At 53.5% G+C, this 69,391-nt stretch overlaps 3 long non-coding RNA genes across 4 annotated transcripts; 2 read left to right on the top strand and 1 right to left on the bottom strand.

Annotated features, from left to right (window-relative positions):
- Positions 1-2,867: 2,867 nt before the first annotated feature.
- Positions 2,868-4,139, top strand: LOC135179058 (uncharacterized). Its single transcript, XR_010303900.1, has 2 exons — positions 2,868-2,967; positions 3,536-4,139. It is a non-coding gene; the product is annotated as an uncharacterized LOC135179058 (long non-coding RNA).
- A 37,172-nt stretch (positions 4,140-41,311) lies between these two features.
- On the bottom strand, positions 41,312-45,502 carry LOC135179057 (uncharacterized). The gene is made up of 3 exons (XR_010303899.1): positions 45,298-45,502; positions 43,575-43,727; positions 41,312-41,726 (listed from the first exon to the last, which is right to left on the bottom strand). It is a non-coding gene; the product is annotated as an uncharacterized LOC135179057 (long non-coding RNA).
- Positions 45,503-55,676: 10,174 nt separating this feature from the next.
- LOC135179056 (uncharacterized) lies at positions 55,677-56,493 on the top strand. Of its 2 annotated transcripts, none has more exons than XR_010303898.1 (2): positions 55,677-56,101; positions 56,321-56,493. It is a non-coding gene; the product is annotated as an uncharacterized LOC135179056 (long non-coding RNA). The 2 variants fall into 2 exon arrangements; XR_010303897.1 differs by having other exon boundaries at positions 55,677-56,106.
- Positions 56,494-69,391: the final 12,898 nt, after the last annotated feature.

The raw sequence follows: 69,391 nt of genomic DNA, 5'->3' as shown, positions 1-69,391 counted from the left end.
TGGAGTGCTGTGATCAGTGGCTACAGGCTCTTCAGGAGAGACAGGCAAGGGAGAAGAGGTGGAGGAGTGGCTCTGTATATTAGGGATGCTCTGGATGTCGTGGGGGTAGAGATCAAGGATGATCAAGCTGAGTCTTTATGGGTGAGAATTAATTAAGGCCAACAAGACTGATATCCTGGCTGGAGTCTGTTCTAGACCACCCAACCAGGAAGAAGAGGTTGATTTATAACTCTTTAAGCAACTGGAGGCTGCCTCAAGATCACCTGCCCTTGTTCTGGTGGGCGACTTTAACCTACCAGACATCTGCTGGGACTTAAACACTGCAGAGAAGAAGCAGTCTAGAAGGTTCCTAGAATGTGTGGAGGACAACTTCTTATCCCAGCTGTTACATGAGCCTACCAGGGGGGCAGCCCTGCTTGACCTGCTGCTCACAAACAGAGAGGGGCTGGTAGGGGATGTGGTGGTTGGAGGCTGACTGGGGTCCAGTGGCCATGAAATGATAGAGTGAAACCAGGAGGGGCATCAACAGAACCTCCACACTGGACTGTCCAAGGGCAGACTGCAGCCCAGTTAAGGAACTAACTCAGAAAGTTCCTTGGGAAAAAGCCCATGAAAATAAAGGGGTCCAGGCAGGCAGGAGCTGCTTCGAGAGAGAACTCCTGCAGGCACAGGAGCAGCTGTGCCACTGAGCCATCGAGGGAGGCAGCCAGACTGGATGGGCAGGGAGCTGCTGAAGGAATTAAAGGTCAAAAAGAGAGTAGATCACCTTTGGAAAAGAGGGGAGGTGTCCCAGAAGAGTTCAAGGAAGTTGCTAGGTCTTGTAGAAAAAGAATTAGAGAGGCAAAAGCCCATTTGGAGCTTAGGCTGCCACTGCTGGTAAGGAGAACAAAAAATGTTTCTTTAAATACCTGAATGGCAGAGAAGGGCCAAGGACAACCTCCAGTCCTGGTTAGATAGAGAGGGGAACATAGTGACAAAGGATGAGGAAAAGGCAGAGGTGCTTAACACCTTCTTTGCCTCAGCCTTCAACAGTGGGACAGGTTGTCTCCAGCACAGCTGGACTCCTGAGCTGGCAGATGGAGGCAGGGACCAGTACAGTCCCCCTCTAATCCATGAGGAAGCAGTAAGGGACCTGCTGAGCCACTTGGATCCTCACAAGTCCATGGGACCCGATGGGATCCATCCTAGGGTGCTGAGAGAGCTGAAGCTGAGCTGGCCAAGCCACTCTCCATCATTTATCAGCAGTGCTGGCTCACTGCAGAGGTCCCCAGAGACTGGAAGCTGCCAATGTGATCCCATGCACAAGAAGGGTCGTAAGGAGGAGCCAGAAAACTACAGAGTTGTGAGCCTGACCTCAGTGCCAGGCAAGGGCATGGAACAGGTCACCTTGAGTGCCATCACACAGCACCTGCAGGATGGCCAAGGGATCAGGCCCAGCCAGCAGGGGTTTAGGAAGGGCAGGTCCTGTCTCACCAACATGAGCTCCTTTTGTGACCAGGTTCCTGCCTGGTGAATGTGGGGCAGGCTGTGGATGGAGTCTGCCTGGAATGCAGCAAAGCCTTTGACACAGTCTGCCACAACAAGCTCCTGGCCAAGCTGGCAGCTCCTGGCTTGGACACATTCACTGTGTGCTGGGTCAGGAACTGGCTGGATGGCAGAGCCCAGAGAGTGGTGGTGAATGGTGCCACACCCAGCTGGCAGCTGCCACCAGTGGTGTTCCCCAGGGGTCAATGCTGGGCACAGTCCTGTTCAGTGTCTTTACTGATGATCTGGGGCAGGGCATTGAGTCCAGCATCAGTAATTTTGCAGCTGACACCAAGCTAGGAGCAGCTGTGGAGCTGCTGGAGGGGAGCAGAGCCCTGCAGAGGGACCTGGCCAGGCTGCATGGGTGGGCAGAGGCCAAGGGGATGAGACTGAACAAGGCCAAGGGCAGGTTCTGCACTTTGGCCACAACAACCCCAAGCAGCACTGCAGGCTGGGGCCAGAGTGGCTGAGAGCAGGCAGGCAGAGAGGGCCCTGGGGGTGCTGGCAGAGAGCAGCTGCAGAGGAGGCAGCAGTGCCCAGGTGGGCAGCAGAGCCACTGGCATCCTGGGCTGGCTCAGGAGCAGTGTGGGCAGCAGGACAAGGGAGGTTCTTGTGCCCCTGTGCTCAGCACTGCTCAGGCCAGCCCTGGAGTGCTGTGTCCAGTTGTGGGCTCCTCAGTTCAAGAGAGATGTTGCAGTACTGGATGGTGTCCACAGGAGGGCGACAAAGCTGAGGGGCCTGGAGCAGAGCCCTGTGAGGAGAGGCTGAGGGAGCTGGGGGGGTGCAGCCTGCAGCAGAGGAGGCTCAGGGCAGAGCTCATTGCTGTCTACAGCTACCTAAAGGGACATTGTAGCCAGGTGGGAATTGGTCTCTTCTGCCAGGCAACCAGCAATAGAACAAGGGGACACAGCCTGAAGCTGTGCCAGGGCAGGTCCAGGCTGGATGTGATGAGGAAGTTGCTGGCAGAGAGAGTGATTGGCACTGGAATGGGCTGCCCAGGGAGGTGGTGGAGTGGCTGTGGCTGGAGGTGTTCAAGAAAAGCCTGGATGATGCACTTAGTGCCATGATCTGGTTGACTGGATGGGGCTGGGGGATAGGTTGAACTGGATGATCTTGGAGGTCTCTTCCAGCCTGCTCGAATCTGTGATTCTATGATTTCTTAATACTTTTTAAAATTTTATTTATTATTCTTTTTGCTTTCCTCTTCCTCTTTCCCCACTCTTCACCCTTTCCTTTCACCACTCCCTCCCTCCTGTCACTTCTCTCACCCAGCCTGCACCCATATTCCACCCCTGCAGCACCTGAGGCCAATTGAAGTCTCCTCCCCCCCCAGGTGTGGCCACTTTGCCCTCCCTGCTCCCTGCCCCATATAAGCAGAGCAGGAGGAGCCCAGCCCCAAGCTGGGCCCATTGCGGGCCAAGGGATCCTCCGCCGGCATCCCAGGTGAGTGCGCACGGGCGAGCACCGGGGTGTGGTGGAGGGTTTCAAAGGCCGGGGGGCCTCGCTGGCCCCCCGGCTAGCTAGGGCCACCTTAGGGCTAGGCTGCTGACCATTTGCGACGCTGACTTTTAGCTCACGGTGCTAAGGTTGTGCTGTTGTTGTTGTTGAGGCTGAGCTTTGTCTGGGAGTTTGGAGCCTCGAAGGTTTTGCTCTACGTTCTGCTGTGGGTGAGAAAACAAGAGATGAAGATGGGGATGAAGACAGAGATGAAGATGGAGGTGGAGGTAGTGGTAATGGTGGAGCAGGAGCTGGTAAGGTGGGGTGGAAGGGCAGCAGGGGCTCCTTGGGGGAACTTGGAGGGAAGTTGGAGGGCAGCAGGGGCTGCTTGGGGAAGAGAAAAGATGAGGGCAGCAGGGGCTGCTTTGGGGGAAGGTGGAAGGGGCTGGAAGGGCAGCAAGGGCAGGGTAGGAGTGTGCTGGGTACAATGCTTCAGAGACCCCTAAGTGTCCATAGGAGACTCTGGAGTTCTACTCTTTCCTGTTGCCCTCAGTTCTATGTTTGCCTTCCAAAGGCTGCAGCAAACAGCAGTGCCTGCACTCCAGAGCCACCATGAAGCCTACCAAAGAAGAGTGGAGCAGCAGCAGCAGCACACCAGCCTAGCAGAACCTGCTCAGTGCTACTGTCCCAGAGCCAGCCTGGATTTGTGTCATCTTTTCCTGGATTCAAGCCTCGTGTCAAGCCAGGGAAGTGTGAGGGGTGGAAGTGCTTAGTGAAGAGGCAGGCGTTGGTGGGTGTCTGTTTGGGGAGCACTGCAGCCTTCTGAGCTCACACAGCCACAGTGCAGTCTCCATTTTGCCACCCCCATGTGGCCTCACAAATGGCACACTTAGGAGCCCACTGCACTTGAGGCTCAGAGCTCTGCTCTTGAGGAGTGGAAATGTCTCTAACTCTTACTGCTAGAACATGTGGGACTGAAGATGTGCACCAGAAGGTTGTTGGTATGCCAAGGCTCTGTGAGACACCAACTGCCCCAGAGAGCTTGAGGCACTGCCAGGGCAGTTGAAAGGATGCAGATCCTCTTTCCTGCCACCTTGCTGATGTCCATGAGCAGAAGTGGAGGTTTCGTGTAGCAGAAGTCATTTAGGTGACCCTTAACAGGTTCCTTCCAACCTCAACCTTTCCATGATTCTGTGGTTCAGATGTTGCTTTGCAACCAGAGAGCAGCTTCAGTAGGTGATCTGCTCATCAGCAGAAGAGCTTCTCTGCTCACCATGCATTAATCCTGCGGCTGCTGCAAGCCAGGGTGCAGAGTGCATGCTTGAGAGCCATGAGCTGGCGTGCAGGAGGCAGTAAAGCCAAGGCTCTGAGCCAAACAACAACCCCTGCCCAGCTAACTCTTTGGGCAGGGTGGGAAGGAAGAACTGGGACAGACTGGAGAGCTGGGACAAGAAGCTAAGGAGGTCCCACAAGGATAGGGGCAGAGTCCTGCACCTGGGAAGGAGCCAACTGCAGCAGTGCAGAGCTGGGGAGAGAGCAGTGTTTGTAAGCTGGAACACAGAAAGCTCTGTCTCAGTAAGGGGGGGTGTGAGGGTGCTGGTGGCCTGGAGGAGGCTGTGGAGTGTCCTCCTCTGGAGGCTTTCCAGCTCCACCTGGCTGTGTTCCTGCGTGGCCTGCCCTGCGGTGGGGCTGGGCTGAGTGATCTCTGGAGGTCCCTTGTTGACCCCTACCGTTCTGTGACCCTGTGAAAAAGGAGACAAACCTCAGACGTTCTGACTTGAGGAAGCAGTGTGGCAGCTCCCTGGGCTAAGCATGCACTGAAGCTGCAGCTTGCTGAGGTCTGTCAGTGATCCAGGAGTGTGAAGTCAAGGAAATAGTTGGGATGTAGGCTCAGCTCTTATGCAGCTCTGAAATCCTCCTCAATCTAATTTGCCTTTCTCTTCTTCCCTCCCTCTCCTCATTCCAAAAGCATCTTTGCCTCTAATGCAGGCTCTCCTCTGACACATGGAGAGAGCTCCACTCTAACTGTCTAGGCATAATTCAGTTTTGCCTTGGCTTATGCTTATCTTAACAATATCACAGCTGACAGCTTCCCTTCCTGTGATTTATACCTGTGTTGGAGGCTTTTTATTACAGCCTGGTGTGGGCTGGGTGACAGAGGCAGGCTAAATGAGTTTCTCACAGCTTCCATATCTGGGAGCCCATTTCATGTTCTGCTATTTATTATTTCTTTTCCTTGGCCAAGGCTCAGACTTCTTTATTTCCTCTTGCAAATGGCAGAATGAACATCTCCAAGCACCCTCCCTGCCTTCCCTTCTCTCTCAGGCTCTTCCACCACCCCTTGCAAGACTCTGAATGTTGAAAAGAATAAAGTTGGATGTTTATTTTACCATATTTGAGTTGCTTGTTCTGCTTTTGCATTTTAGGGCATGCATTTGTGATTTGCTCACAGGGAGAGGGGTTGGGGGGGAACAACTTAAATGATCTTCTAAAACAATTAAGGGTAACTTTTAAATTATATGACTGTGCAGTCTCTGAGTGCTGTGGAGAAGGAGGACCTTGATGAGGGCACAGAGTGTCTGCTCAGCAAGTTTGCTGCTGGCACTGAGCTGGGAGGCTTGGCTGAGACAGCTGCAGGCTGTGCTGCCATCCAGAGAGCCCTGGGCAGACAGAGCTGGGCACAGAGGAACCAAATGAGGTTCAACAAGGACAGGTGCAGAGTCCTGCACCTGGGGAGGGATAATAAAGTGCACCAGTACAGGCTGGGAGGTGATCTGGTGGAGAGCAGCCCTGTGGAGAGCTGCTGGGCCAGGAAGGCCAATGGGGTCCTGGGGTGTATTAGGAGGAGTGTGTCCAGCAGAGCCAGGGAGGCTCTCCTGCCCCTCTGCCCTGCTGAGACCTCATCTTGAGTGCTGTGTTCAGCTTTGGGCTCCCCAGTTGCAGAGGGACAGGGATCTGCTGGAGAGGGTCCAAAGGAGGGCTGTGAGGATGATGAGGGGACTGGGGGGCATGGCTGATGGGGAGAGGCTGAGGGACCTGGGGCTGTGTAGCCTGGAGAAGAAAAGACTGAGAGGAGATTTGATCAATGTTTATAAGTATCTGAGGGCTGTCAGGAGTGGGGGACAGGCTCTGCTCACTGCTCCCTGGCACAGGACAAGCAGCAATGGATGGAAGATGCAGCACAGGAGGTTCCAGCTCAGCACAAGGGGAACTTCTTTACTGTGAGGGTCCCAGAGCCTGGCACAGGCTGCCCAGAGAGGTTGTGGAGTCTCCTTCCCTGGAGCCTTTCCAGGCCTGTCTGGATGTGTTTCTGTGTTAGCTAGGATTGCCCTGCTCTGGCAGGGGGCTTGGACTGGATGACCTCCTTGGGTCCCTTCCAGCCCCTGCCATCCTGTGAGCCTGTGACCTGTACCGGGGCAGATGAGAGCTGCAACGTTTGAATCCTGCCCTTGCCTTCAGCACGTGTGAGGACACCTGGGCTGCCTCCAGCTTTGCAGAAGGCTCTGTTAGGTTACTTATCTTAGGGAATCTCTTAAAGGGAGCTGGGGCTGCTCAGTCTGGAGAAGAGAAGGCTGAGAGGACCTGAGGAATGCCTACAGATACCTGAGAGCAGTGAAAGCAGACAGGGAGAGCATATTGATCAGTGTGAGTGATCTCAGCACATCAGAGCAACCTTAGCTTTTTCTCAGCTGTCAGAAGAGAACAGCACCAGGAGGAGACACAGAAAGTGGTGGGGACTCAGTGGATGTCTGGAAGGAGTTTCTCTTAATCCACAAGAATAAGGGGCAGTGATGGTGCCCCTGTGCTGGGCACTGGTGAGGTCACAGCTTGAGCACTGGGGTCAGTGCTGGGTGCCACAGGATAGGAGACACTGAGGGGCTGGAGGGTGTCCAGAGAAGAGCAGAGAGGCTGCAGAGGGGTTTGGAGGGCATCGTGTGAGGAGGAGCTGAGGGTGTTCAGCCTGGAGAGGAGGCTGAGGGGAGAGCTGATTGCTCTCTGCAGCTCCCTGAGGGCAGGCTGGAGTGAGGCTGGGGTTGGGCTCTGGTCCCAAGCCACCAGAGACAGGACAAGAGGAATGGTCTGGAGCTGTGCCAGGGGAGGGCAGGAGATTAGGAGGAATTTCTTTGCTGCAGGAGTGGTGAGGGCTTGGGACAGGCTGCCCAGGGAGCTGCTGCAGTGTCCATGCCTGGAGGGGGTAGAATTCTTCCAATCTCTGTACTTGATACTAACTTCTTCACTGGTATTTTTCTTTGTGTAGATCACAGAAGCAGCAGAAGCAACATCCAGACTGGAAAAGGCCCTCAGGATTACCAAGTCCAGCCCATAACCCTGCTCTACGAGGTGAACCCTAAATCATCTCCCCAAGCACCACATCCAAACCGCCTTTAAAAACACCCAGGGTGAGTGACTCCAGCACCTCCCTGGGCAGCCCATTCCAGTGGGCTCCAGCACTGGATGCAGGACTCCAGGTGGGGTCTCAGCAGGGCACAGCAGAGGGGGAGAATCCTCTCCTTGGCCCTGCTGGCCACACTGCTGCTGCTGCAGCCCAGGCTCTGCTTGGCTTTCTGGGCTGCAAGTGCACACTGCTGGCTCCTGCTGAGCTTCTCCTCCACCAGCACCCCCAAGTCCCTCTCCTCAGGGCTGCTCTCCAGCCAGGCACTGCCCAGCCTGTGTCGGTGCTTGGCATTGCCCTGACCCAGCTGCAGGCCCTTGCCCTTGGTCTTGTTGAAGCTCCTGAGCTTGGCTTGGCCCCCCAGATACAGCTGGGGTCATGCTTGCCTCATAAATCCTTTGACAACCCTCTTGTGTCCTTCTGTCCTGACACCCATGGCCAAACTACACCTTCCTGAAGGAGCTCAGGAGGCAGCACAGCAGAGCTGTGGCTTTAAGGCACAAAGCCCTGTGCGTGAGGTGGAGCTGGCAGCTGCCACCCTCTGCTCCTGCTCCCCATACAACTGCATCAATCTTCTCAGATTTGCACCTTGTAAGTGCTGAGCTGTGGGACTGCTAAATTTTATGGCTGCACATTTCTGAGCTCATGAATTCATAACCAGACATTTGCAACTTACAAATCTGATTTAAGAACTGTGACCTTAATGTGCAAAGACTTCGTGCACTGGAGAGGGAGCAGGGAAAAAAAAGACCCTTAGCTGATTGCTGTGGAGTGCAGCCTATTGTGCTTGGCTCTGGAAGTGTTAGAGCAGAGAAAGGCATCTGATTGCTGAAGCTTCAGTGCAGGTAAAGGGGTTGGGGCTTGCACGAAGCAGCCAACTATTGGGGATAAGCAGCAGCAGACTTAGGCAAATCCTGGGCTGCAGGCAAAGAAGAGTGGCCAGCAGGACAAGAGAGGTGATTCTGGCCCTCTGCCCTGCTCTGCTAAGACCTCCCCTGCAGTGCTGTGTCCACTTCTGGAGTCATAGAATCAAGTAAGTTGGAAGTGACCTCCAAGCTCATCCAGTCCAGCCTAGCACCCAGCCCTATCCAGTCATCTAGACCATGGCACTAAATGCCTCATCCAGGCTTTTCTTGAACACCTCCAGGGACAGTGACTCCATCACCTCCCTGGGCAGCCCATTCCAATGGGCTGAACATAAGAGGGACATGGATGAGGCACTTAGTGCCATGGTTTGGTTGGTTGGCCAGGGCTGGGTGCCAGGCTGGGCTGGGTGAGCTTGGAGCTCTCTGCCAACCTGCTTGGTTCTATGTCTCTGCTCTATGATTCTCTGCTTGCAAAGGCTTCTGCAAGCCTGCTGAAGTGTTGCTGTGTTTGTTTGTTGCTGCAGACATCACCTGTTTGCTCCCACACTCACTTAAGGGTTGACAATAACGGATCCCACCGTCGGGCAGCACACTGACATTCTTGGATGTCTCTTGTCTTTTCCTGCCACCTCCCCAAATAAATAAAGGAGCACTAACAAACCCCAGCCCTCAGCCGCCTGCCGAGGAGCACTGGAATGGAGCTTTCAGACGGGCTGCTTACTGCTGTGGACTTCTCTTCGCCTGCTGGACTGCCCGGCGGCAATGGGAGCGGCTGCTCTGCTTTGTGCTCGGCATCAGCTCCCTCCGACCCTCCGCAGGAACTGGTTTTGGAGGTGGAAATAACCTCTGAGTGGAAGGAGCTCTGCCGAGGCAGGTAGCAGCAAGAAGGGGCTCAGGGCGAGGCGGGCTGTGTGTCCCCTGATTATCCTCTCGCATTGCCGCAGCTCTGCTCACTTTTGGGACGGCTCAGCCGAAGGAGAGAGGAGGAATCAGTCGGCGTGGGCGGGCAGGGCTGCCCGAACTTGGCTGCCGTCTAAGGCGCTTCAAAAGGAGAACGTTTTCCGCAGGCGCCCCGAAGCAGGCTGAATAATTCATGGCAGCCACCCGAGCGAGCGGCGGCTGGAGGCAGGCTCTGCGGAGGGAGGCTCCGCGCTGAGCGCTCCGCTGCGCCGCTCCGCTCTTTGTGCCACCGGCAGCGAGGGGCAGAGCGGGAGGCGAGCAGGCGGCAGGGCAGGGGCCAGGCTGCGGCGGGAGGCAGCTGCTAGGCAGGCTGCTCAAAAAGCAGGGCGGAGGCTAATGCAAGTTATTAGGTGGGCTAAGGAATTATCATTGGACAGGCTAAAAATCACCCGATAAGGTAACTAAAATTATTCGACAGGCTAAGGAAAATTATTAGGCAGGCTAATTAAAAAGAGTAGATAAGCCAATTAAAAGTATTAGCTAGGCGAACTGAAATGATTAGGCAGGGTAATTGAAAATTACTAAAGTTAATCAAAATTATTAGGGTAAGTAAAAATTATTAGATAGGCTAATTAAAAATTATTAGACAGGCTCAGTAAAAAAAGGTTACATTAATTAAAATCGTTAGATAAGGTCATTAAAATTATTAGACAGGCTAATTAAAAATATTAGATAGGCTAATTGAAAAATATTAGATAGACTAATTAAAATTACTAGATAGGCTAAGGAAAATGTTAGATAAGCCAATTAATATTATTTGATAAGTTAATTAAAATTATTCGATAAGTCAATTAATATTATTCTATAAGGTAATTAAAATTATTAGATAGGCTAATTAAAAATCATTAGATAATGTAATTAAAATTATTAGATAGGCTAATTAAAATTATGAGACAGGCTACTTAAAAATTATTACACAAGCTGATTAAAAATTATTAGATAATGAAAATTAATAGGCTAACTAAAAGTTATTAGATAGGCTAATTAAAAATTATTAGACAGGCTAATTAAAAATATTAGATAAACTAATTAAAATTGTTTGATAAGTTAATTAAAATCATTAGACAGGCTAATTAAAAATCATTAGACAAGCTAATTAAAAATTATTACACGAGTTAATTAAAATTATTAGGCTAACTAAAAATTATTCAATAAGCCAATTAATATATTAGATACACTAATTAAAATCTATTAGATAAGCTAATAAAAATATTGGATAATTAAAAATGAAAAATATTAGATAAGCTAATTAAAATAGTAGATAAACTAACTAAAATGTGTTAAATATGCTAATTAATATTGGATAAACTAATTACAAATAGTAGATAAGTTATTAAAATTATTAGATAAGCTAATTAAAATGTATTAGATTAGTTAATTAAAATAATTAGGCTAATGAAAAAATATTAGATAAGCTAATTAAATAGTAGGTAAACTAACTAAAATTTGTTAAATATGCTAATTAATATTGGATAAACTAATTACAAATAGTAGATAAGTTAATTAAAATTATTAGATAAGCTAATTAAAATGTATTAGATAAGATGATTAAAATATTAGATAAACTGATTAAACCAATCAGATAACTTAATTTACAATAGTAGATAAATTAATTAAAATTATTAGGTAGGATAATTAAAATTTATTAGATAAGCTAATGGAAAATATTAAACTAATTAAAATTATTAGGTGAGCTAATTAAAAATATTATCTAATAAAATATTGAACTAATTAAAAGTATGAGATAAGCTAATTACAATTATTACTTAGGTTAATCAAACAGTATTAGATGAGCTAATTAAAATCATTAAGTCACCCACAACCTTCAACACCTCCCTGGGCAACCTCTGCAGGGTCTCACCACCCTCACTGCAAATAACTTCTGCCTAACATCCACTTTCAATCTCCCCTCTGCCACTTCAAACCCATTCCTCCTCCTCCTCCTCTCATCACCAGACCTTGTCAATAGTCTCTTCCCAGCCCTCCTGGAGCCCCCTTCAGATCCTGCAAGGCCACTCCAAGGTCTCCTCCAAGCCTTCTCCTCTCCAGGCTGCACAGCCCCAACTCTCTCAGCCTGTGCTCAGAGCAGAGCTGCTGCAGCCCTCTCAGCATCTTGGTGGCCTCCTCTGCACTGGCTCCAACACTTCCATGTGCTGCTTGTGCTGGGGGCTGCAGAACTGCCCCCAGGGCTGCAGGTGGGGTGTGAGGAGAGCAGAGCCAAGGGGCAGAATCCCCTCCCTTGCCCTGCTGCCACACTGCTCTGGCTGCAGCCCAGCACAGGATTCTGTGACCAAAGTGACTGGGCCAGGTGATGTGCTAATAATTCCCTGTGCCACTGCCCTTCCCTACCACCATCAAGATCTTCTGCTGGCTGAAAAGTTTTATTAGGAGTGCTAAAGAGTGATGATGCTTAAAAACGTTTTAATGTACTGCCTCTGTATTATTTCTCCCTTCATTTCCACAGGGAAAGGTTTCTCCTTCATTACAAACCGTTCCCATTCTCAGCTTTATGGCTGGTTGGCTGCAGCAGAGGCTGAGTGGGAATACTGCTGGCGAATCACAGAGCCTAGGAGCTGTGAGCAGCTTCCAGAGCACATTTAGCAGAGCTCTGAGTGTTACTTCTTGAGCTTCATGATTACCACAGACATAAAATACCCCAATTTAGCTCCTTTTTTTTCCCCCTGCTGTTTACCTCCTTCTCCAATTTCTCTGTTGTCTCCAAGAAAGATGCAAATGTTGGGCTGGAAGTGAGCATTTTATAGAGTTGGATTTTTTTATGCTTTACAAGCTACAGATCCACTGCAGAGAAGATTTTGTGGAGCTTCATCTTGAGGTTTCCAACTTTATGCTTTGGTCTTTTCTTAATCAGGCTGTTAAGCAGTAAGACCATACAACAGAATCACAGAATCAGTTAGGGCTGGAAGGGAGCACAAGGAGCAGCCAGTTCCAACCCCCCTGCCAAGCCCAGGGACACCCTGCCCTAGAGCAGGCTGCACACAGCCTCAGCCAGCCTGGCCTCAAACACCTCCAGCCATGGGGCCTCAACCACCTCCCTGGGCAACCCATTCCAGCCTCTCACGCTCAGCAACTTCCTCCTCACCTCCAGCCTCACTCTCCCCACCTCCAGCTTTGCTCCATTCCCCCCACTCCTGCCACTCCCTGACAGCCTCAAAAGTCCCTCCCCAGCATTTTTGAGCCCCCTTCAGATCCTGGAAGGCCACAAGAAGGTCCCCTGGGAGCCTCCTCCTTGTCAGCCTGCACAGCCCCAACTCTTTCAGGCTGCGCTCACAGCAGAGCTGCTGCAGCCTCTGAGCACCCTCCTGGCCCTGCTCTGGACACTCTCCAGCATCTCCACAGCCCTCTTGTCCCAGGGGCTCCAGAGCTGGATGCAGGACTCCAGGTGGGGTCTCAGCAGAGCACAGCAGAGGGGGAGAATCCCCTCCCTGGCCCTGCTGGCCACACTGCTGCTGCTGCAGCCCAGGCTCTGCTTGGCTTTCTGGGCTGCAAGTGCACACTGCTGGCTCCTGTTGAGCTTCTCCTCCACCAGCACCCCCAAGTCCCTCTCCTCAGGGCTGCTCTCCAGCCTGGCACTGCCCAGCCTGGATTGGGGCTTGGCATTGCCTCCACCCTGCTGCAGGCCCTTGCCCTTGGTCTTGTTGAAGCTCCTGAGCTTGGCTTGTGCCCACCTCTGCAGCCTGTCCACCTCTCCAGCTCTGCTTTCCAGTAGAAATACTCAAGGAAATGCAAAGAATTCACATTTCTGCTCCCAATTGTTGTCATTTTCCTCCCCCTCTCCCCTCTCTGTTTGAGACTTCGAGGGAGGTTTGCTTTCTGTGAATGTCATTAACCTCTAAAGCAGAACTGGGATCAAAGTTTTGGGAATCACAGAGCCTTCCCCCCCTCCCCCCCCCCCCCTCATTTTACTGTTCTGTTTTTGGTGGTGGTTGCTGTTGCTAATTCTGTTCACATCATTTGCTGGAGGTTCAAACTCAGCACCATTTGAACGCTTCAGTGGTGGGGGTGGGGAGGAACATTGCACCCAATGATCTTTATAAATATTAATTCCTCATGCAGCTGAACAGGGCCTATGAAATATGCATTCTGCTACCTACCCAGCTGCTGCTGGGCTTTGGGTTTTTTTTATGCCATAAAAATCTAGTGGAAAGCATCCTGGTGGAAACAGATGGGAGACAGATTAGGACTTGTTAGGAAGGAAAGAAAGGTTCTGGGTCTGACACTTACTGCAGGTTGCCCAGGGAGGCACAACCATAAAGCTGCATCCTCTGATTTTCTGCTAGTATTAAGCATTTAGATTTAAATACATCACAGAACCATAGGATCAAACAGGTGGGAAGAGAGCTCCAAGCTCATCCAGCCCAACTTAGCACCCAGCCCTGCCCAACCAACCAGACCATGGCACTAAGTGCCCCAGCCAGGTTTGGCTTCATGGAACCACAGAATCCAGCAGGTTGAGAGAGAGCTCCAAGCTCATCCAGCTCAACCTAGCACCCAGCCCTGGGCAATCCACCAGACCATGGCACTAAGTGTCCCAGCCAGGCTTGGCTTTATGGAACCATGGAGGGGCAGGGGGGTGGCTACAAGAAGGTGGCAGAGGGACTGCTCCCAAAGGCCTGCAGGGACAGGGCAGGTCGAGTTGACTGGATAGGGCTGGGTGATAGGTTGGACTGGATGAGCTTGGAGGTCTTGTCCAACCTGGTTGTTTCTCTGATTCTGTGACTGATTCTCTGATTCTGTGACTCTGGGATTCTGTTATGCTCTGATTCTGTGACTCTGTGATTCTCTGATTCTGTGACTGATTCTCTGACAAGAGGTCTGAAGTGAGGGCAGAGCAGATCGAGATTGCATATGAGGAACAAGTTCTGCACCCCAAGAGTTGTGGCCCTCCTCTGGACCCTCCCTGGTGTTGAGGGTCCCACAGCACTCCAGGTGAGGTCTCAGCAGAGCAGAGCACAGGGTCAGAGAAGACTCCAGGGAGACCCTGGAGCAGCCTTCCAGTACCTGAAAGGGCTCCAGGAGAGCTGGGGAGGGACTTGGGACAAGGGTTGGGAGTGCCACCAGCCAGGCTCTCCCCACCCTTGCTCTGCAGAGCTTCCTCCTGGTGTCCAACCTAACTCTGCCCTGCTCCACTTCCAAACCATTGCCTTCAGCCCATGCCCACAGCCCCCAGCCCCAGCCTGCCTGCAGCTGTCCTGCAGACACCTAAGTGCAGCTCTTCTCCAGGCTCAATGCAGCACTCATTTTCCTAGCAAATATCAAGCAGCAGCAGAATCTCAGCTCAGGAAAAGAGTTCAACCTAAAGAGAAAGAAGAAAACTGGAGCTGGTTTTTCCCCTCCACACCCCCCCAGCCCTTTTCCACTCGTAGAGCAGAGTGGGGCTTTGATGGGAGCACATCTGTGTGCCAGCACTAGGAGGGATGAACTCTGATGAAGCAGGTGTGGAGAATGAACTCAGTTCCTCTGCCTACAACAGCGACCATCTGCTCCTTTTGTCCGGGCAGGAAGCACTGCACAAGGAGCTTCAGCTGGGCTCTGGCAGAGGCAGAGGAGCAAGCATTTGTGTTTATTTGTGGCTTGGTTTGGGGTTGGCTTTTTCTTTCCAGGCAAATTCTTCATTCTTTTTTGGTAACTCAGGAAAAAAAAAAAAAGAAGAGGAAACCAAATCATAATTAAAATGAGATGCAATTAACTGGAGCTGCTCTACCTCTCCTTATTTACCTATGCCCATCCTTCCCTTCCCTGTGAGCATGCAGGCAGCCTCCTGTTGCTTCCATCAAGCAGATTCTGCCTCCTCGTGTAGCTGAGAGCTGAGTTTATCTGCTTGCTCCTTAATTAGTCTTTCCTAGCAAAACACTTCACTTTCAATAACTTAATCTCCTTTGTAATTGGATTATCTCTGGGATTACACTGGAGCTGTCCTTGGAGGGATTGGGTTTTTATTTGATTGCCTTCCCTAACTGAATATGTTGATGTTGCTTTACAGGAGTCTGCTCTTCACTGGAGGCTGCTGCTGCTGCCTGGAATGTGGCAATGGGAAGCAAGGAGAAAGGTTCTGGGCACATCTTTGTTGATTTGAATTTGCAGTTCTGGCACATTCGTGTCACTTACTGCTGCTTATCACACCACAGGTACAGCCCTCTGTGTTTAGCTCAGAAACAGAATGTGAGGGGCTGGGAGGGACCTGCAGAGATCATGGAATCATAGCATCATAGCATCACAGAACCTGCCAGGGTTGGAAGGGACCACAAGGAGCAGCCAGCTCCAACCCCCTGCCATGCCCAGGGACACCCTACCCTAGAGCAGGCTGCACACAGCCTCAGCCAGCCTGGCCTCAAACACCTCCAGCCATGGGGCCTCAACCACCTCCCTGGGCAACCCATTCCAGCCTCTCACCACTCTCCTGCTCAACAACTTCCTCCTCACCTCCAGCCTCACTCTCCCCACCTCCAGCTTTGCTCCATTCCCCCCAGTCCTATCACTCCCTGACAGCCTAAAAAGTCCCTCCCCAGCTTTTTTGGAGCCCACTTCAGATCCTGGAAGGCAAGAAGGTCACCTCAGAGCCTTGTCCTCTCCAGGCTGAACAGCCCCAGCTCTTTCAGTCTGTGCTCATAGCAGAGCAGCTCCAGCCCCCTGCTCATCCTCCTGGTCCTTCTCTGGGCACATTCAAACAACTCCAGCTCTTTCTTGAGTGTTATCTATCAACGAGTGGCAGGAACTAGATGACATCTGCAGGCCATTCCCACCCCAGGGCATCCTATGATTCCATGAAAATTCCCCAGTGCCTAGGGTCTCATCTGCCACACTAAGGGTGGGTAGGGACATCTGGAGATCATCCAGTCCAACCCCCCCCCACCAGAGCAGGATCAGCTAGGGCAGAGCACCCTAGCTGGGGTGGGAAAGTTTCCACAACCTCTCTGGGCAGCCTGTGCCAGGGCTCCAGCACCAGGAAAGGAGCAGCCAAGGCAGGGCACACAAGAACACATCCAGGTGGGGCTGGAAAGCCTCCAGAGCAGACCCCAGAACCTCTCTGCTGTGTTTAGTTTTATTCTCTAGGTTGGAAGGCCAAATCTGTTCTTTGCTCCAGCTTGGTGTGTTGCAGTATTTATGGCTCCTGTTCCAGAGTGGCAGAAAAGCAGAGGGAAATAACTACATCTGAGGGAAATGAGTACCACTGGAGGTCTGCTCTGGTTGTAACTGTGGGGCCATTCAGACACTGAATGCTCCTCAGCCCCACAGTCTGTTTTAGTAGCTGTGCATTTAATTGTTTCTTTTGGTCTACAGTCCTCATTTCTCTGCCTGTCTTTTGTCTCTGGCTCCTTCCAAGTTGCTCAGGACAGCTGTGAGCAGCCAAACCAAGCACTGCAGCCCCAGAGAAAGAGGTAGTGGAAGGAAAAAGGAAGGAGATTTAACTATGCTGAAGTTAATTCTGCTTCATTGACTTTTAATATGGTGCAGAAGAAGTATTAAATAGGAAACAACTAAATAACCCCTTTAATTTGGGTTGTGTTATTACCTCCAGTTTTAGACCACATTAAACAACAATTTACTTTCATTCCTAGCTCCAAACTTGTACCAGCAGCAGGATTTTGCCCCAGTAGTGAAATGCATGGGATGCTGAGGGCAGCAGAGCTGGAAGCAGTGTTGCAGGTGGGGTGGTGGCTCACTGTACACTGACAGGCACAAAGCAGCTCCTGGCTCTCCTGTGGATTCCCAGGGTGCAGTGGAGGGGCAGTGAAGTGGCTGCCTTGCTTCAGGGAGGCTGAGGAGTTTCTCTGCTTCCTCGCTTTCCTCATGGCTGCATGGAATCAAGTTGTGGATCTGGATAGAGTTGGCTTTGAGCTCTCAGCAGAAGGGGCAAGAAATGAACCTCTAACAGAGTCAGGTGGCACTGTTGGTCTGAACGAGGGCAGAGAGGCTCTGCAGAGGGACTTGGATAGGCTCAGGTCAATGAGCCAACGTGAATGGGATGAGCTTCAACAAGGCCAAATGCCAGCTCCTGCCCCTGGGGCACAATAACCCCAAGCAACACTGCAGGCTTGAGGCACTGTGGTTGCAGAGCTGCTGGCAGAAAGGGACCTGGAGGTGGAATGTGAGCCAGCAGTGTGCCCGGGCAGCTGAGGGTGAGCCAGCAGTGTGCCCCTCTGCTCTGCCCTGTTGAGGCCACAGCTGGAGTCCTGTGTCCAGTGCTGGCCCCCCCAGCTCAAGAGGGACACAGAACTGCTGCAGAGAGCCCAGCCCAGAGCCACAAAGCTGCTGGAGGGGATGGCACAGCTCTGTTAGGAGCAGAGCCTGAGGCAGCTGGGGCTGTGCTGCTGGCAGAGGAGGAGCTGAGAGGTGACCTCAGCAGTGGTGATCAATGTGTGCAGTGAGTGGCAGCAGGCTGCAGCCGGGCTCTGCTGGGGGATGCCAGTGCCAGCACAAGGGGCACTGGGTGGCAGCTGAGGCAGAGGCAGTGCCATGGAAACAGGAGGAGGAATTTTTCCCCCTGTGAGGGTGCCAGAGCCCTGGCAGAGGCTGCCCAGGGGGGCTGTGGAGTCTCCCTCTGTGGAGATATTCAGCCCCTACCTGGCTGTGCTCCTATGTGATCCGGTGCAGGAGATGCTGCTCTGGCAGGGGTTGGACCAGCTGAGCTTTGGAGGTCCCTTCCAGCCCCTGGCATCCTGTGATTCTTTTCCATTTCCTGTTGATGGAGAGGAGATTTCCAAGCTTATATCTGAGCCTGCCTGAAGGATTCAAAACGATTTAGAGGAGATTTGCTTTAGCAGAGGCAGACAGTGTCTATGTGATGAGTTCTGTATTTATTATTATCATTCCTTTTCTGTTGTTTTTTGGTTCCCCATCTCTTTTGCAGCACACCACAGACTCATCAATCACCTTGGGCAAGCTGACTTTATATTCCCCACACTTTTCCCACTAACTGCATTACAGAGCTGCAAAGGGGGAAAAAAAAAGGTAAAAAAAAACTCTTACTCCAAGTTTAAAATGTGATAAAAGTAATCAAATTGGTGGAGGCAAATCCTGAGCCTGGTGAATAGATGGCACTAATTACCTTTTCTTATTATGCTGGAAATGGAGTTTACTCCATCTTTATTCATGAAGGGGGATGGTAGAGCCCACCGAGGGGACTGCAGCACCATGGAATATTGGTGTATTTGTTTTCCTCCCTTCTTTTCTCCTCTCCATCAGCATTCTGGAGGTGTGGGGGTTTGTTTTCAGACTGAAATATATTGCTGGGCAGGACTTTCTCCTGCCTGGGGGGGGGGGGGGGGGGGGGGGGAGGGGGAAATTACTGCACCCTGAAGGCTGGAGAAGTCCAGGTCTGGGCTCCTCACTTCAGTGCTCAGGCTATACCTGGAGTGCTATGCCCAGTTCTGTGCCCCTCAATTCACTCCTCAGGCTACACCTGGAGTACTGTGCCCAGTTCTGTGCCCCTCAATTCACTGCTCACTCAGGCTACACTTTGTCCAGCTCTGAGCCCCTCAATTCACTGCTGAGTGCTGTGCCCAGTTCTGAGCCGCTCACTTCACTGCTCAGGCTACACTTTGTCCAGCTCTGAGCCCCTCAATTCACTGCTGAGCGCTGTGCCCAGTTTTGAGCCCCTCACTTCACTGCTCAGGCTACACCTTGAGTGCTGTGTCCAGTTCTGAGCCCCTCAGTTCACTGCTCAGGCTACACTTTGTCCAGCTCTGAGCCCCTCAGTTCACTGCTGAGTGCTGTGCCCAGTTCTGAGCCGCTCACTTCACTGCTCAGGCTACACCTTGAGTGCTGTGTCCAGTTCTGAGCCCCTCAGTTCACTGCTCAGGCTACACTTTGTCCAGGTCTGAGCCCCTCAGTTCACTGCTCAGGCTACACTTTGTCCAGCTCTGAGCCCCTCAATTCACTGCTGAGTGCTGTGCCCAGTTCTGAGCCGCTCACTTCACTGCTCAGGCTACACCTTGAGTGCTGTGTCCAGTTCTGAGCCCCTCAGTTCACTGCTCAGGCTACACTTTGTCCAGCTCTGAGCCCCTCAGTTCACTGCTGAGTGCTGTGCCCAGTTCTGAGCCCCTCAGTTCACTGCTCAGGCTACACTTTGTCCAGGTCTGAGCCCCTCAGTTCACTGCTCAGGCTACACTTTGTCCAGCTCTGAGCCCCTCAGTTCACTGCTGAGTGCTGTGCCCAGTTCTGAGCCCCTCAGTTCACTGCTGAGTGCTGTGCCCAGTTCTGTGCCCCTCACTTCACTGCTCAGGTGTGGCCGTTTGAGCTGATTTTCTAGCTCAGGCATGGGGGAGAGATGAACACTCCAGGGACAGGCCATAAAATGGCAACAACGGATCAGTAGATATCATTTCACTGGAGCTTCAAGAGCTGAATGCCCAGAAGCACAGCTTGCTCTCCCCCTTCTGCTGGCTTTTGCTGCTTGAGCTGTGCCTGCCTGTCCTCCCCGGCTGCTGCTGCTGCTGCTGCAGTTTGCTTCTCACGCACGCAGGAGTGAAGATCCCTTAGTCACAGAGCAGTTCCATCTCTCTGTCACAGATGAGTTCCAGCACCGACAGGAGTCCCATGCCTCCACTTGTCCCTTGTACCAGGCCATCCACCGCCCCCGAGGGTTCGTCCTGCAGTTGCTCCGCTCCGGCTGCACGCTCCGCAGCGAACCCCCGCACCGCCAGTCCCTGCCCTCATCTTCCTCCCCCAGTCGGAGCAGAATCGTTTCGAATGTATTCAATCTTTCCCAGCACCTCTCCCTCCACCTTCTCAACAGACAGGTGAGAAGGAGGAGGTGGCAGAACTGGGAGGAGAACGGGATCAGTGCCGTGCACAGCAACCGCAGCCTGAGCGGGAGCGTCCGCGCTCACCGCTGCCCGCCCGCACGCACAGCCGCTACCGCCGGGGCCGCCGCTCGCCCTCGGCCCCAGGGCCGCCGCTGCCGCTAGCCCGGCTGGCTGCTCTGTGCAGAACCGGCAGTGTGCTCGGGAAGCGGGGCAAGCCCTCCCACGCTCGGTACCGCCAGCTCCGCCACAGCAAAGTTCAGGCTGAGTCGCAGCGGGGGAAGGGGATCCCCCTCGCCGCTCTCCGCAGCCTCCCCAGCAGGACACGCTCCCAGTGCAGGCTCGCCGCCTGCAGCCGCAGCCTGCCCGAACTCGCTGCCCGTGCTGGGACAGGAAGGCTACCAAAGCACGGGCCGAAGTCACCAGCTCATGCCCTGAACAGGGAGCAGCTGCGCCCAGCAAGAGGGTGGCCGCCGCGGCCCTCAGCCCGCACGGAGGGCAGCGCCGCCTCCGCCCGGCGCCATCTTTGACACGCTGCCCGGGGCCGGCGCTGCGGCGCCAGAGGCAGCTGCCCACATGGCCGCAGCTGCCCACATGGCCGCAGCCGCCTGCGCCTCCACCGCCCGCCAGCCCCGATCCGCAGGGGCAGACACGCAGGGGTTTGCCTGCTCCGCTCTGCCCGCGCCTCCAGCTCGCCCCGGGCAGGGCCGCTGGGCACTGCTGTGGGTCCGCAGGAGCCGCGGCCGCCTCAGGGGCGGGGGTCCCGTACCGCCTTCAGCCGCCTCAGACCTTTCAGCTCGCTCCTTGCCGCTTCTCTCTCCGCGCTCCGCACCCAGGAGGGCAGCGGCTCACCCCTCCAGGCCTTCCAGCTCTCCACGCCAGCTCCACCGAGAGGCACCGTTTCCCCTGAGCCCTGATTCTGTGTTTTAATCCCCTTCAGTCCATGCCGAACCAACCTTCTCTATTCCCCGTGCAGCCCCCAAAGTTCTGCCCTGGGGTTTAGGGAGAGCCGACAGAGATTAAACTGAAATGAGAGAGAGAATCCAGCCAGAGACACCGCAAAGCAATGATCCCAGCCATGGCAACCCCCCTTGAAGCTTCCCCCACCCCCCAGAAAGCCAAATCTACACTCCCCAGTGCTCCAGTCCCCCCAGCGCCTCTGCCGCCCGGGAGGCCTCTGCTGGCCTGTGCCCACAACCTGGCTCCTGCCACCGCTCAGGGCAGCAGCAGGAGGAGAGGGGAGCAACCTGGCCTTGTTGTGGCTCTACAAAGAGATAGCACAGTTATGGGACTGAATAACCATCTTCTGGTCCCCTGAAAAAGTTTTAACTCTGTAGCCTCAACCTAGGACATCAGGTCACACCTGGAGTGCTGTGCCCAGTTCTGAGCCCCTCAGTTCACTGCTCAGGCTACACCTGGAGTGCTGTGCCCAGTTCTGAGCCCCTCAGTTCACTGCTCAGGCTACACCTTGAGTGCTGTGTCCAGTTCTGAGCCCCTCAATTCACTGCTCAGGCTACACCTGGAGTGCTGTGCCCAGTTCTGATCCCCTCACTTCAGTGCTCAGGCTACACCTGGAGTGCTGTGCCCAGTTCTGAGCCCCTCAATTCACTGCCCAAGCTACACCTGGAGTGCTGTGCCCAGTTCTGAGATCCTCAATTCACTGCTCAGGCTACACCTGGAGTGCTGTGCCCAGTTCTGAGCCCCTCAGTTCACTGCTCAGGCTACACCTGGAGTGCTGTGCCCAGTTCTGAGCCCCTCAGTTCACTGCTCAGGCTACACCTGGAGTGCTGTGCCCAGTTCTGAGCCCCTCAATTCACTGCTCAGGCTACACCTGGAGTGCTGTGCCCAGTTCTGATCCCCTCACTTCAGTGCTCAGGCTACACCTGGAGTGCTGTGCCCAGTTCTGAGCCCCTCAGTTCACTGCTCAGGCTACACCTGGAGTGCTGTGTCCAGTTCTGAGCCCCTCAGTTCACTGCTCAGGCTACACCTGGAGTGCTGTGCCCAGTTCTGAGCCCCTCAGTTCACTGCTCAGGCTACACCTTGAGTGCTGTGCCCAGTTCTGAGATCCTCAATTCACTGCTCAGGCTACACCTTGAGTGCTGTGCCCAGTTCTGAGCCCCTCAGTTCACTGCTCAGGCTACACCTGGAGTGCTGTGCCCAGTTCTGATCCCCTCACTTCAGTGCTCAGGCTACACCTGGAGTGCTGTGCCCAGTTCTGAGCCCCTCAATTCACTGCTCAGGCTACACCTTGAGTGCTGTGCCCAGTTCTGAGCCCCTCAATTCACTGCTCAGGCTACACCTTGAGTGCTGTGCCCAGTTCTGAGATCCTCAATTCACTGCTCAGGCTACACCTGGAGTGCTGTGCCCAGTTCTGAGCCCCTCAGTTCACTGCTTAGGCTACACCTGGAGTGCTGTGCCCAGTTCTGAGCCCCTCAGTTCACTGCTCAGGCTACACCTGGAGTGCTGTGCCCAGTTCTGATCCCCTCACTTCAGTGCTCAGGCTACACCTGGAGTGCTGTGCCCAGTTCTGAGCCCCTCAATTCACTGCTCAGGCTACACCTGGAGTGCTGTGCCCAGTTCTGAGCCCCTCAATTCACTGCTCAGGCTACACCTGGAGTGCTGTGTCCATTCCTTCCACTCCTATCACTGCCTGAATGCCTAAAAAGTCCCTCCCCAGCTTTCTTGTAGCCCCCTTCAGATCCTGGAAGACCACAATTAGCTCTCCTTGGAGCCTTCTCTTTTCCAAGCTGGTTATCTCCAACTCTCAGCCTGTCCTCGCAGCAGAGCAGCTCCAGCCTCCTGCGCATCCTCCTGGCCCTTCTCTGGACACCTTTCTGTGTGCAGGTAAGTGAAGCAGAGTGGCATTGGATCATGGAATCCTGGGTTGGTAAGGATTGGATCCTCACTTGGATCCATTCCCCCCACTCCTATCACTCCCCAACACCCTAAAAATCCCTCCCCAGCTTTCCTGTTGCCCCTTTCAGATCCTGGAAGGCCACAAGGAGGTCTCCTCAGAGCCTTCTCCTCTCCAGACTGGATGACCCCAACTCTCCCAGCCTGTCCTCACAGCAGAGCAGCTCCAGAACCCTGCTCATCCTCCTGGCCCTTCTCTGGGCACCTTCCAGCACCTCCAAAGCTTTCTTGGGTGTAATCTCTCAATCAGTGGCAGGGGTTTGGAACTAGATGACCTTTGCAGCTCCCTCCCACCCCAGGGCATTCTATGATTGCCTGGAATCATGAGGAGAGCCTCATCCCTGGATGTTTCTAATGCCAGGCTGGGCGCGGCTCTGGGCACCCTGGTCCGGTGGAAGGTGTCCCTGATGGGTTTTGTGCTGTCCTCGGGACCCACTGGTGCACTTCTGCCAGCTCCCTCCTGGCTCTTGGCTCTGCTCAACCTCCTCCTTTTTTCCTGCGAGGAGGGACAGCTCTCTCCGCTTCGTGAGTGCAACACCAGAGGGGTCCTGCGAGCATCACACAGCCCAGGAGCCCTTCTCTGGGCACAAGCAAGTGGTCCAGCAGGGTCCCATCTCTCCTCGCCTCGCTTCTCAGCTGCCTCGGGAAGGTCTCTTGCAGGCACCTCCTGGGACTGGTGGCTCTGCCCCTGGCCAGGCTGCCAGCAGACATCTGGCAAGTGGAAGCGGTGGTAAATATATCTCCTTTCCTTCTCTCTTTTCCGTTGGAGGGCACAGCCCTTTCTTTTGTCTCTGCTGCTTTATTTCCATTTAAAAGAGAGGCCTTTGAATAAATTCCTGATAATGAGGTATTTTTAAGGGCTGCAAGCCAGAACCGAGGCAGCGAAGCTTTGCAGTACTTCCCTCCTTAGATTCTCTTTGCCTTTTCCACGCTACAAAGAAAATCCTTCCTCTGGCAGCCGTTTCTTTAGTGACCTTTGTCACCTGTCTTCCAACTCAGCTTCCCAGCTCCCTGCCAGGGCTTCCTGCCACCCTTTGCGCGGCAGCCTCTGATGTGAACGCGGAGCAGAAGCTTTAATTGATGCGCTTAAAATAATGAGAAAGCGGCGGCGCTCGGCGGGGGCTGCTCGGGACTAAAAGGCTAACAAGGAGCCAAATCCCCAGACAATGATGCGATCGTTAGGAGAAGCTGAGAGCTCAAACACGGCGTCTGGGAGAGCTGCGGTGTGTGACTCAAAGGAGTTCAAAGAAAAGAGAAGGAAAAACCAACCCCCCCAAACCCAAACGGTGCGGCAGAGATGCTGGGGAAGCCAGGCAGAGGGGTTGGGTTCTACCTCTGTGGCTTCTATTTGAAGTAGGATGTTGGAATGCTGCTTGTGGCTGTGCCAGTCTCGATAGGTAGAGCTGGAGCTGGGGGGGGGGAGTGGTGTGTCTCATCTGCAGCACTCCTCCAATACTTGGTGCTTGATGATTTCACATGCAGAGGTGAATTTGCCGTTTCACACAATCATAGAAGCAAGCAGGTTGGAAGAGACCTCCAAGCTCGTCCAGTCCAACCTGCCTTCTCCAACATATCTTCACCTATCGAGCAGACCAGAGCAGCCTGCTCTAGTGGAGGATGTCCCTGCTGAGCGCAGGGGGTTGGGCTGGATGCCCTTTGCAGGTCCTTCCCCTCCCAAACCATTCCACCATCACATGAGGCACTCGCAGAACATCAGCCTCAATAACCTGGCTCCCGACTTCATCTAATGCCTGTAATTTGCACACTGAGCTGAAAGTGCTGCATGAGGAGGGTGGAAAAGAAACATTTCCAGTGTGTTTTCAGTCTTTGCCCAAGAAAACCGAGTTAAAATGTAGGTGTTTGTTATGGCTGCCTCACAGCTACCCTAACTCTGCTGTGCAAACCTCCATCCCCAGGTAGGGAGAGGCTCTGCTGCCTAATTTTAGCCAAGTGCTGGGGAAAAGAGCTGCAGTGTTTTAACCCATTTGGCCTCCTAACTGCTGATCTGTAATTTCCTTAGCCCCTGACCTAGGGAAAAAAGAGTGTTGGTTAAACAACTGGTCTCTTCCAGCCTTTTAGGATGAGGTTCCCTACCTGGTGTGTGTGGGGCAGGCTGTGGATGGAGTCTGCCTGGACTGCAGCAAAGCCTTTGCCACCTCTGCCACAAGCAGCTCCTGGCACAGCTGGCAGCTCCTGGCTGGGACAGAGTCACTCTGAGATGGGTCAAGAACTGGCTGCAGGGCTGGGCCCATAGAGTGGTGGTGAATGGTGCCACACCCAGCTGGCAGCTGGCACCAGTGGTGTGCCCCAGGGATCAGTGCTGGGTCCAGTCCTGTTCAGTATCTTTACTGATGATCTGGAGCAGGGCACTGAGTCCAGCAGCACTGAGTTTGCATATGGCACCAAGCTAGGAGCAGCTGTGGAGCTGCTGGAGGGTAGCAGAGCCCTGCAGAGGGACCTGGCCTGGCTGGATGGATGGGCAGAGGCCAAGGGGATGAGACTGAACAAGGCCAAGGGCAGGTTCTGCACTTTGGCCACAACAACCCCAAGCAGCACTGCAGGCTGGGGCCAGAGTGGCTGAGAGCAGGCAGGCAGAGAGGGCCCTGGGGGTGCTGGCAGAGAGGAGCTGCAGAGGAGGCAGCAGTGCCCAGGTGGGCAGCAGAGCCAATGGCATCCTGGGCTGGCTCAGGAGCAGTGTGGGCAGCAGGACAAGGGAGGTTCTTGTGCCCCTGTGCTCAGCACTGCTCAGGCCACCCCTGGAGTGCTGTGTCCAGTTGTGGGCTCCTGAATTGCAGAGAGCTGTTGAGGTGCTGGAAGGTGTTGAGAGAAGGGCAGCAAGGCTGGGGAGGGGCCTGGAGCAGAGCCCTGTGAGGAGAGGCTGAGGGAGCTGGGGGGGTGCAGCCTGCAGCAGAGGAGGCTCAGGGCAGAGCTCATTGCTGCCTGCAGCTGCCTGCAGGGAGGCTGTAGCCAGGTGGGTTTGGGCTCTGCTGCCAGGCAGCCAGCAGCAGAAGAGGGGGACACAGCCTGGAGCTGTGCCAGGGCAGGTCTAGGCTGGATGTGATGAGGAAGTTGCTGGCAGAGAGAGTGATTGGCACTGGAATGGGCTGCCCAGGGAGGTGGTGGAGTGGCCGTGGCTGGAGGTGTTCTTGCCAAGCCTGTCTGGGGCACTGAGTGCCATGGTCTGGTTGGTTGGGCAGGGCTGGGTGCTAGGCTGGGCTGGCCTGGAGCTCTCTGCCAACCTGCCTGATGCTATGATTCTGTGGTTGATTCTATGATTTCCCTACCAGGAGAAAAACAGAGGTTTGGGGTTGGATTTTTTTGTTTGGGTTTTTTTTGGTGTGTTGTGTTTTCATTTGGTTTTGTTTGGTCTGGTTTTGGGGTTTTGTTTGCCAAAAAAAGCAGCAGAGAGCTGGAAGTTTGCAGCTGACCAATTCTGAGCCTGTTCCAACCCTCTCATTAAGCCAAACAGCCATGGATGGGGCCCAGAATGAAGCTAATCAAAATGAAAGCCAAGTTGATTACAAAGGACTCTAATGACAGCCTGGAATTAATTTGGGGAGAGGCTACAGGCAGTATTAAAGAGCTTAGATGTCCTTGGATGTCTGTGGGATTGAAACCCAGGGGTCTGAAAGCTCATTTCTACTCCTTGCAGACCAGTCTGCACTGCAGCACCTTCTCCTTCATAGAGGCAAGGCCTGATCTGAGTGGTAGATGAGCTCCTTGGCACTAGGGAATTTTCACAGAATCCTAGGATGCCCTGGGGTGGGAGAGACCTGCCAACGCTGTCCAGTTCCAAACTCCTGCCACTGACTGATAGATTGCACTTGATGATCTTGAAGATCCTTTCCAGCCTAAGAAATTCTGTGATTCTGAGCCTGATAACACCCAAGAAAGATCTGGAGGTGCTGGAAGGTGTCCAGAGAAGGGCCAGGAGAGGGCTGGAGCTGCCCTGCTGTGGGCACAGCCTGAGGGAGTTGGGGCTGTGTGGGCTGGAGAGGAGAAGGCTGAGAGGGGACATGAGCAATGGCTCTGATATCTGAGGGCTGTGGGCAAGGTGAAGGTAGGTTGGACTGGATGAGCTTGGAGGTCTCTTCCAAGATGGTTGATTCTATCATTCTATGAAGGTGCCAGACTCTGTGTGCTAGTGCCCAGGGACAGGACAAGGACCAGCAGGGCCAAGCTGGAAGCCAGGAGGTGCCAGCTGAGCAGGAGGAGAAAGTTATTTGGTGTGAGGCTGGTGGAGGGCTGGAGCAGGCCGCCCAGGGAGGCTGTGCAGTCTCCTTCTCTGGAGCCTTCCCAGCCCAGCTGGATGTGTTGCTGTATGCTCTGCCCTCAGTGCCCGTGCTCTGGCAGGGGGCTTGGGTTGGGTGAGCTCTGGAGGGCCCTCCCAGCCCCTCCCATTCAGTGATTTTTCTTTTCCCATCTTTATTTGCCCCAAGCCTCAGTTTGTGCCTTGTCCAGTGTAACACCCACCTGACAAAATGAAACTCAGCCTGAAGAAAATCCAAACCTGAGAGGTTTATTCCCTGGTGTTAAGTCAGCAGCAAGGCTCTGAACTCCCACCTGAGGAGAAGCTTCACCTCTTCAAAGACTTCTGCTTCTCACAACCTGTCCTTACATCTCATTCCATTTAGGAACAGGATTCATGGCTTTGGGAGGTATTTAGGACAGGCTGTGGCAGTCTCCTGGCTCAAGATACACCAAGCTCAGGCTTCATGATGAGAAGGAGTCAAAGCTGTGGTTGGTGCCTCTCAGCCGCAGATGGCTCTGAGCAAGGCTAATTAAAAGCAAAGCACTGGGAGCTGTGCCTGCAGAGGAAGCTGCTCTGTCACCAGCAGCTAAACACGAGGCAGAAGGGTGCCAGGGAAAATGGTCTCCCAGGGCGCTCTCAGCCCCTGGCAGTTGCCCTTCGGATAATTGGGAGCAGATGAGAGAGGTTGGCGAGGCAGCTCCTTCACCTCGAGTCAGCAGAGCAGGTCGGGTGCAGGTAGGAGGGAGGGAGGGAGGAAGGGAAGAAGGAAGAGAGGAAGAGAAGAAGGGAGGAAGGGAGGGAAGAGAGTAAAGGAAGGAAGGGAAGAAGGGAGAGAGGAAGGGAAGGAGGGAGGAAGGGAAAGAAAGGAGGGAGAGAGGAAGGGAAGGATGAAGGAAGGGAGGGAGGAAGGCAGGCAGACAGGCAGGCAAACTTGCTCTTTAGCTTGGAGCAGAGGAGCCTGAGGGGTGCCCCCATTCATGGTTTTCAATATATAAAGGTGGGTGAGTAGGTGGAGAGAGATTCTCCTGCCCCTCTGCTCTGCCCTGCTGAGGCCACAGCTGCAGTCCTGTGCTCAGTTCTGGGCCCCCCAGCTCAAGAGGGACGCAGAACTGCTGCAGAGAGCCCAGCCCAGAGCCACAAAGCTGCTGGAGGGAATGGCACAGCTCTGTTAGGAGCAGAGCCTGAGGCAGCTGGGGCTGTGCTGCTGGCAGAGGAGGAGCTGAGAGGTGACCTCAGCAGTGGTGATCAATGTGTGCAGGTGAGTGGCAGCAGGCTGCAGCCAGGCTCTGCTGGGGGATGCCAGTGCCAGCACAAGGGGCACTGGGTGGCAGCTGAGGCAAAGGCAGTGCCATGGAAACAGGAGGAGGAATTTTTCCCTGTGAGGGTGCCAGAGCCCTGGCAGAGGCTGCCCAGGGGGGCTGTGGAGTCTCCCTCTGTGGAGATGTTCAACCCCTGCCTGGCTGTGCTCCTGTGTGATCTGGTGCAGGAGATGCTGCTCTGGCAGGACTTGGATTGGCTGAGCTTTGGAATCACAGAATCATCAAATCAAGCAGGTTGGCAGAGAGCTCCAATCTCACCCAGTCCAACCTAGCACCCAGCCCAATCCAGCAGACCATGGCTCTAACCTGCTGTGCTGCTGTGATTTCCAAGAGCCATATAAAGCCAGTGGCAGAAGAGCAGCTGAAGGAGCTGCCAGCAGTTTGCTGAGCTGGGGAAGAAAATTGAACTTCTTTTGCTGGCTCTTTCAGGAAGGAATTTCTTTAATTTTGCTGAGAAGGTTTGATCCCCACAAAGCTTTCCTTAATCAGTTCCATAAAGCCCAGGCCTGCTTTGCTGGTTCTTGCCTGAGCTCTGATGCTTATTACCATTTTTATTACAAGTGTTGATTGATTTTTTTTCATCAGAGCAGCTCCCTGCCAGTTCCTTGCCTGGAAATTCCTTGTGGCAAACTCACCTGCAAGTCACAGTACCCCTTTTTGTGTCCTCTCCCTGCCACTTGTGCTGCTCCTATCAGTGAACACCTTGGGCACAAGGAGCTGTCCCTTAGGCAGCTGGCACAAAGTTGGCACTCGAGTTGACATGGACTGGGGCCATGATCAGAGGCAGTTGTGAGTGATGCACAGGAAGACCTAATGTGCTGGGGCTGCCTTTTCCTGACACTGTTCACCTCTGTGACCTTCCTCTGGGCATCCTCCACCAGAGCTCTCATGTCCAACCATTGCCCTTGTCCTGTCCCTGCAGGCCTTTGGGCACAGGCCCCCTGCAGCCTGCTTGGAGCCCCTTCAGACAGCCTTAAGGTCTCCCTGGAGCCTTCTCTTCTGCTGGCTGCACACCCCCAGCTCCCTCAGCCTGTCCCCATAGAGGAGGGTTTCCAGCCCCATCATCATCTCTGTGATCTTCCTCTGGACCTGCGCCATCAGCTTCATGCCCTTCCTGCCTTGAGGACTCCAGAGCTGTGCCCAGCAGTGCAGGTGAGGTCTCAGCAGGGCAGATGGGGCAGGATCCCCTCTCTCCATCTGCTGCTGGCCACAGCCCAGGCTGCCTTTATTGCTCTTGTGCCAGCAGGCAGCCAGCAACAGAAGAAGGGGACACAGCCTCAGGCTGTGCCAGGGCAGGTCTAGGCTGGATGTGATGAGGAAGTTCTGGCAGAGAGAGTGATTGGCATTGGAATGGGCTGCTCAGGGAGGTGGTGGAGTGGCCGTGGCTGGAGGTGTTCTTGCCAAGCCTGTCTGGGGCACTTAGTGCCATGGTCTGGTTGGTTGGGCAGGGCTGGGTGCTAGGTTGGGCTGGGTGAGCTTGGAGCTCTCTGCCAACCTGCCTGATTCTATGGTTCTCAGGTTCTATGATTCTCTGGTTCTGTGATGCTCTGGTTCTATGTTCTGTCCTCTCTTCTTTAGTGCCACTCCCCACTCCCCCCCCTTCATTACTTTCTAATCAAAACCTAATTTAGATCTAAGTCACCTCAGTAGATGTCATTAAAATAGATTAGATTCTTGGAGTGTCAGGAAATGAAAATAAATGACTGTGTTGTTCTTTCCCCCTCTCTTCTTTTGCATGGATACAAAGGATTCGATCAGGCTTGGCTGAGTTAGGAAGTAGCTGATCTGGGAACTAGATGATCCTTGCAGTCCCTCCCAGCCCAAACCATTCTATGATCTCAAAGGTCCTTCCCAACCAAATGATTCTAAGCTATTCCTGATCATTTTCTGTTGAACACCCTACCCTAGGGCAGGCTGCCCACAGCCTCAGCCAGCCTGGCCTCAAACACCTCCAGGAATGAGGCCCTGGGCAACCTGCCTGGGCAACCCCTTCCAGCCTCTCACCACTCTCCTGCTCAACAACTTCCTCCTCACCTCCAGCCTGACTCTCCCCACCTCCAGCTTTGCTCCATTCCCCCCAGTCCTGTCACTCCCTGACAGCCTCAGAAGTCCCTCCCCAGCTTTTTTGTAGCCCCCTTCAGATGCTGAAAGGCCACAAGAAGGTCACCTGGGAGCCTCCTCTGCTCCAGCCTGCACAGCCCCAACTCTTTCAGTCTGTGCTCATAGCAGAGCTGCTGCAGCCCTCTGAGCATCCTCCTGGCCCTGTGATCCCTTTGGGTCCCTTCCAACCCCTGACACCCTGTGAGCCTGTGATCACTGTGTGGTCTCTAACCACCTGCAGGTGTAGTCTGGAGAGGAGAGCACTGTGGAGCCAGTGTCTGACATGAAATCAGTGGCAGATGTATTGATCTCTCTGGATGTTGCCTCCTGTGCTCGTTGCATAGCGACTGTGTCAGGAAACTGAGTTGTCTGGAGGAGACAAAATCCTCTTCCTCAGCCTCTGTTAGCAGATCTCTCTCTGCTCCACCCTGCAGTGCAGGGCAGAAGCTGCCCAAGGACCCTGCAGGCACAAGGTGGCCTTGAGGCTAGGAGCTGCTCAGCTTGCTTTGGGGTCCCTGCCAGGCAGAAGCAAAGCCAAGCCACAGGCAGTCTGCACCATCCCACCTCAGCTCTCCATAGCAGCTGGGGCAGCTTTTCCTGTGGTGCACAGGTAAAGCAACTGACTGCCCAGGGATTTGGGCTGCTCTGGACTCCTGTCCCGTGGAGAAATTGGTTGCCCTGCTGTGGCAGTCATGTGTCAGGCAGAGGCTGTTAACTGTCCCCTCCCTTCATCCCTGGTCCCTCTTCTCTCCTCACTGTCAGAAAGAATCAGGAGGAGTGTGGGCAGCAGGGCAGGAGAGGGCATTGTGCCCCTGGGCTCTGCTCTGCTCAGACCTCACCTCCAACATTGCCCCCAGCTCTGCTGTCCCCAGCAGGAGGAGGGCAAAGAGCTGCTAGAGAGAGGCCAGAGGAGGCCACAAAGATGCTGCCAGGGCTGGAGCAGCTCTGCTGTGAGCACAGGCTGAGGGAGCTGGGGGGGTGCAGCCTGCAGAGGAGAAGGCTCCAGGGGCAGAGCTCATTGCTGTCTGCAGCTCCCTGCAGGGAGGCTGTAGCCAGGTGGGGTTGGGCTCTGCTGCCAGGCAGCCAGCAGCAGAAGAAGGGGACACAGCCTGAAGCTGTGCCAGGGCAGGTCTAGGCTGGATGTGAGGGGGAAGCTGTTGGCAGAGAGAGTGATTGGCACTGGAATGGGCTGCCCAGGGAGGTGGCGGAGTGGCCATGGCTGGAGGTGTTGTTTACCAAGCCTGGCTGGGGCACTTAGTGCCATGGTCTGGTTGGTTGGGCAGGGCTGGGTGCTAGGCTGGGCTGGGTGAGCTTGGAGCTCTCTGCCAGCCTGCCTGATTCTCTGGTTCTATATTTCTATGGTTCTTTGGTTTATGATTCCATGATTCTGTGTCTCTGATTCTCTGATCCTGTACTCCAGGCACCAGCCCAGCCTGGAAGAGAAGGTTCAGTGAGGCAGGCTGCAGGGATTGTTCAAGAAGCATTGAAACAAGAGAGCTGTAGACTCATAAAACAAGATACTAAACCTGCACTAATTAGCCAGAACAATTAATCACATAAATGTGAAGCAGAAAAACAAAGGCTTGGGTGGAATTAAGCAGAGGATTCTATGACTCTATGACTCTGGTTCCTTGAGCAGAGCCCCTCTGAGCACACTAAGCCATCCTGCTTGCTCCTCTGATGGATTCCCCTGCTCAGGAATGAGAGTCAGATGCTAATAATTCACTCTATTATTGCTATGAATACCACTGCTATTATTTATTTAAAGGTCTGGAGGGGGAATAGCAGGGGAAAAAAGCACAGCATTTTATTTGGTGCCTATTAAAAGTCACTCTCACAACAGAGACAGCGAAGAAATCAACCTCAGAGGGCTGGGGGTTGAGTTGTGGTTGCTGGAGGGGTTTTGGGTGGGGGTTTGTTGTTTTGTTGTTGTTGTTGTTTCCTTTTTTTTGTTCTTTCCTTGCTTTTCCCCCCCCCCCCCCCAATATGGATTTTGATTTCTGTGGTTGATTTTTGTCTTGCCTGTGGTTGGCTGGTTGGTTTTTATTTGGTTGTTTGTGCTAGGTTGGGTTTTGGTCTTGTTTGTTTAGTTGATTTGGGTTTTTTCTTTCTTTGATTTTTTGTTTTCTGGTTGTTTTGTTTCTCTCTTTAGCTTTTATAACTTGATTTGTTGCTTGGTTTGTTTCTTTGGCTTGGTTTGGTTTGTTGCTCGATTTGGTTTGTTGTTTGGTTTGTTGCTTGGTTTGGTTTGTTTGGCTTGGTTTGGTTTGTTGGTTGGTTTGGTTTCTTGGTTCAGTTTGTTGGTTGGTTTGGTTTGTTGGTTGGTTTGATTTGTTGGTTGGTTTGGTTTCTTGGTTCAGTTTGTTGGTTGATTTGGTTTGTTGGTTGGGTTTGGTTTGTTGTTTTGTGTGGCAGAGGGGAGATTGAAATAGGATGTAAGGAAGAAGTTCTTCAGGGTGAGGGTGGTGAGACACTGGCACAGGTTGCCCAGGGAGGTTGTGGATGATCTTTGTGGTCTTTGGTCACATTGGGTGCTTCTATCCTCCACAACCTCTCTGGAGGTGTTCAAGGCCAGGTTGGATGAGGCCTTGAGCAACCTATTCTAGTGGGAGATGTCCTTGCCTATGGCAGGGGGTTGGAACTGGATGATCCTTGAGGTCTCTTCCAACCTAAACCATTCTATGAGATGAGCTTTGAGATCCGTTCCAGCCTAAACCATTCTATGATGCTATGAGATGAGCTCTGAGGTCCCTTCCAGCCTAAACCATTCTATGGTGCTATGAGATGAGCTCTGAGGTCCCTTCCAACCTAAACCATTCTTTGATGCTATGAGATGAGCTCTGAGGTCCCTTCCAGCCTAAACCATTCTATGGTGCTATGAGATGAGCTCTGAGGTCCCTGGCAGCCTACACGTGGCCATATATTTTTAACTCTAAAAGCTCTAGGTGGTGGCTTTGACTTCTCCTCTTCTCCATCTTCTGCATTCCCTCCCTCCCAGAAGTACAGAGCTGCTCTTTGAGAAGCAGAGGTCAAGTTGCTCATTTGCAAGTGCTTCCTTATTGACAGCGTTTGTGTGGCTCCCTCCCATGTGCTGCTCTGACAGCCCAGCTGCTGAGGCAGGGCAGCTTCATTTGGAGTGTCCCCACTGCTGAACTGGGTGTGCATTTCACTCCAGAGTCATCTTCTGCCCACCACCAGAGCTGAACAGGAGTGTGCTGATCTTTATTCATGAGGCCAATAAATTTGGTGCCAGCACACAGCTGCTGCAGGCTGCAGCGGCTCTGACCCAGGTGAATGATGACTTTGTTTAGGCATCCAGCAGCAGTTATTTATGAGAAGAGGCCCAAGCTTTGGGTTGCTTTATCCATTCCTCTGAGCTTTGGCCAAGTTTGGGATGGTAGAAGGTAAAATAGCCAACAAATGACCCCATAGTTGGATGCCCATCATGATTGAGGATAGACCTCAGAGCTCACCTCATAGAATCATTGAATGGTTTAGTTTGGGAGGGACCTCAAAGATCTTTCTAGTTCCAAATCTGGTGAAGTCTGTGCTGGCTAAAAAGGGGGAAACAGAGTCCCCATCTTCAGAAAAGGAAAACAAGGGACTCACTCAGGCTCAGCTTTGAGCCTGGAAAAGAGGAGGCTCAGGGCAGAGCTCATTGCTGCCTGCAGCTGCCTGCAGGGAGGCTGTAGCCAGGTGGGGTTGGGCTCTGCTGCCAGGCAGCCAGCACCATAAGAAGGGGACACAGCCTGAAGCTGTGCAAAGGCAGGTCTAGGCTGGATGTTAGAAGGAAGTTCCTGGCAGAGAGAGTGATTGGCATTGGAATGGGCTGCCCAGGGAGGTGGTGGAGTGGCCACAGGGCACCTGAGTCATCTGGTTAGGTCTTTGACAGAAGGTGACCATTTCTAGCTCAGCCTTCCAGAACCAGATTCTTGTAGCCCTGGCCCTGGGACAGGATTCCTGTGTGTTGCTGAGGAGCTCACAATGCCTGTGCACAAGAGGGCTAATTAAAGCTGCCATTCCCTCGCTTTTGCATGCTTGAGTTTGCATCCTTAATGCTCTTCTTAGTGCCTTCTGCATGCAGGATGCAGCTATAGAGCTTCTCATCTGCTATTAAAAATAGATGAAGCAGCAGCTCTTCATGGCAGGCTGCTTACCATCCTTAATGCTGGGGGTGGGCTTCTGCTTTCAGCAGTGGCAGCCTTTGGGCACCTCACAGGAAGGAGAAGGCTGCACCCCTGCTTGGTAAATTGCACGGGGGAGGGAGGGGCTCATTAGCTACTGAAGGTTATCTGGCTCTGGTTGCGTTTTCTTTTGTTCTAGGGAACAGGAAACATGAGCCAGGATCAAGAGGTCTTGGTGGTTGGATTTGATGGTTGTAGAATGGTTTGGGTAGGAAGGGAGCTCAAAGATCATCCAGTTTCACCCCCCCAGCCATAGGCAAGGGACAGCTGCCACTTGAACAGGTTGCTCAAGGACTCATCCAAGCTGACAAGTGCAGAGTCCTGCACCTGGGGAGGGATGACAAACTCCACCAGTCCAGACTGGGAGGTGATCTGCAGGTGATCTGCTGGAGAGCAGCCCTGTGGAGAGCTGCTGGGGGTGCTGGTGGCTAACAAGTTCCCCATGGCACAGCAATGTGCCCTGCTGACCAGAAAGGCCTATGGGGTCCTGGGGTGTATTAGGAGGAGTGTGTCCAGCAGAGCCAGGGAGGTTCTCCTGCCCCTCTGCTCTGACCTGTTGAGACCTCATCTTGAGCACTACCTTCAGTTTGAGGCTCCCCAATTGCAGAGGGACAGGGATCTGCTGGAGAGGGTCCAAAGGAGGGCTGTGAGGATGCTGAGGGGACTGGAGCAGTGCCTGGTGAGGAGAGGCTGAGGGCCCTGGGGCTGCTTAGCCTGGAGAAGACTGAGAGGAGATTTGATCAGTGTTTATAAGTATCTGAGGGCTGCCAGGAGGGGGGGACAGGCTCTGCTCACTGCTCCCTGGGACAGGACAAGCAGCAATGGATGGAAGATGCAGCACAGGAGGTTCCAGCTCAGCACAAGGGGGAACTTCTTTACTGTGAGGGTCCCAGAGCCTGGCACAGGCTGCCCAGAGAGGTTGTGGAGTCTCCTTCTGTGGAGCCTTTCCAGGCCTGTCTGGATGTGTTCCTGTGTGCTCTGTGTTAGCTAGGATTGTCCTGCTCTGGCAGGGGGCTTGGACTGGATGATCTCCTTGGGTCCCTTCCAACCCCTGACATCCTCTGATGCTGTGATCCTAAGGTGCAGGTGGTGCTAAGCAAAACACAAAGGAGTTAGAGCGAGAGCTGGTTGCTTGCAGGGTTAAAACATGAACGTGCAAGCAGTGAATGAGAATGAAGCCAAGAGAGGATTTTATGTGCTGCTGGAGGAGCATGAAATCTCCAGAGGTGCCCTGCTGCACAGCCATATGCTCCTTCCACTCTTCAGGCTTGCCAGGGCTTCAAAGATTAATAAAGATGACTGATATTAAAGTCTGAGCCTAGAAAGTTCCCCAGAATTTAAAGAGCAAGAAATGACAGACAAATGTGGGAAAACAAAAGCTGAGGGGGGAGGAGAGATGGAGATCCAAGAAGCTTTTGGCTTGGCTTTGACAGAAGTTTCATTGTTAGTCAGCAGAAGGGACACTTCTCTGCCCCACATTTCTCATGGAGCCAAAGAATGGCTTGGGTTGGAAGGGACCTCAAAGGCCAGGCAGTTCCAGCTGCCCTCTGCCATGGGCAGAGACACCTCTCACCAGCACAGCTTGCTGCAGGCATCATCCAACCTGGCCTTGGACACTTCCAGGGAGGTTGTGAAGGACAGAAGCACAGAATGTGATCTTTGATCCCAATCTGTGCTTCTGTCCTTCACAACCACCCTGGAAAATCTGTGCCAGAGTCTCACCACCCTCAACCTGTGCCAGAGTCTCACCACCCTCAACCTGTGCCAGTGTCTCACTGCAAACAACTTCTTTCTAAAATCCAGCTTCAATCTCCCCTCTGTCACTCCAAACCCATTCCTCCTCCTCCTCCTCCTCTCATTACCACACCTTGTCAATAGTCCCTCCCCAGCCCTCCTGTAGCCCCCTTCAGATCCTGCAAGGCCACTCCAAGGTCTCCTCCAAGCCTTCTCTTCTCCAGCCTGCACAGTCCCAACTCTCTCAGCCTGTGCTCATAGCAGAGCTGCTGCAGCCCTCTCAGCATCTTGGTGGCCTCCTCTGCACTGGCTCCAACTCTTCCATGTGCTGCTTGTGCTGGGGGCTCCAGAACTGCCCCCAGGACTGCAGGTGGGGTGTGAGGAGAGCAGAGCCAAGGGGCAGAATCCCCTCCCTTGCCCTGTGCCCACACTGCTCTTGCAGCCCAGCACAGGGTTGTGTCTGGGCTGCACTCACACTGCAGGCTCCTGTGGAGCTTTGCATCAGCCCAGACCCCCAGGGCCTGTTCCTCAGGGCTGCACTCAGCCATTCCCCACTCAGCCTGGAGCTGTGCTTGGGAGTGCACCCAGGCAGGTGCAGGACCTTACACTTGGTCTTGTTGAATGCTGTGAGGTTGGCCTGGGCACAGCTCTGCAGCCTGCCCAGCTCCCTCTGGTTGGACCCCTGCCCTCTAGCAAGCCTCCTGTGCCACACAGCTTGGTGCCACCTGCACACTTGCTGGAAGTGGCTTGGTCAGCACTTCTGCCAACTGCCTCAGTGCACCTGAGTGGCTCCCACCTGGCCTCATAGGTGATAGAGTCCTAGAACGGCTCAGGCTGGAAGGGACCTCAGAGCTCATCTACTCCAACCTCCTGCCAACTGCCTCAGTGCACCTGAGTGGCTCCCACCTGGCCTCATAGGTGATAGAGTCCTAGAACGGCTCAGGCTGGAAGGGACCTCAGAGCTCATCTACTCCAACCTCCTGCCATGCCCAGGGACAACTCTCAACCAGGCTGGGCTGCTGAAGGCTTCATCCAACCTGGCCTGCAACACCCCCAAGCAGGAGGCAGCCACAGCCTCCCTGGGCAGCCTGTGCCAGGCTCTTAGCACCCTCACACTCAACAGCTTCTGCCTCAGCTCCTCTCTAACCCTGCTCTGCCTCAGCTTAGGTATCTATGTGTAGAAGCTCTCTGACCTGATTAGGGCTGGGGGCTCTCTTCTGCTCCTCATCCTCACCTTCCAGCTCCTGCCTTGCTGCCTGTGTTAACAACATCTGTCCCAGTGTGTGTCATTGCTTGCTTGGTTTTTACAAGTGCTGCAATGCAGAGAGAGAGAGACATATGTGCAGTAAAGTGACTTCTCCATTTCCATCAGCTTGGTGGCAAGGCAGACTCATTTTGCACCATTACCTTTCCATCACTGCAGTTTCCAATTGGATCAGAGCCTCCTCACCAGCTGTCTGCCAGTGTCTGGGGGGATATTAACTTTAGGCAGTAGATGAACCTTACAGCTAATTCTCTCTTAATACCAAGCAGCTAAACATACCTGGCTCCTGGCACACTGTGTGTGTCCTGTGCTCATCTCTCTGACAAAGGGGAATAGTGAAGGGGCAGCTCCAAAGGGCTCCCAAGAACTCTTTGATTCGGTGCTTGTCTTTCCTGAACTCTTTCTCCTTAAATAGATAACTACAATAAGCTCCTCTAGGAAGTGGAATAATAACTTCAGGGTCAACCTGCTGGAAAGCAGCCCTGGGGAGAAAGACCTTGGAGTGCTGGTGGGCAGGAAAGTTATCCGTGGCCAGAGGAGAGGCAGTGGGTCCTGGGGTGCAGCAAGAATGTCCCTGACCTGCTTCGTTCAACACTGGTTGATTTTCTCCTCCTCCTCTCCTCCTCCTCTCCTCTCCTTTCCTCTCCTCTCCTCCAATTCTCCTCCTCTTCTCCTCTCTTCCTCCTCCTTTCCTCTTTCTCTCCTCCTCCTCCTCCTCTCCTCTTCTCTTCCTCTCCTCCTCTTTCCTCTTCTCTTCCTCTCCTCTCCTCTCCTCTCCTCTCCTCTCCTCTCCTCTCCTCTCCTCTCCTCTCCTCTCCTCTCCTCTCCTCTCCTCTCCTCTCCTCTCCTCTCCTCTCCTCTCCTCTCCTCTCCTCTCCTCTCCAGGAGCAGCACTGGGCCCAGTATAGTTCAGTATCTGCATTTACAACCTGACTGAGAGCACTGAGTGGACCCTGAGCAAGTTCACTGCTGATACATAAGTGGGGCTGTGGGGGTGGCTGGCACCTGCCAGCTTGTGCTACCATCCAACGAGGTCTGGGCAGGCTGGGAGCTGGGTGAAGGCAGAGCTCATGGAGTTCACTAAGGGTAAGTGCATGTCCTGCAGCTGGAGAGGAACAACAGCAAGCACCATGGAGTTGCCCTACTGGAAAGCAGCTCCGTGTAGCAAGCCTCTGGAGTGCTGCTGGGCAGTGAGTTCTGCATGGGCAGCAAACTACCCTCGGGGCCAGGAGGGCCAAGGGCATCCTGGGGTGCAGCAAGGGAAGTGTGGCCAGCAGGACTAGGGAGCTTCTGCTGCCCTCTGCTCTGCCCTGCTCACACCACACCTGCAGTGCTCTGCCCACTTTGGGGCTCCCCAGTGCCATACAGACAGGCACCTGCTGCAGAGAGCCCAGCAGAGGCTGTGAGGATGCTGAAGGGGAACAGCTCTCTTGAGCTGGGGCTACTTAGTCTGGAGAAGAGAAGGCTGAGAGGTGATGGAGAACCAACAGAGAGCACAAGGGTAAGTTGTAATTGATTTTCTCCCCACCAACCTTACTGGCAAGTCTCAATTCTGCATTGAATTGATTTGCTGTTACTGTCACTGACAATTCTCTTCCTGCAGTTGTTGAGAACTCTGCTTTGGTGATTGTCCTTTGACCACACATTGACTTTTTTCTCTCTCTAATTTGGTTTCTGAGGAAGGATAAAGATGACTTTACCATCTCAGGGTGTCATGTTAGGGCTGCACCTTGAAACCAAAGGTATCCTGGAAACACAACTGTATGAAAACAGCATTTCCTCAGCTGCAGATTAATTACCTTCTAATTACAGCCTTACAAAGCTGTGCACTCCCAGCACCAGCTGGTGCCAGTGCTGCAATTGCCATCCTCTGCTCTAAGCAACAGAAAGTGCCTTTCTCCTTCTGCTGTGGTGGATGTTCAAGGGCTGCTGGATGCTTGTTTCAGACGAGGTGCAATGCTGGAGGGAAGGGATCCATCCAGAGGGGCTTGGGCAGGCTGCAGAGCTGTGGGCTGAAGACAGCCTCCTGACATTCAACAGAGCCAAGTGCGAGGTCCTGCAGCTGGGGCAGGGCAATGCCAGACACAAATGCAGGCTGGGAAAGCAGTGGCTTGAGAGCAGGCTGGAAGAGAAGGACTTTGGGGGTGTCAGTTGGTGACAACCCTCCCCCCCCCCCCCCCCCCCCCCCAGGAGCCAGCACTGGTCCCTGGCAGCCCAGAGGCAGCTGTGTGCTGGCAGCAGCCAGAGCAGGGAGAGCAGCAGCACAGGGAGGGGATTCTGCCCCTCTGCTCACACCTCACCTGCAGCACTGCCTCCAGCTCTGGGAACACAGCACAAGAAGGGCCTGGAGCTGCTGGAGAGGGTCCAGAACAGGCCACAGAGATGCTCAGAGGGCTGGAGAGGCTCTGCTGCGGGGACAGGCTGGGAGAATTGGGGCTGCTCAGCCTGGAGAAGAGAAGGCTCCAGGGAGACCTTAGAGCTGCCTTCCAGTGCCTGAAGGAGGCCTTCAGGAAAGCTGAGAAGAGACTTTTTAAGAGAGCTTGTAGTGGTGGGACAAGAGGGAATGGACTGAGGCTTGGGGAGGGGAGAATTAGACTGGAGATTAGAGTGAGGATGGGGAGACACTGTCACAGGTTACCCAGGGAGGCTGTGGGTGCTGCTTCCCTGGAGGAGTTCAAGGCCAGGCTGGATCACAGGATCAAAGAATCAACCAGGTTGGAAGAGGCTTCTCTTCCAAGCTGGTTGATTCTATGATTCCATGATCCAGCCTGCCCTTGCAGCCTGGGCTGATGGGAGGTGTCACTGCCCATGGCAGGGAGGCTGGGACTGGATGATCTTCAAGGTCCCTTCCAGCTTCAAACTATTCATGAATGTATGAATATGAACCCAGGAACAACCCCAAGCAGCACTGCAGGCTGAGGCCAGAGTGGCTGAGAGCAGCCAGGCAGAGAGGGCCCTGGGAGTGATGGGAGAGAGGAGCTGGAAATGAGGCAGCAGTGCCTAGGTGGGCAGCACAGCCCTGTGAGGAGAGGCTGAGGGAGCTGGGGGGGTGCAGCCTGCAGCAGAGGAGGCTCAGGGCAGAGCTCATTGCTGCCTGCAGCTGCCTGCAGGGAGGCTGTAGCCAGGTGGGGTTGGGCTCTGCTGCCAGGCAGCCAGCAGCAGAAGAAGGGGACACAGCCTCAAGCTGTGCCAGGGCAGGTCTAGGCTGGATGTGATGAGGAAGTTGTTGTCAGAGAGAGATTGGCACTGGAATGGGCTGCCCAGGGAGGTGGTGGAGTGGCTGTGGCTGGAGGTGTTCTTGCCAAGCCTGGCTGGGGCACTGAGTACCATGGTCTGGTTGGTTGGGCAGGGCTGGGTGCTAGGTTGGGCTGGGTGAGCTTGGAGCTCTCTGCCAGCCTGCCTGGTTCTCTGACTCTCTGATTCTGTCTCTTCCACAATCTGCACTCTTGCAAGAATTGCTGTAATGGAAAGCTGCAAAGGTGAGAGAGCCCTGACTGAGTGATGGGTTTTGATCTCCCTCTCTCTGCTGGCTGCCTCCTCATAAGCCTTATTTGCAGCTGTGCCTTCTCTTGCTGCCTTGTCCATGAAAGCTGATGGCTGGAGTTAGCCACCAGGCTGCTTGCATCACTTCATCTTCCCTTTTTCTCCTCAGGAGAGACTGAAGCAGGTCGTTCACAGCTCCTTCAGGAGCAGTCTGCCTTGAAGAGAGCTCTGTGGTGCTTCCTTTTTCTTCTTGCTGGCTTCCTCCTTTCCAGCTGAGACTCTTTCCACTGAACTATTTCAACTGAAACTTTATTTATTTATTTAAGAGAGTGAAAAAAAAAAACCCAAACCAACCCCAAACTTCTTCTGTTTCTATACCTGCCCCATGTTGCTCTTTTCTTCCAGACATTTGCTCTTGGCCACTTGCAGAGCTGCTGTCCTGGGTTTAACTGGACCTCAAGTCTGACCCACAGCAGTTGCTTGTCTTGTGTTCTGCCTGCAACAGCAGCAGCAGAGCCAGCCCTTAGAAATAGGCTTAAAAATAAAAGAGAAAAGATTTAGTTTTAGACCCAAAGTTTTACTTTAACACTTGCTGCAGAGGCACAGTTTACAGGAAACCATCCTGAGTCCACTGCCTGGGCAGAAAGCTTTGTGTAGGTTTGATTCTGAGGAAAGCATCTGGCCAGGGTTGCATGGCAAAGCTGTGGTGAGACCTCACCTGGAGTCCTGTGCCCAGCTCAGCAGAGAGCTGTGAGGATGCTGAAGGGACTGGAACAGCTCTGCTGGGAAGAGAGGCTGAGAGTCCTGGGGCTGTGTGGGCTGGAGAGGAGAAGGCTGAGAGGGGACCTGAGCAATGGCTCCAATATCTGAGGGCTGTGGGCAAGGTGAAGATAGGTTGAAGATAGATTGGACTGGATGAGCTTGGAGGTCTCTTCCAAGCTGGTTGATTCTATCATTCTATGCAGGTGCCAGGCTCTGTGTGCTGGTGCTCAGGGACAAAACAAGGAGCAAGAGGGCCAAGCTGGAAGCCAGGAGGTGCCAGCTGAGCAGGAGGAGAAAGTTGTTTGGTGTGAGGGTGCTGGAGCAGGCTGTCCAGAGAGGTTGTGGAGGCTGTGGCCAGGTGGGGTTGGGCTCTGCTGCCAGGCAGCCAGCTCCAGAACAAAGGGGACACAGCCTAGAGCTGTGCCAGGGCAGGTCTAGGCTGAATGTTGTTAGGAAGTTGTTGTCAGAGAGAGTGATTGGCATTGGAATGGGCTGCCCAGGGAGGTGGTGGAGTGGCCGTGGCTGGAGGTGTTGTTGCCAAGCCTGGCTGGGGCACTGAGTGCCATGGTCTGGTTGGTTGGGCAGGGCTGGGTGCTAGGTTGGGCTGGGTGAGCTTGGAGCTCTCTGCCAGCCTGCTTGGTTCTCTGATTCTCTGGTTCTATGACTTTCCAACCCTACCTGGATGCATTTCTGGGTGCTCCTGATCTGGCAGGGTGGGGATTGGAGTGGATGATCTCTGGAGGTCCCCTCCAACCCCTAATACTCTACAGTGAGTTCTATGATCATTTATCACCAGCCAGGCCACATCTCCTGTGTCTGTCACTTGGCCTAATTAAACCATCTGATTGTTTTAATTCCCTGAGCTGTGTCAGGCACTGAGAGGGGGAGGCAGGAGTCAGTTTTGCCAGATGTGAGTGCTCTGAGACAGGGAAATGCTGAGCTCTGTCATCTGAAGATGAGAGTGAAGGAGCCAGGCTGCACTTGGCAGACCAATTTGCCTACTCAAAGCTGTGTAGGTCTCTGGTGCACAAACATTTGAGCTGCTGGTTGAGGTTTGGGAACGTGTCAGAGCAAACCTTGCCTGCTGAGCTGGGAGCCCCAGGAAGCACCCTTGGTCTTTGCAATAGGCAGGCTGGCACACAGGCAAGGGCTGGGGTTTAGGGCAGGAGCAGGTTTCCAGCAGATGTTCTCCTTCCCCAACTCTCTGGGCCTTTGTGTTACAGATAACTGCTAACTACACTCTCCACTCCACTGCCTCTCAGCACTCTGCCAGAGAGCACTTAAGGGACCTCAGAGTCAAGAAGTGGAAGATATTCTTCCAGCTGTGGCATCCACCAAGGCCAGAGGCAAAATCTCTGCTTAAGCTCAGTGATGCTGACAAGTGCAGAGATCCTCCCAGGCCACCACAGCGTTGTGCTGCTGCCTGCTTACTCTCTTGGTCCTATCAGTTCATCCTTCCTTTGAGCCTTGAGTTGCTCTGGGAGCATTGCACATTCCCCTTCCCTCTGGAAGCACTGCACACTCCCCTTCCCTCTGGAAGCACTGCACACTTCTCTTCATGGCAGGAATAGATTCTACAGCGTTTCTCCTGCCATCCCGAGGGAATCCTTTCATGCTCACCTCTTCTCTGCACGAAGCTCTTCCTGCTCTCTGCAGGGCTGTAACTTGCTCCGTGCCCCTCTGCTGGCCCCAGCAAGTTGATGAGGAGCACAAGCAGCAGCTGAAGAGTTGCTTCTCTCTACAGCAGATTAGAGCCTCAGGACCAAACCCAACCTACAACAAAAGGGACATAAACAGCAGAGAATATTCTGCACTTATTTTCTTCTCCCCTATGTGTATAATTCCTTAATGTCTGCATGGAATCAGGGAAGGGCTCAGGCTGGGAGGGACCTCAGAGCTCTGCTCCAGCCTCCTGCCATCCTCAGGGACACCTCTCAGCTACACTCAGCTGCTCAGGGCCTCACCCAGCCTGGCCTGCAGCACCCCCAGGCAGGAGGCAGCCACAGCCTCCCTGGGCAGTCTGTGCCAGGCTCTCAGCACCCTCACACTCAACAACTTCTGCCTCAGCTTCAAACCATTGCCCTTGGCCTGGCTCAGGCCCCCTCAGCACAAGTCCCTCTGCAGCCTTCCTGCAGGCTCCCTTCAGGCCCTGGCAGCATCTCTGAGGTGCCCCTGGAGCCTTCTCCTCTGCAGGCTGCACCCCCCCAGCTCCCTCAGCCTGTGCTCACAGCAGAGCTGCTCCAGCCCTGGCAGCATTTCTGTGCCCTCCTGTGGGCTCTCTCCAGCAGCTCTGTGCCCTCCTCCTGCTGGGGACAGCAGAGCTGGGGGTAGTGTTGGAGGTGAGGTCTGAGCAGAGCAGACCCCAGGGGCACAGTGCCCTCTCCTGCCCTCTGCCCACACTGCTCTGGCTGCAGTGTAGACACAGGCATAAACCCACACATGTACCAAGAACCCTTTAACTCCCGTGGGCCACTCAGCAGTAATGAATGCATCAGGCTGAATGCTCTGTGTCCTTTCCCATGGAGCCAGCCAGAGCCCAGCCCCTGCCTTCTGCTTCACTGCTTGGCTGTAAACACATTAATCAAGTGTGTTCCTCTTAGCCTTTGAAGACATCCTCTTAGCACAGAGAAACACAACCAATGCATGCAGGAGTGAGGTGCTCTGTAATTAACAGCCATGCTTGGCTCTCCTCCCCATGCCCTCCTCATCTTCCACACAAGGAGCCTCATGCAATATGGACCAGCTTTGGAACTGGTTGACTTTGCAAGGCAAGGGAAGGCTTCCCAGGTTCTGCAGCAGTGCTGCCCCACTGAAAGTGTTCCTGTGAGGAGAGGCTGAGGGAGCTGGGGGGGTGCAGCCTGCAGCAGAGGAGGCTCAGGGCAGAGCTCATTGCTGCCTGCAGCTGCCTGCAGGGAGGCTGTAGCCAGGTGGGGTTGGGTTCTGCTGCCAGGCAGCCAGCAGCAGAAGAAGGAGACAGAGGCTGAAGCTGTGCCAGGGCAGGTCTGGGCTGGATGTGAGGAGGAAGTTCCTGGCAGAGAGAGTGATTGGCACTGGAATGGGCTGCCCAGGGAGGTGGTGGAGTGGCTGTGGCTGGAGGTGTTCTTGCCAAGCCTGGCTGGGGCACTTAGTGCCATGGTCTGGTTGGGCAGGGCTGGGTGAGCTTGGAGCTCTCTGCCATACTGCAGGACAGAAAAGGAGAGGGGGGGACAGAAAAGGAGGGGGACTGTCAGGGCTGTCCTGGCCCTGTGCTGGGGGGGTTTGCTTTTGATGATGAGAAACTCCCTTAGCTGAACATCTCCCAGGCTCATTGAGAGAAGACCCACACAGAACTGCATCACCTTACCTTGCTGGCACTAACTGGAACGAAGGCAGGGGCAGAAAGGTGATTTCAGCATGGTCTGTGCTGAGGAATGCAGCTCATTGCTGCTCCCTCCACTGAGCCTCATCCAGACACATCAGCTGGGAAGCAGAATTCAATGACCCCCCCTGAGCCACACTAGATGAAACCCAAACAATCTTGTTAGCATCCAAAGGTGGCATCTGAGGGCTGTGGGACACAGGGTCAGTGCTGCTGGGCAAGGCTCTTGCTGGCTGCTTTAGAGCTCCACTGCAAGCAGAAAGTGGAGGAAGGCAAGGGGAGGCTGTAGAGAGTAGTTGTCAGGCATCTCCAGCAGTTATCTACTGCAATAAGTCAGGGTTTCTGCTGCCAGGGTCAGGCAGGCTGTGAGCTACAGGAAGAGATAACATACAGGGAGTGAACCATTCAGGCATTTTCTCCTAAAGCATTTCAGCCCAGGTTTTGTGGTTCATCAAATGCTGCTCTCAACACATCACCCAGAGCCTTCCCAATGGGATCTACCCAAGAGCAGGACTACAAAAGAGAGGGAAAAAGGAACATTTTCCTGCTGGATACAGCAGGATTGAGACACAGCTTTTGGAACAGGCTCTTAAGCAGCCAGCCTGAGGGTGCAGCAATCGTTTAGCCTGGCTGCAGCTGTTCAAGCCTGCTCTGCAGCACATGCTAAGCATGAGGAATGGCATCAGCAAGGTGTTTAAGGGGTTCCTGTTGATCTCCAGAGGCTGAAAAATAGTGGAATCATGGAATCACAGAACAGAACCATGGAGTCATAGCACCATAGAATAATGGAATTAGACAGGGTTGGAAGGGAGCCCAAGGATCAGCCAGTGCCAACCCCCCTGCCATGCCCAGAGACACCCTACCCTAGAGCAGGCTGCACACAGCCTCAGCCAGCCTGGCCTCAAACATCTCCAGGGTCAGAGCCTCAACCACCTCCCTGGGCAACCCCTGCCAGCCTCTCATCACTCTCCTGCTCAACAAATTCCTCCTCACCTCCAGCCTCACTCTCCCCACCTCCAGCTTCACTCCATTACCCCTTGTCCTGGCACTCCCTGGCAGCCTCAAAAGTTTCTCCCCAGTTTTCCTGTAGTCCTCTTCAGATCCTGGAAGGCCACAAGAAGGTCACCCCTGAGACTCCTGTTTTGCAGACTGAGCAGCTCCAACTCTTTCAGTCTGTTCTTGTAAAACAGATGTGCATCTCTCTGAGCATCCCAGCAGCTCTTCTCTGGACATGTTCACTCATTCTATCTTTACCTACCTATTTACTTAGTTATCTATTTATTTGTTTACTTACTTATCTACCTATCTGCCTGCCTATTTACTTACTTACCTATCTCTCTACCTACTTACCTGTCTATTTATTTACTTACCTACCTACTTACCTATTTATTTACTTACCTGCCTACTTATCTACCTACTTTTCTATTTACTTATTTATCTACCTACTTACAGATTTACTTACCTATCTACTTACCTCTCCACCCCACCTCCATCGTTTACCTTTTATTTTCCCCCTCCGCCCCCGCAGCACCTGAGGCCAATTGCAGTCTCCTCCCCCCCCAGGTGTGGCCACTTTGCCCTCCCTGCTCCCTGCCCCATATAAGCAGAGCAGGAGGAGCCCAGCCCCAAGCTGGGCCCATTGCGGGCCAAGGGATCCTCCGCCGGCATCCCAGGTGAGTGCGCACGGGCGAGCACCGGGGTGTGGTGGAGGGTTTCAAAGGCCGGGGGGCCTCGCTGGCCCCCCGGCTAGCTAGGGCCACCTTAGGGCTAGGCTGCTGACCATTTGCGACGCTGACTTTTAGCTCACGGTGCTAAGGTTGTGCTGTTGTTGTTATTGAGGCTGAGCTTTGTTTAGGAGTTTGCCTGCTTGAAGGACTTGTCACAGGTTCTGCCGTGGGTGAGAAGATGCAGATGAAGATGGAGACGAAGACAGAGATGAAAACGGAGACGGAGACAAAGACAGAGGCGAAGACGGAGATAGTGGTAATGGTGGAGCAGGAGCTGGTAAGGTAGGGTGGAGGGAGGTGGGAGGGCTGGCAGCAGGGGCTGCTTGGGGAAGGGAGAAGTGGAGTGGAGGGCAGCAGAGGCTGCTTGGGGAAGGGAGAAGTGGAGTGGAGGGCAGCAGGGGCTGCTTGGGGAAGAGGCAAAGGAGTGGGAAGGCAGCAGGGGCTGCTTGGGGAAGGTGGAGGGAGCTGGGGGGTGCCCGTGTCGGGGGGGTTGGAAGTGGCTGGTTCTTGAGGTCCCTTCCCACCCTGACAGTTGTGTGCCATCAAGAGAAACATTCTGTTTCCATTCTCCCTCTCTCACCCTGCAGGTCACTCTGCTCATCCTCTGGAGTGCAGCCAGCAGTGCCCTCGTCCTATGCCAGTGTTCCCAGGGGCCCTCAGCTGGTCAGCACAGCTCAGCCTGCCCTTCCTGGAGAGTGTGCACCTGGAACCAGTCCTTTCTGCACCATTTCGAGTCAGGCTGTAGTGGTGCATGTCTGGTTTGGCCACCAGGTATAAATCAGAGTGTCAGAGGCAGCTGGGCTGCAGGAGCTGAGAGCCAACTGCCCTCAAGTCTGCTTCTAGAGCAGTTCATCCAGCTCAGTAACCTGCCCCCCAAAATAAAAGAACAAATCCCTCTTGTCCTGGTGACTGCTCCTGCCCCCTTGCTTTGACCCCCTTCATGCAGCTGTGCAAGGGGATTCAATTTTAGGGGATTAATTAATGACTCTCTTGTTTTGTAAAGCTAATTTTCCTTTGCCTTCAGGAAGGGTGAAAGGCAAACAGAGAGGTGTGAAGCTCTTTCCTGTCAGCCTTTGAAGCCGAGGTAGTGCATGCTTGGAATTGATCAGTGTGGCAGGAGGGTACTGAAGGCAGTAGAGGAACTTTCTGGGAAGGGAAATTAATTATTACAGGCAGGTTGAGGGGGAGGGGAAAAAAAAACCCAAGCAGAAAGTATGTGTAAAGAATGGGAGTGGTAGAAGTGGGATTCAAAGCCAGGTTTGCATGTCAAAGAAGCTTTGTGATGGCCAAGTGCTGCTCTGCAATCAGAGCAACTTCAGTAGGTGATCTGCTCACTTGCAGCAGAGCTTCTTGGCTCACCATGCCTTAGTTCAAAGACTGTTCTAAGCCAGGCTGAGAGCCATGAGCAAGGAGCTGGCATGCAGGAGGCATTAAAGCCAAAACAGCAACCCCTGCCCAGCTAAGCCCTTGGGCAGAGGGTGAACAAGGGGCATGGGAAGGAAGAATTTCCAGCCAGTGGGACTGGGACAGACTGGAGAGCTGGACAAGAAGCTGAGGAGGTTCCCCAAGGATAAGGGCAGAGTCCTGCACCTGGGAAGGAGCAAACTGCAGCAATACAGAGCTGGGACAAGAAGCTGAGGAGGTTCCACAAGGATGGGGCAGAGTCCTGCACCTGGGAAGAACCAAACTGCAGCAGTACAGAGCTGGGAGGTGATCATCTGGGGAGCAGCCCTGTGGAGAAGGACCTGGGAGTGCTGGTGGGCAGCAGGTCCTGCATGGAAGACAGCAAAGACCTAAGCAAAACTTCAACAAACCTTTGGAGAAATGAAACCTTCTGGCCCTGCCTTGCCTCTTGGGAGCAGCAGCAATTTGCCAGCTGATCACATTCTGTGCTCCAAAACCACCCTGGAAAATCTGTGCCAGTGTCTCACCACTCTTAATGCAATCCACAGCCTCCCTGGGCAGCCTGTGCCAGTTTCTCCCCACCCTCACTGTCAAGAAGCACTTCCTCCACTCCAGTCTCAATCTGCCCTGCTCAGGCTTCAATCCATTCCCTGTTGGTGCCATGGTCTGGTTGAGTGGATGGGGCTGGGCGCTAGGTTGGACTGGATGAGCTTGGAGGTCCTTTCCAACCTGGTTGTATCAATGATTTTACCACTCCAAGCCCTTATCAAAAGTCCCCTTTTGTACCCCACTTGAGGTACTGGAAGGCCACTACCAGGTCTCCTTGGAGCCTTCTCTTGTCCATGCTGATCACCCCCAACTCACAGCCTGTGAATGTTCTGACTGAGGATGAGAGCTGTGCAGGGGGAGAGATGTTGCACAAAGCACTTACACCTCACTGAGGAAGTGTCCTACACCTTTGGGGTTTATCACACAACTTCTGGCCCAACCTTCCCAGCTCTCACTCAGCTTCCCCCCCCCATCAAGTATTTTAAATAAATTTATACCAAAGCCAACCTTAACTCTTCAGAATTTAGAAATCAGCACTTTTGCTAAATTGCTTTGAGCCCTCTAGAGAGCCTCCAGCTCTACCTTCCTCCCCCTTTTCTTCTCCCTGTCTTTGTTATCTCCCATTTAGCTGAGTGATAGCTTTAATAAACACTGAGCTCAGGCACAGGTTGAAATTGCACATAGGAAGTGGGGGGAAGGGGGAAAAAAGGCATTAAGAGAGCCTGATTGTAAATGTCAGCCTTCAAAGCGTGGGTCCCACACACTGCTTTAATATTTCACTGCCTTGCTCTATCTAAATATCTCTCAGTCTGCACTGGGCTGCCACTGACCCTCTGCCCAAACAGCAGCAGTGAGTGTGCAGCTGACACCAAGCTAGGAGCAGCTGTGCAGCTGCTGGAGGGGAGCAGAGCCCTGCAGAGGGACCTGGCCAGGCTGGATGGGTGGGCAGAGGCCAAGGGCAGGTTCTGCACTTTGGCCACAGCAACCCCAAGCAGCACTGCAGGCTGGGGCCAGAGTGGCTGAGAGCAGCCAGGCAGAGAGGGCCCTGGGGGTGCTGGCAGAGAGGAGCTGCGGAGGAGGCAGCAGTGTGCCCAGGTGGGCAGCAGAGCCAGTGGCATCCTGGTGACAAAGTTTTCTTTCCTGTCCCCCTGGCACCTCCTCTGCTCCAGCTGGCACCCAGTGCCCCTTGTCCTGGCATTGCACAGCCCTGAGCAGAGCCTGGCTGCAGCCCTGGCACATCTCTCACCACGACTGAGGGCAGCCCTCAGGCTGCTCTGCTGCCAGCTCCCAGCCCAGCTCCCTCAGCCTGGCCTCACAGGAGGTGGTCACTGCCTGCAGCAGCTTGGGGGCTCTGGGCTGGACTCTCTGCAGCAGCTCCCTGAGCTCCTCCTTGAGCTGAAGTGCCCAGAACTTACAATCTGGACCTCCCCCTGCCACAGACAGAGATGCTCTATGTCCAGCTTATTAACTTGAGGACCCTTTGAATTTTTCATAAGATAGATCCCAGCACAACAAACTCTGTGGAGCAGCACTTGAGAAGAGCTTGGGGAGCAGCAGGTGGATCCTCTTGTCACCTTAATACATGTCCCACTCAGACCTGCAAGATGTTTATGTTTCCTAAGTACTTCTAATAGCAAAGCATTTCCTGAGCTCTGCTTGACCACATCAGACTTTGACTGGCAGGGAGCAGTTGCCTTGGCTTAGCTGTTTGGTATCAGAGGCAGCAGCAGCTTTTAAGGACAGTGACACCTAAGGCACTTCCTCTGTTTTGGGGATAGTTTGTTTCAAGGGCTCTGAAGATCCATGCATGGAGGAGAGCAAATACTTCACCAAGGAAAACTTAACTTGAAGCTTTCCTGTGTCTCAGTTACCACCTACATGACACTGAGGCATGCAAACAGCAGCAGCAGCAAGAGCCCAGGCTGCAGCCCCATGGGTCCTGCGTTCTAGAATCACAGAATCAGTCAGGGCTGGAAGGGACCACAAGGAGCAGCCAGTTCCAACCCCCCTGCCATGCCCAGGGACACCCTACCCTAGAGCAGGCTGCACACAGCCTCAGCCAGTCTGGCCTCAAACACCTCCAGCCATGGAGCCTCAACCACCTCCCTAGGCAACCCCTGCCAGCCTCTCACCACTCTCCTGCTCAGCAACTTCCTCTTCACCTCCAGCCTCACTCTCCCCACCTCCAGCTCTGCTCCATTCCCCCCACTCCTGGCACTGCCTCCCAGCTATAGCTCAAGCACTGCTGCCTTACCCAGCACACTCAGGTAGCACCAACATCTATTTTATCTCAGCAGCATTTTTTTGGCATCCATTTTTTATCAGCAGCACTTTTACATCTATTTTTCATCAGTAATTCAGATCAATAAAACTTCTTCCCTATGTATATCTTTCCCCCCTCCACCCCCTCCTGTGGATCTATGACTCTTTTGTTGCATAATTTGTTGTGTATTTACCAACAGATCCTTTTTTTTCCCCTCACCCCACTCCCCCCTCCCAAAAAGTGGATGGCTCCTGTGAATTAGTGCTTCTTGTGTCCTGCCTCCTGAGGGTTTCCCTACAATATTAGCCCTCTGCTGGGTGTAACTGATGGATTAAGGAGGTGGAAGAGCTATAAAAATTCCTTTCCCCCCCCTTGCATGGAGTTTATCATCCTGCTGGCAGACATAATTGCACAGGGAGGAAGGTGGCAAAGCTGAAATGTTGTTGTGTGCTCCTGGAGGAAAAACACAGACCCATCCTGGCTGGAAAAGACCTTGAGGATCATCAAGTCCAAGCATTACCTATTTCATAGGATCAACCAGGTTGGAAGAGACCTCCAAGATCATCCAATTGCCTAATCATCATTACCTAATTTGTGCAACTCTGGTGCCAAACAGTGCTCCTGAGCACCACATCTGGGGGGCATTTGGCTCCTAGAGCTGTTTCCAGATGGAAATGGTGTTCTAAGCATCATTGAATTGCTGGTTTGCATTGCTTTTTGAAGGAGCTGGGCAGCAAAAGAACTTCCCTGGATCCTGTGGCTCTGCCTGCCACAGCCGTGAAGGGCAGCCTGTGCTGCTGTCTGACACAGGTGGGGGTCAGCTGCCTGGCTTGGAGGCTTGAGGTGGAACTAGAAGATCTTTGAGGTCCATGGAACCAGAAGGTCTTTGAGATCCATGGAACTAGAAGGTCTTTGAGGTCCATGGAACCAGAAGGTCTTTGAGGTCCATGGAACTAGAAGGTCTTTGAGATCCATGGAACTAGAAGGTCTTTGAGGTCCATGGAACCAGAAGGTCTTTGAGATCCATGGAACTAGAAGGTCTTTGAGATCCATGGAACTAGAAGGTCTTTGAGGTCCATTCCAACCCAAGCCACTCTATGAATGAGCTTTTGAGAACATTGGAAGTCTGTGGCCATGACACCTGGGGGCACAGTTTAATGGCCATGGTAGTGTTGGCTCAGTGCTTGGACTGGATGACCTTAGAGGTCTTTTCCAACCCAAAGGATTCTGTCATTCTGTAAAGTCTCCTAACAACAACAACCCCCTTAAAAAACGACTGTAGAATTCATTCCTGGCAGAGTTACCACCAGGGGAGTTGATTGTTGTGCTGAAAACTTCAGCTCTGATTAGGAGGAGACAAAACAAAGAAATAAGTTGTGTTTGGAAATGTCAAATATTATCACAACAGAAAACATTCCTCTGAGCCAAAACAACTCTTCTCCTTTTTTTGAGCCAACAAAAGTAAGTCTGCTGAGAGCTTTGCACTGACTTGATCTAAACAAACTGCACTGCTTTAGCTCAGCCACAGAGATTGCATTGACCTGCAAAGCAAACACAGTGGTGCTGCTGAGGATCAGGTGGGCTGGCTGCAAAAGGCTCTAACAATTCCAGAGGTAGGGAGGAGAAACTACGACAAAGATGTAGGAAGAGAAACTATGCCCTGCAGTGAGGTTTGGCCTCTTGCCTGCCAGGCTCCTGCTGGACCAGAGGAGTGCAAAGAAGCTGGGGAAGGGCCTGGAGAATAAACCTGGTGAGGCTTTGGTGAGGCCACAGCTCGAGTGCTGTGTTCAGTTCTGGGCACTGCAATACAAGAGAGATGTGGAGGTGCTGGAGCAGGTCCAGAGGAGGGCAATGAAGCTGGGCAGGGGCCTGGGGAATAAATCTGATGAGCAGCAACTGAGGGAGCTGGGGATGGGTAGTGTGAGGAAGAGGAGGCTGAGGGCAGACCTCATTGCTGTCTGCAGCTACCTGAAGGGACATTGTGGAGAGGCTGCTGCTGGGCTCTGCTCACAGGGAACTGCAGACAGAAGAAGGAGGAATGGCCTCAGGCTGAGGCTGGGGAGATTTGGATTAGATATTAGGCAAAAGATGTTAGAGATTAGAAAAAGGTTTTTCCTGGAGAGAGTGGTCAGGGACTGGCATGAGCTGCCCAGGGAGGTGCTGGAGTCCCCCAGCCTGGCTGTGCTTAAGGGTGGTTTGGATGTGGTGCTCAGGGAGATGGTTCAAGGTGAATCTTGTTGAGCAGGACTCTAGGCTGGCCTTGGTGCTCCTGAGGGGATCTGCCAGCCTGCATGGTGCTGTCATTCTGTGGTTGAGCAGGACTCTAGGCTGGGCTTGGTGCTCCTGGGGGGCTCTGCCAGCCTGCATGGTGCTGTCATTCTGTGGTTGAGCAGGACTCTAGGCTGGGCTTGGTGCTCCTGGGGGGCTCTGCCAGCCTGCATGGTGCTGTCGTTCTGTGGTTTAGCAGGACTCTAGGCTGGGCTTGGTACTGCTGAGGGGATCTGCCAGCCTGCATGGTGCTGTCGTTCTGTGGTTGAGCAGGACTCTAGGCTGGGCTTGGTGCTCCTGGGGGGCTCTGCCAGCCTGCATGGTGCTGTCGTTCTGTGGTTGAGCAGGACTCTAGGCTGGGCTTGGTGCTCCTGGGGGGCTCTGCCAGCCTGCATGGTGCTGTCATTCTGTGGTTGAGCAAGAGTGCTAGGTGGTGAGAAATATGTTCCATTCCCTCCAGTCCCCTGACAGCCTAAAAAGTCCCTCCCCAGCTTGGAAGCTGCATTCCCTAGGAGCCATTTTGCCTTTGGACTGCCAGAGCAGCCAACTGCAGCCTGCTTTCTTTCTAGCCAAGCTAAGATGTATTGCAAGAGCAGAGGAATCCATAGAACCATGGAATCAGGCAGGCTGGAAGAGAGCTCCAAGCTCCTCCAGCCCAAGCTAGCCCCAGCCCTGTCCCATCAACCATCCCATGGCACTAAGTGCCCCAGACAGGGTTTTGAACACAGAATTTCTCCTCTTCCACCATATTAAACTCAAATTCATTGCAAATATCAGATCTTTAGCTGAAATAATTTCCAACGATGATATTTTCTTTCTGTCTTTTGTTTTTCTGGAGCTATTCTGTCTTTTGAGCTGCTGCTGCTGACAGGCTTTGGTCCTCCCTCCTTTCCCTGTGGTTTTCTCTCCCCTTTCCAATTGTCTAATTGCCTACTTTTAGGCAATTAATTTGATGCTTAGAAAGTGTGAATGTTTTGCTGCTTGAACATCTGCTAATTAGCCAGCCTAGCTGGAAGTCAAGATGAATTAGCTGTACAGTAAATAAGTAGCCTGAACATGAAGTAGAATATCACCACAGTTAGCTTGGCTCTGAGGGTGTCCAGCAGGCTCAGAGGCATCTGGGGGGGGTGGATCACATTGGTCACTCTCAGCAGTGTGTGGACAAGTGCTCAGCACTGCTCAGGCCACTCCTTGAGTGCTGTGTCCAGTTCTGGGCTCCTCAGGGCAGATGCTGAAGTGCTGAAGGTGTCCACAAGAGGGCGACAAAGCTGAGGGGCCTGGAGCAGAGCCCTGTGAGGAGAGGCTGAGGGAGCTGGGGGGGTGCAGCCTGCAGCAGAGGAGGCTCAGGGCAGAGCTCATTGCTGCCTGCAGCTGCCTGCAGGGAGGCTGTAGCCAGGTGGGGTTGGGCTCTGCTGCCAGGCAGCCAGCAGCAGAAGAAGGGGACACAGCCTGGAGCTGTGCCAGGGCAGGTCTAGGCTGGATGTGAGGAGGAAGTTTCTGGCAGAGAGAGTGATTGGCACTGGAATGGGCTGCCCAGGGAGGTGGTGGAGTGGCTGTGGCTGGAGGTGTTCTTGCCAAGCCTGGCTGGGGCACTTAGTGCCATGGTCTGGTTGGTTGGGCAGGGCTGGGTGCTAGGCTGGGCTGGCTGAGCCTGGAGCTCTCTGCCAGCCTGCCTGCCTCTGTGATTCTATGAAAGGGGCATGTTTTTCACTGCTGCACCAATGCACTGAAGGGCAGAGGGCAGGAATTACAGCCTGGAACAGCCTCTGCTGCTCTCTCGTTGCCACTCCTCAGTTCATGACCTGCAGATGACCTTTCCAGGCAGCTCCTCTGCCTGAAGTGGTCAGCAGTTTGCTCCAGGGAGAAGAATTCGCACCAGAGCAAAAGGCAGTGCTGCTCTTTGCAAGCTCAGTTTGCCGTTGCTGTTGGAGGGCAAAGGAGATGCCAAGCCTGGAGGTAGTGGCTGGCACCCCTGGCTTTCTGATCCCCTCCCACACCCTCATGGGAAGCTTTGGCAGCTCTCATGCTTTGGGGAGCAGCTCCCTCCTTTCACCACCACCTCCCCTTTTCCACCCAACCTGCAGCACATTCTCCCCCCGCCCCCGCAGCACCTGAGGCCAATTGCAGTCTCCTCCCCCCCCAGGTGTGGCCACTTTGCCCTCCCTGCTCCCTGCCCCATATAAGCAGAGCAGGAGGAGCCCAGCCCCAAGCTGGGCCCATTGCGGGCCAAGGGATCCTCCGCCGGCATCCCAGGTGAGTGCGCACGGGCGAGCACCGGGGTGTGGTGGAGGGTTTCAAAGGCCGGGGGGCCTCGCTGGCCCCCCGGCTAGCTAGGGCCACCTTAGGGCTAGGCTGCTGACCATTTGCGACGCTGACTTTTAGCTCACGGTGCTAAGGTTGTGCTGTTGTTGTTATTGAGGCTGAGCTTTGTTTAGGAGTTTGCCTGCTTGAAGGACTTGTCACAGGTTCTGCCGCGGGTGAGAAGATGCAGATGGAGACGGAGACGAAGACAGAGATGAAGATGGAGACGAAGACAAAGATGAAGATGGAGGTAGTGGTAATGGTGGAGCAGGAGCTGGTAAGGTAGGGTGGAGGGAGGTGGGAGGGCGGCAGAGGCTGCTCGGGGAAGGGAGAAGTGAGTCGGAGGGAGGCAGAGGCTGCTCGGGGGAAGGTGGAAGGGGCTGGGAGAGTGGCAGGGGCTGGGTGAGATGCTTCAGAGCCCCCCAGAAGTGCCTGTAGGAGGCTCTGGAGCTCTGCTGTTTCCTGGTGCCCTTATTCCTGTGCTTGCCTTTAAAAGCCTGCAGCTAACCGCAGCGGTGCCTCAACTCCAGAGCCACCAGGAAGATGTCACTGTCTTCAGAGGCCACTGAAAAGGCTTTCAAGGCAACGTTTGGCTGTGCTCTCTCACTCCCAGGTCACAGCCTTCCTGCTTCCCAGCAGCAGCTGTGCTGTGCTCCAGATGCTCCTGAGTGGTGCAGAGAAGCTGCACCATCTCTGCCCCCAGAAACCCCTTGGGGAGGCTGAAGGCTTTGCCCACCGGCAGCAGCTGTGACCCATCTCGGAGCCCTCAAGTGGCTCTTGCACTGTTCCCTGCCTGTGCCTTTGTCCTGTGCTGCTGCTTTGTGCCAGGCCCATTTGCTGCTCATGATTTCCCCTTTTGGCTCTCATCTACACTTGGGTTTGCATCTCAGTTTCTTTGCTGCTGGTTGGGTTTGTGTTTTAATGCTGCTTTTGTTCTGTCTTCAGGTGTACTGTTCCAGATGAACCCTGGAGATGGCACAGCTCTGTGAGACCTCAGCTGGAGCACTGTGTCCAGCTCTGGAATGGTCTGGAGGTGCTGGAAGGTGTCCAGGGCAGGGCCACGAGGATGCTCAGAGGGCTGCAGCAGCTCTGCTATGAGGACAGGCTGAGAGAGTTGGGGGTGCTCAGTCTGGAGAAGAGAAGGCTCCCAGAAGACCTACTCATGGCCTCCCAGGCTCTGAAGGGGGCTGCAAGAAGGCTGGGGAGGGACTTCTTAGGCTGTCAGATAGGAGTGGAGGGAATGGATCCAAGCTAGAGGAGGGCAGACTCAGGTTAGACATTAGGAAGAAGTTGTTCAGCATCAGGGTGGCACAGGTTGCCCAGGGAGGTGGTGGAAGCCTCATGCCTGAGGGGTGGGGGCGAGTGGCTGGGGCCAGCCTCTCTTCAGTGGTGCACAGCAATAAAATCAGGAGCAATGGATACAAACTTGAACAGAGAAGGTTTCACCTCCACAGGAGGAGAAGCTTCTCTACAGAGAGGGTGTCAGAGCCCCGGAGCAGGCTGCCCAGGGGGATTGTGGAGTTTCCCCTCCTCCTCTGGAGGCCTTCCAAAGCCACCTGGAGGCATTCCTGGGTGATCCTGCTCTTGGCAGCAGGATTGGCCTCGAGCTCTGGAGTTCCCTTCCACTGTCTCTCAGTCTGTGTTTCAAACCAGCTGGGTTCACTCACTTGTTTGAAGTCAAAATGTTGTAACAGCAGAACACATAACAGGCACCAGGTTCTTGAAAGAGAGCTGGCATAGCTCTCAGAGCCTGCTGAGCCTCAGCCTTGAGTTTGGTTAAAGCATGGGAGCAGCTTGAAATCATCCCCAGAATGCCACTCACCCCTCATGACATTGCTCACATCACTTAGCTGTCTGAAACTGGCACCCTCAGGTCCTGCCTTTGATCCACTCAACAAAACAAGGGGACACAGCCTCAAGCTGTGCCAGGGCAGGTCCAGGCTGGATGTTAGGAGCGAGGTTGGGCTGGATGAGCTTGGAGCTCTCTGCCAACTTGCTCGATGCTATGGACAGATTGACCCTCACACTGCTGTGTTCTCCCCTCTCAGAGCCTATGATTGCCAAAGGAGTGAACTTAAAAACCTCTCTAGAAAGCTTTATGCATTGAAGAGAAACTTCTCAGTGCCCCCAGCCTGGAGCTCCCTCCCTTCTCAGTGCCCCCAGCCTGGAGCTCCCTCCCTTCTCAGTGCCCCCAGCATGGAGCTCCCTCCCTTCTCAGTGCCCCCAGCCTGGAGCTCCCTCCCTTCTCAGTGCCCCCAACATGGGGCTCCCTCCCTTCTCAGTGCCCCCAGCCTGGAGCTCCCTCCCTTCTCAGTGCCCCCAGCCTGGAGCTCCCTCCCTTCTCAGTGCCCCCAGCCTGGAGCTCCCTCCTTTCTCAGTGCCACCAACATGGGGCTCCCTCCCTTCTCAGTGCCACCAACATGGAGCTCCCTCCCTTCTCAGTGCCACCAACATGGGGCTCCCTCCCTTCTCAGTGCCCCCAGCCCAGAGCTCCAGCACCGTTTGCCTCTTCATTAAGCGTTTCCATTGCTCACCCTCCCTGCTTTGACACCAAGCAAATGAGCTGCTGCGTTTTCTGCCGCCACCACGTGTGACAGAATCACTTCCCTCGTTTATGCCATCAGTGCAGCTGAGGGTGGTGTAAGTTGCAGATCAATATCTATTAACCTGAAGATAGATTGTTTGGGCCTGGCATTCCATAAATCCTTGCCTGTAGCTGCTTTAACATTAGACCTAAACAAATGGCTCTGCTCTGCACCAGATGCAGATGTGAGAGGCTCTAATAAAGCACTGCCTGGCAGGGTTAGCTGAGGGATCTGTTGCATTTTAGCACGGTTTAGGAGGGTGTGCATCCTGCTCTGCCTTTACTCGAGGTAAATGGCATCCAAGAGCTGTCAGCATGCAGAGAAGTAGCATTAGTGTAGAAGTCTGAACTTGCCCAGGAGCTCTCCTTACAATATAGTGTAAGTGGAGTGCTCAATGCAGTCCTCACAGGGACAGTGCTGGACTAAGAGACCCAAATGTTCACACAGAATGAGCCAGCTCCAGGTGTTTGCCATCCACTTGCTCTGCTTTGCCCTTGCCATAGGGGAAGTTCCAGTTAAGAAGTCTTTGTGCTTCCCAAATACCTTCTCAGCAGCTCTTCCTTGGCTCAGGGGCTGAGGGCGTTGCAAGGGAGCGATTCTGCAGGAGTTAGAGGTGTTGCCTGTGAGCACTGCTAATCATAGAAGCATTTTGGGTGGAAAAGACCTTTTGGGTCACTGAGTGAAACTATGACCTACCTCTACCCAATTTAGGGCTGAGCTGTGTCCCTTAGCACTACATCTGTGCATCTCTTAAACGTTTCCACCTGCCTGCAGACCCTTCAGCTCCAGTGTTCAGTGTTCTAATACCCAACCTAAACCTCCCCCATGTCCTCTTCTCCTGTCCCACGTTGCTAGGAAGAAGTGACAAACCACCTCACTACATCCTCCTGTCAGGAATAAGGATCACAGACTCAAGCAGGGTGGCAGAGAGCTCCAAGCTCACCCAGCCCAGCCTAGCACCCAGCCCTGCCCAACCAACCAGACCATGGCACTCAGTGCCCCAGCCAGGCTTGGCTGCAACACCTCCAGCCACGGCCACTCCACCACCTCCCTGGGCAGCCCATTCCAGTGCCAATCACTCTCTCTGCCAGGAACTTCCTAACAACATCCAGCCCAGACCTGCCCTGGCACAGCTTCAGGCTGTGTCCCCTTCTTCTGTTGCTGGCTGCCTGGCAGCAGAGCCCAACCCCACCTGGCTACAGCCTCCCTGCAGGCAGCTGCAGGCAGCAATGAGCTCTGCCCTGAGCCTCCTCAGTCATTAGGCTTGATATCAGGAAGAAGCTCTTGACAGAGTGATTGGCATTGGAATGGGCTGCCCAGGGAGGTGGTGGAGTCTCCATCCCTGGAGATGTTCAAGAAGAGACTGGCTGAAGCACTTAGTGCCATGGCCTGGTTGATTGGACAGGGCTGGGTGCTAGGTCAGACTGGGTGAGCTTGGAGCTCTCTGCCAACCTGCCTCACTTTATGACTCAGTATGAGGCTGGTGAGACTCTGAAGCAGGTTATGGATATCTCCTCCGTGAGGGTGGTCAAGGCAAGCTTGGAGCAATCATGTCCACTTCAGAGTCATCCCTGCTCAGGGCATGGAGTCGGTGATCCCTGAGGCTCATTCCGACCGTGCCATGATTCTGTGCCTGGGAGTGTTATCAGTGAGCTGCTCTGTGTAGTAGTGGCCATGAATTTGGCTATCAGACAGTGAATTCTTTCTGTGCAGGACAGAGGGAGTTGTGGTACCTGATTCAGGGCTGTGACAGGAACAGATCTGACCCAGTCCTGGTGAGTGGGCTAAGTGTCACACAACCACAGAATATCAGGGGCTGAACGAGAGCTTGAAAGAGCATCACCCCCCTCTGTCAGAGCAGGATCACCTCTACCAGATCACACAAGCTCCCTGGCTTGCTCCTCAGTCGTTGGGTCCACCTTGTCTTCAGCAAGCCTTTGCTTCAGGGCATAAACCTTTCCAGCAAATAGGCCCAGAGCCCTTTGGAACCCAAGCAGATAAAGCTGTGCAAGCAAAGGCTTTTTGCTAGGCCATCAGATAACCTATTGCCTGGGAGCTGCCGTTGTTTCCCACAGCAAAGAACCAGCAGAGGGGAAGGCAAAAGGCAGAGCTATTGAGTGTCAATTAGGCTCAGGGCTGAGCGCTGGGATGTAATAGAAGTCACTCTGTGTGCAAACGCTGCCATTGATTTCCTGTTTAACTCCATTGTCTTCGTCCTCCAGCAATTACTGTGCCTGTTGTGATCTTCTTTTCCCCTTCAATGCCATCTTTAGAGGTGGCTTCCCCCCCCCACCCCGCCCCCCAAGCCTGCCTTTCTCTGCTCATAGTCCTGGTTTTCATCCCGGAGGTTGTGATTTCTCACCTGGCTTTGGCTTAGCTTTCCAAATCCTCCCCAGCTGAGGAAATTGAAGGCTTGGCTCAAAAGGCTCACTGGAGCACGTCCTTGTGCTGTCAGCTGCCTCCCTGAGCTGCAAGAGACTCCTCAGCCACTGAAAGAGAACTTCACACTTCCTTCCCATGTCCATGCAGGCAATCATTAAAGCAACCCTCAAGGCACAGTCTTTGTTTAGAGCTTTAATGGCCACTGCCAGGACACAGCTCTGTCCCTCCCCAGCTTTTTTGGAGCCCCCTTCAGGTCCTGGCAGGCCACAAGAAGGTAACCTGGGAGCCTCCTCTGCTGCAGCCTGCACAGCCCCAACTCTTTCAGGCTGTGCTCACAGCAGAGCTGCTGCAGCCTCTGAGCATCCTCCTGGCCCTGCTCTGTCCACACTGCCCACACTGCTCTTGCTGCAGCCCAGCACAGGGTTGTGTCTGGGCTGCACTCACCCTGCAGGCTCCTGCTGAGCTTTGCACCAGCCCAGACCCCCAGGGCCTGTTCCTCAGAGCTGCTCTCAGCCATTCCCCACCCAGCCTGGAGCTGTGCTTGGCATTGCACCCACCCAGCTGCAGGACCTTCCACTTGGCCTTGTTGAATGCCATGAGAGTGGCTTGGGCACAGCTCTGCAGCCTGCCCAGCTCCCTCTGGATGGATCCCTGCCCTCTACCAAGTCTCCTGTGCCACACAGCTTGGTGCCAGCTGCACACTTGCTGAGGCTGCACTGATTGCTCTGTTCCTGTTCTTTGCTACCTGAGGTGCTCACCAAATCCTCAAGTTAACAAGAAAACAGAGCCACACTTCACCTCCTCAGAAGCACAATCATGGTTGCAAACGACAGACCTTGCTTTGATGTATAATTTAGCTGTGTGCTGTTCCTGCCACGCAGCTCCTCCCTGGAGAGCTGGCAATCCATGAGCCTGGGAGGCAGCAAGCAGGGCAGGAGAGGCTCTTTAAAGATGCTGCCTGCCAGGAAGCTTTTTGCTCTCTGTTTTGACATGCTGCAACTAAAGATCACCAGCATGACTTAGAATCATTAGCTCTGCTCCTGCTAATTAAAGCTAGTTGGAGAGACACAGTTAATAATTGCTGTGTCTGTTTGTCAGAGGGCTGTCATGGGGGGTTTGGCAGCCCTTGTGGTAGTTTTGGGTGGGGGGGAGTAAGGGTCTCTTAAGAACACCTCAGAGACCAAGTCATAGCATCATGGGATGGGTTAAGTCAGAAGGGAGCTCAAGGATCAGGCAGTTCCAAGCCCCTCACCTTAGGCAGGGACACCTCCCACTAGAAGAGGTTGCTCAAGACCTCATCCAAGCTGGCATTGGACACCTCCACAACCACCCTGGAAAGTCTGCACCAGTCTCTCACCACCCTCAAACCTGTGCCAGTGTCTCACCACCCTCAACCTGTGCCAGTCTCTCACCACCCTCACTGCAAACAACTTCTTCCTAACATCCAGGTTCAGTCTCTCCTCTGTCACTCCAAACCCATTCCTCCTCCTCCTCTTCTCATCACCAGACCTTGCCAATAGTCCCTTCCCAGCCCTCCTGGAGTCCTCTTCAGATCCTGCAAGGCCACTCCAATGTCTCCTCCAAGCCTTCTCCTCTCCAGGCTGCACAGCCCCAACTCTCTCAGCCTGTGCTCAGAGCAGAGCTGCTGCAGCCCTCTCAGCATCTTGGTGGCCTCCTTTGCACTGGCTCCAACACTTCCATGTCCTTCTTTTTTCCCAGCCCAATCTCATAGATATGTTTTCTCTTTCCCCCCAGCAGTAGCAGAACTCTCTGGCTGAGGTCTTCCACAGCTGTTGTCATTCTATAACTACCTGTGAAAGGCATCATCTCTCAGCAAAGGACAGCAGGGATCATGGAATCATAGACTCAGGCAGGTTGGCAGAGAGCTCCAAGCTCACCCAGCCCTGCCCAACCAACCAGACCATGGCACTAAGTGCCCCAGCCAGGCTTGGCAAGAACACCTCCAGCCACGGCCACTCCACCACCTCCCTGGGCAGCCCATTCCAGTGCCAAACACTCTCTCTGCCAACAACTTCCTCCTCACATCCAGCCTAGACCTGCCCCAGCTCAACTAGGATCTAGTCCTGTGCAGAGCAGCAGGAGTTCTAATTACCTATGTGGCCAGCCCTGTTCTCTGCACTGTGTCCACCTCCTCCTCCTGTCAATCCTGACTTCCCCTGGCCAGCAGAAGAGGTTATTTGCCTTTTAGGTAGCCAGCCAAAGCATCAGAAGCTGTGTCATTTCCTCAAGCTTCAGGTCAGTGGACTGAAGGGCTGAACCATTGTGTTCCTCTAAGATGAATTAAAGGACACAGGCCCAGGACAGTTTTCTCTTAATCTAATGTACTGATAAATGCAATCTTCTAAATTACTTAACCAACCTCATTTATTAACCTGCACCTTGGAAAAGATTATTAGTTGGCAAAATCCCCCCTCAGCATCTGATTCACAATTACCTGGCACAGAAGGCTGAGGAGAATGATTCATTTGTCTTCAGATAGATACTTTCCCCCCTTTCTCTTCTGCAGGGTATGTCTCCACCTCATTGACTTCTCTGATTTAATCAAGATTAAATGATCTGCCCAAGACCATCAAGAAGATTTCTGGAGGCCAGCCCAGCTCTTGCAGCTCCACAGTTCCTGTAGTTGTCAGCAAGCAACCTTCTGTTCCTCATCTAGATTTAGCCCAGACTCCTCAGGAGTTCAGCCTGGCTTGGCTGAAGCCCAGCCTAGAGAGACACTTAGCACACAGTCATAGAATGACAGCATCACAGAATCACAGCATCACAGCATCACAGCATTAGGGAATCACAGCATCATAGAATCACAGCATCACAGCATCAGGGAATCACAGCATCAGGGAATCACAGCATCAGGGAATCACAGCATCATAGAATCATAGAATCACAGCATCACAGCATCATAGAATCACAGCATCAGAGAATCACAGCATCAGAGAACCACAGCACCACAGCATCATAGAATCACAGCATCAGGGAATCACAGAATCACAGCATCAGGGAATCACAGCATCAGGGAATCACAACATCATAGAATCACAACATCACAGCATCATAGAATCACAACATCAAAGAAGCACAGCATCATAGAATCACAGCATCATAGAATCACAGCATCATAGAAGCACAGCATCAGAGAATCACAGCATCAGGGAATCACAGCATCACAGTATCACAGCATCACAGAATCACAGCATCACAGCTCATCTGGTCCATCCCCCCTGCCAGAGCAGGATCACCCAGAGCAGGTCACACAGGAACACCTCCAGGCAGGGGCTGAATATCTCCAGAGAGGCAGACTCCACACCCCCCTGGGCAGCCTCTGCCAGGGCTCTGGCACCCCACAGGGAAAAAAAAATCCTCCTCATGTTTCCATGACACTTCCTCTGCCTCAGCTGCCACCCAGTGCCCCTTGTCCTGGCTTCCAGGTTGTTCTTGGTGTTCCTTGTCCTATTCCTGGGCACCAGCACACAGAGCCTGGCACCTTCATCTTGCCCTCAGCCCTCAGATATTTAGAGCCATTGCTCAGATCCCCTCTCAGCCTTCTCCTCTCCAGACTAACCAGCCCCAGGGCTCTCAGCCTTTCTCCACAACAGAGAGAGGGGATCTCCCCCAATCATCTCTGACATCTCTTTTTTCACTCATCCTCCTATTTCCTCTCCTGTAGCATTAACCACTCAATCCTCCTCTCACATCCAGCAGGAACCACTCACTCCTGCTCTCACGTCCAGCAGGAACCACTCAATCCTGCTCTCACGTCCTAGGACAGCAGCATTTAGTGTCGCATACAGTGATGGGGATGCCAGAGGTGGCTCTGGCAGCTCTGGGACAACAGTGAGCAGGTGTTAGAAATGCTTAGCCTGTTGCAGCCTGCAGCCTGAGTCTTCTCTGGATGCTGAGGTGATGCTCAGGGGGAACAGCCAGCAGCAGAGCTTAGATCATCCCAATGGGCACAGTGCTGTGGGCGCAGGCAAGTGTCCAACAGGAGCACACAGGGAAGCATCCAACAGGAGGACACAGGGAAGCATCCAACAGGAGGACACAGGGAAGCATCCAACAGGAAGATACAGGGAAGCATCCAACAGGATGATACAGGGAAGCATCTAACAGGAGGATACAGGGAAGCATCCAACAGGAGGACACAGGGAAGCATCCGACAGGAGGACACAGAGAAGCATCTAACAGGAAGATACAGAGAAGCATCTAACAGGAGGATACAGAGAAGCATCTAACAGGAGGATACAGGGAAGCATCCAACAGGAAGATGCAGGGAAGCATCCATCCGGAGGACACAGAGAAGCATTCAATAGGAGGACACAGGGAAGCATCCAACAGGAGGACACAGAGAAGCATCTTACAGGAGCACACAGGGAAGCATCCAACAGGAGCATGCAGGGAAGCATTCAGCAGGAGGACACAGAGAAGCATCCAACAGGAGGACACCAGGAAGCATCCTACAGGAGCACACAGGGAAGCATCCAACAGGTGGACACAGGGAAGCATTCAGCAGGAGGACACAGAGAAGCATTCAACAGGAGGACGCATGGAAGTACCCAACAGGAGGACACAGGGAAGCATCCAACAGGAGCATGCAGGGAAGCATCCAACAGGACACAGGGAAGCATCTAACAGGAGGACACAGGGAAGCATCTAACAGGAGGATACAGAGAAGCATCTAACAGGAGGATACAGGGAAGCATCCAACAGGCGGATACAGGGAAGCATCCAACAGGAGGACACAGGGAAGCATCCAACAGGAGGACACAGGGAAGCATCCAACAGGAAGATACAGGGAAGCATCCAACAGGAGGACACAGGGAAGCATCTAACAGGAGGACACAGGGAAGCATCTAACAGGAGGACACAGGGAAGCATCCAACAGGAGGATACAGGGAAGCATCTAACAGGAGGACACAGGGAAGCATCTAACAGGAGGACACAGGGAAGCATCTAACAGGAGGACACAGGGAAGCATCCAACAGGAGGATACAGGGAAGCATCCAACAGGAGGACACAGGGAAGCATCCAACAGGAGGATACAGGGAAGCATCTAACAGGAGGACACAGGGAAGCATCTAACAGGAGGATACAGAGAAGCATCCAACAGGAGGATACAGGGAAGCATCTAACAGGAGGACACAGGGAAGCATCCAACAGGAGGATACAGGGAAGCATCCAACAGGAGGACACAGGGAAGCATCCAACAGGAGGATACAGGGAAGCATCTAACAGGAGGACACAGGGAAGCATCTAACAGGAGGATACAGAGAAGCATCCAACAGGAGGATACAGGGAAGCATCTAACAGGAGGACACAGGGAAGCATCTAACAGGAGGATACAGGGAAGCATCTAACAGGAGGACACAGGGAAGCATCTAACAGGAGGACACAGGGAAGCATCTAACAGGAGGATACAGGGAAGCATCCAACAGGAGGACGAAAGGAAGCATTCAGCAGGAGGACACAGAGAAGCATTCAACAGGAGGACACAGGGAAGCATCCAACAGGAGGACACAGGGAAGTACCCAACAGGAGGACACAGGGAAGCATCCAAAAGGAGCATGCAGGGAAGCATCCAACAGGAGGAAACAGGGAAGTATCTAGCAGGAGGATAGAGGGAAGCATCCAACAGGAGGATACAGGGAAGCATCTAACAGGAGGAAACAGGGAAGTATCTAGCAGGAGGATACAGGGAAGCATCCAACAGGAGGATGAAAAGAAGCGTTCAGCAGGAGAACACAAAGAAGCATTCAACAGGAGGACACAGGGAAGCATTAAACAGGAGGACACAGAGAAGCATTCAACAGGAGGACACAGGGAAGCATCCAACAGGAGGACACAGGGAAGCATCCAACAAGGAGACCCGTGGAAGCATCCCACAGGAAGACACTGGGAGTTATCCCCTCTGCTCCTCTCTCACCTGTTCAGCTCCCACCAAGCTTGCACCTAAATTAATTATCTCCAGTGAGCAGGCTGCAGAGAATTCTATGGCTTTAATTTCCCCAACCTCCCCTCAGTGCTCTCCCTGAAATGGGAGTGGAGTTCCATTTCTCTAAATTAAGCATTCCCACCGGGAGTTCCCTCTGTGTGTGTGTCTCACAATGACACAATGCTTTATTCCTGGGAATAAAAAGCTCCCAAGGAAACTTCTTACTCAGATGAGGATTTGGGTCCCAGCACTGCTTGAAGAATGTTGAATAGTTTTAATCCTATGAAGTGTTGTAAAAGGGGGGAGGAAAAAAAAACCTCCAACCCATCCAAGAGTTTATTCTTGCATTGAGTTTTCTCTGCTCAGATATCTTTTTTCTTTCCCTTTAAGATGTAAACAGGCACCAGAAAGGGAAACTTTTAATTGCTGTTTGGGGATTGCTCATTTTAAATGAGATATTAACACTTGTCACATAATTAATTTACTCCTTTTGCTTTGTGAGCAGCCCTCACAGTTTGCTGTCTGTAATGAGAAGGTAGGGACCCAGGAGAGAGCTGCATCCAGCTCTCTGAAGTGGTTGTGAAACGTGAGCAGCACCATGCTGAGGCTAAGTTCTGGCTGCCTCTACAGCTCTCTGGAAGGGATTCCCCAAGGCACTTCAGAAGGCAGCTTTGGATGCTGCTGCCCCGGAGAGGAGCACTGAGAATCTTCCTTCCCTTCCTTCCTTCCCTTCCTTCCCTTCCTTCCTTCCCTTCCTTCTTCCCTTCCCTTCCTCCCTCCTTCCTTCCCAGCCTTATCATAGAATCCAGCAGGCTGGCAGAGAGCTCCAAGCTCACCCAGCCCAACCTAGCATCCAGCCCTACCCAACCAACCAGACCATGGCACTAAGTGCCCCAGCCAGGCTTGGCAAGAACACCTCCAGCCACAGCCACTCCACCACCTCCCTGGGCAGCCCATTCCAGTGCCAATCACTCTCTCTGCCAGCAACTTCCTAACAACATCCAGCCTAGACCTGCCCTGGCACAGCTTGAGGCTGTGTCCCCTTCTTCTGCTGCTGGCTGCCTGGCAGCAGAGCCCAATCCCACCTGGCTACAGCCTCCCTGCAGGCAGCTGCAGGCAGCAATGAGCTCTGCCCTGAGCCTCCTCTGCTGCAGGCTGCACACCCCCAGCTCCCTCAGCCTCTCCTCACAGGGCTCTGCTCCAGGCCCCTCAGCTTTGTCGCCCTCTTGTGGACACCTTCAGCACTTCAATATCTGCAATGGAGGAGCCCAGAACTGGACACAGCACTCCAGGGGTGGCCTGAGCAGTGCTGAGCACAGGGGCACAAGAACCTCCCTTGTCCTGCTGCCCACACTGCTCCTGAGCCAGCCCAGGATGCCATTGGCTCTGCTGCCCACCTGGGCACTGCTGCCTCCTCTGCAGCTCCTCTCTGCCAGCACCCCCAGGGCCCTCTCTGCCTGCCTGCTCTCAGCCACTCTGGCCCCAGCCTGCAGTGCTGCTTGGGGCTGTTGTGGCCAAAGTGCAGAACCTGCCCTTGGCCTTGTTCAGTCTCATCCTCTTGGCCTTCTCTGATAACCTCTTCTGACAACTCCCCCCATACCCTGGCACGGCAGCACAAAGAGGCTCTTCAGGGCACTGCAGTCAGGGGCAGCTTGCACACGGATTTTCCTGAGCTTGGTGATACTTTAACTCCACATAAAAGAGCAGCAGCAGCAGCAAACACCTTGCCAGATGCTGACTGCCAAAGCAGCTGGGCCCTGTGTTGGCTGAGCCTGGCAGTTCTTGCGAGGCCAGCGTGGGGCTGCCACCTCTTGCGGGGCTGCAGCTGGGCGCAGGTGCTGAGCGCGGAGCGAGCGCAGTCGACTGGCAACGTTTCTATAGGTCTCAGCACAAACTTTGGTTCATTAAGGGAGGGGAAAAAAAAACCCAACCCAACAAACCACCAACCCAAAGCTGCACACCAGAAAAGCCTTTTGCAAACAGAGATGTTAATCACTTCAGCTGATAAATGCTTGCTTTCCTGGAGGCATTAAGTGTTTGTTTGTGCAGGCTTTGCAGGAAAGGCTGAGCCCGAGCAGAGAGCAATTTTCCATCCCTCTGCTGGGGCAGCTGGGAAAGAGAAGTCTCAAAGGGCACAGAGGGCTGAGGAGGAGGAGCCCCCACGGCCCCTGTAGAGCTGGCAAAGAACACAGGTGGTGGAATCATAGAATGGTTCAGGTTAGTTTTTGATGTGCCTGAGTAACCTTGGTGAGTGAAAACAGCAGAGGAGGATTGCAGCAGAGCTCCACCTGCTAGGAAAAGTGTCCCTCCCCAAGGATTTGGGGTGCCAACTTCACAGCTAGCAGGAAAAAATACCTCCATCTCCATCTCTGTCTCTATCTCCATCTCTAACTCTGTCTTCATCTCTATCTCTGTCTCTCTCTGTCTTTATCTCTGTCTTTGTCTCTATTTCTATTGCTGTCTTTGTCTCCATCTCTATCTCCATCTCTATCTCCATCTCTGTCTCCATCTCTATACACATGTAAAAAAACAAATATTATAGCCCAGCCTAGCATCCAGCCCTGCCCAACCAACCAGACCATGGCACTAAGTGCCCCAGCCAGGCTTGGCAAGAACACCTCCAGCCACGGCCACTCCACCACCTCCCTGGGCA

Source organism: Pogoniulus pusillus, chromosome 10 (assembly GCF_015220805.1).
Source record: "Pogoniulus pusillus isolate bPogPus1 chromosome 10, bPogPus1.pri, whole genome shotgun sequence".
Lineage (NCBI taxonomy): Eukaryota > Metazoa > Chordata > Aves > Piciformes > Lybiidae > Pogoniulus > Pogoniulus pusillus.
Note: the sequence above shows the minus strand (reverse complement) of the source record. Positions and strands in the feature narration are given on the sequence as shown.